This window comes from Diadema antillarum, unplaced genomic scaffold (assembly GCF_040938485.1).
Source record: "Diadema antillarum isolate AM-2024a unplaced genomic scaffold, OU_Dant_1.0 scf00000039, whole genome shotgun sequence".
Lineage (NCBI taxonomy): Eukaryota > Metazoa > Echinodermata > Echinoidea > Diadematoida > Diadematidae > Diadema > Diadema antillarum.
Genome location: NW_027270928.1, coordinates 1,791,668 through 1,863,756, shown reverse-complemented (window position 1 = coordinate 1,863,756; position 72,089 = coordinate 1,791,668). Strand labels below are relative to the sequence as shown.

Below are 72,089 nucleotides of genomic sequence, written 5' to 3'. Positions count from 1 at the left end.
TTTCGTGTTCTCGCGCCCTCTCCCTCCCCCTCTCTCTCTATATATATACACACACACACACACACACACACACACACACACACATATGTATATATATATATATATATATATATATATATGTTTACATGTATTATATACACATATATTGTATTTGTTATGCTTCGTATTTATATATGTTAAAATCCCGCACTGAATTTCCTGTAATGTTTTTTTTTTAATTATTATTGAACGATTAAAATGAATTGAATTGAATTGAAGTGATTGATCATATCTTCCAGAAACAGTTGGGATTTGTGATTAGCACAACGGAATTTGCATGAAAATTTCCTTGCGAAACATTCAAGTGCTTGAGGTATTTCTTAAAATGAAGCTCCTCGTTGAAAATTCGATAGTGCAAACTTTGAGGATTAAAATTTCTTCTACATCTATGCGCCACTCTTCCTTATAAAATGTAATTCAATCTGCCGCTAACTAAACTTTTGCTTCTGCTAGAGTTAGATTTGATGCTTGATTGTTCCAACTTTTCGTGAGACCTAGGTTGTCAATAATCTACATTTGTATTATATTTTGGGGTGTTATTTTCTGATATTATTTTGTAATCGAATTAGGTCGTTTATACATAGGGTAACATTGTGTCTTTGAGTGTGTACTAATTAAGATTTCGGGGTGTCATTTTCCGATATTTGTAATCGATTTAATAGGTCAGTTTCACATAGGATAACGTTGTGTCTTTGAGTGTGTACAACTGTACTAATTAAGATTTCGGGGTGTCATTTTCCGATATTTGTAATCGATTTAATAGGTCAGTTTCACATAGGATAACGTTGGGTCTTGGAGTTTGCATTGATTACGCTAGTATTTCGGGGTGTCATTTTCCGAAATTTAGAATCGATTTACGTGGTTTTCTCATAGGATAGCGCTGTGTCTTGCAGTTTGCGTTGAGTTTCGGGGTGTCATTTTCCGATATTTGTAATTTGTATAATTGTATTACTTGGTTTTCACATAGGATAGACCCTAGGATAGCGTTGTGTCTTGGAGCAGGGAGAGCTATGGGTGAGACCAAGGAGCTATAGCTCCTTGGTGAGACCTTCCTGCTTGGAGTTTGCGTTGTGTTTCCATTAATTACTGCAGTATAGTAGTTCGGTCATCAAATTGAATGATCGATCATTACAGTCCGTATTTCTGCGCTTCATTCTCTTCTACATTTTCTGAATTTTGAAGGCAAACTAAAATCTAAACGACATCTGTTTGGTCAAAAATATGAATTTGATGATTTTCCAATAAAATGTGTGTTTTTTTTATAGTTGTTGGTGACTGTTGAGGTGAGATGTTTGATATACTGAAGTAAGCGTGACGTTAGTCATTCTTCGATATGATGGATTTACTTAAGCGATAGCTGTTTCGAGAGGGCTAGAGTGGCCTGGGAAGAGCCATGTCCAGGTGCTGTAATTCACCCTAATTTTCACCGCCAGCGGTTTGTATTAGTTTGCATTTATTAGTAATTTGCGTTAGTTTGCATTAATTAGTAGTTTGCATTGAATTTGCATTGAGTTTGCATTGAGTTTGCATTAGTTTGTGTAAGTTTGCATCAGTTTGCATTTCTATAAGTTTGCATTTCTATAAATTTGCATTATTTTGCGTCAACGTAGGACCGGACAACATGCAACGATATTCAAAATATTAAGAGAGCATCAGGATCCGATAAGAAAACACCGAAAATTTACGTACTATGTTGACCATCAGTTTTGTGGCACGCGCGAACAGGTGAGTGCAATTTTTCTAATGTCGCAACTTGTTTTGTAGGGCTCACACCCGTAAATACAATGGAATGTCCGAAACCCCTTCACAAATTCGTACCAAAGATACCAAAATAAATGAAGAAAAAAATTAATTAAAAATCAATGATGCAGTTTGGCAAAAAACTGAATAGCTGTAGATATTGAGTATGAATTCCTCTACAAATTGCATTTTGGTTAGAAGATGAAAGCTTTTCTGGTGGAATTTGAGGGGACTATATTTCATTGGGTACGTGCACGGAAAATGGGTGACTTTTTGAGTGACAAGAACTCGTAGTCTGGCTTTTCGTACCCCTGAACAGAATTTGAACTGAATTATCCACCCTGAGAATTTGATGGATGAAAGGGTACATCTAACTTATCCAGGTTAGTGAAGCTGAAACACCTCATTTCTCCCAGCTATTTTACAGAATTTTTTGAAATTTGATTTTTAACACACGTCCCTATGGGGAAATATTTATGGGTGTGAGCCCTATAGAAGATGCATGCAATGCACACAAGTCTATGGGAAGTATTCATCCCATAATAAAAACTCTGCTGGTTTATGTTGATGTATTGTGTCAGATCTCTTCCTCCCTCCCCCCCTTCCCCTTCCTACCCCCCCCCCTTCTCCTCTACCCCCCCCCCCCCAACTCTGTTTGGCTATAATTTGTTTTCTTATTATGTTGTTGTGTTGTTGTGGTATAGATAGATCTTTGTACATAGCAGTCATCAGTATCACACAACTTTGAATGACTGTGTTATTTTAATGTATTTCTTTGTTTGGCTACCACTGGAACAGGTCAAAATTCATAAAGTTAGTCTGTTTGACCAAACAAAGTCTTTTCAAGTATTTTGTAGGCAATAATGTGATGATGACACCCCCATAATCAAAGATTACTGCCTGCATCTAGGTATTCATCTTATGAAGAACTGATCAACACTACATTTTTATTTTTTTAAAAAACCTCAAAGGGTGTGAGTTTCAAAAGTGTCCCTTTGAGAAGCTTTATAACCCTAGAATGTGTAATTTCCCATATGATGTAGGTGCAAATATCATCAAAAACACATTTATGATGTTTAAAAGTCAAATGAGAAATATGACCTTCACTATAGGGCTCACACCCGTAAATACAATGGAATGTCCGAAACCCCTTCACAAATTCGTACCAAAGATACCAAAATAAATGAAGAAAAAATTAATTAAAAATCAATGATGCAGTTTGGCAAAAAACTGAATAGCTGTAGATATTGAGTATGAATTCCTCTACAAATTGCATTTTGGTTAGAAGATGAAAGCTTTTCTGGTGGAATTTGAGGGGACTATATTTCATTGGGTACGTGCACGGAAAATGGGTGACTTTTTGAGTGACAAGAACTCGTAGTCTGGCTTTTCGTACCCCTGAACAGAATTTGAACTGAATTATCCACCCTGAGAATTTGATGGATGAAAGGGTACATCTAACTTATCCAGGTTAGTGAAGCTGAAACACCTCATTTCTCCCAGCTATTTTACAGAATTTTTTGAAATTTGATTTTTAACACACGTCCCTATGGGGAAATATTTATGGGTGTGAGCCCTATAGAAGATGCATGCAATGCACACAAGTCTATGGGAAGTATTCATCCCATAATAAAAACTCTGCTGGTTTATGTTGATGTATTGTGTCAGATCTCTTCCTCCCTCCCCCCCTTCCCCTTCCTACCCCCCCCCCCTTCTCCTCTACCCCCCCCCCAACTCTGTTTGGCTATAATTTGTTTTCTTATTATGTTGTTGTGTTGTTGTGGTATAGATAGATCTTTGTACATAGCAGTCATCAGTATCACACAACTTTGAATGACTGTGTTATTTTAATGTATTTCTTTGTTTGGCTACCACTGGAACAGGTCAAAATTCATAAAGTTAGTCTGTTTGACCAAACAAAGTCTTTTCAAGTATTTTGTAGGCAATAATGTGATGATGACACCCCCATAATCAAAGATTACTGCCTGCATCTAGGTATTCATCTTATGAAGAACTGATCAACACTACATTTTTATTTTTTTAAAAAACCTCAAAGGGTGTGAGTTTCAAAAGTGTCCCTTTGAGAAGCTTTATAACCCTAGAATGTGTAATTTCCCATATGATGTAGGTGCAAATATCATCAAAAACACATTTATGATGTTTAAAAGTCAAATGAGAAATATGACCTTCACTATAGGGCTCACACCCGTAAATACAATGGAATGTCCGAAACCCCTTCACAAATTCGTACCAAAGATACCAAAATAAATGAAGAAAAAATTAATTAAAAATCAATGATGCAGTTTGGCAAAAAACTGAATAGCTGTAGATATTGAGTATGAATTCCTCTACAAATTGCATTTTGGTTAGAAGATGAAAGCTTTTCTGGTGGAATTTGAGGGGACTATATTTCATTGGGTACGTGCACGGAAAATGGGTGACTTTTTGAGTGACAAGAACTCGTAGTCTGGCTTTTCGTACCCCTGAACAGAATTTGAACTGAATTATCCACCCTGAGAATTTGATGGATGAAAGGGTACATCTAACTTATCCAGGTTAGTGAAGCTGAAACACCTCATTTCTCCCAGCTATTTTACAGAATTTTTTGAAATTTGATTTTTAACACACGTCCCTATGGGGAAATATTTATGGGTGTGAGCCCTATAGAAGATGCATGCAATGCACACAAGTCTATGGGAAGTATTCATCCCATAATAAAAACTCTGCTGGTTTATGTTGATGTATTGTGTCAGATCTCTTCCTCCCTCCCCCCTTCCCCTTCCTACCCCCCCCCCCCCCTTCTCCTCTACCCCCCCCCCCCCCAACTCTGTTTGGCTATAATTTGTTTTCTTATTATGTTGTTGTGTTGTTGTGGTATAGATAGATCTTTGTACATAGCAGTCATCAGTATCACACAACTTTGAATGACTGTGTTATTTTAATGTATTTCTTTGTTTGGCTACCACTGGAACAGGTCAAAATTCATAAAGTTAGTCTGTTTGACCAAACAAAGTCTTTTCAAGTATTTTGTAGGCAATAATGTGATGATGACACCCCCATAATCAAAGATTACTGCCTGCATCTAGGTATTCATCTTATGAAGAACTGATCAACACTACATTTTTATTTTTTTAAAAAACCTCAAAGGGTGTGAGTTTCAAAAGTGTCCCTTTGAGAAGCTTTATAACCCTAGAATGTGTAATTTCCCATATGATGTAGGTGCAAATATCATCAAAAACACATTTATGATGTTTAAAAGTCAAATGAGAAATATGACCTTCACTATAGGGCTCACACCCGTAAATACAATGGAATGTCCGAAACCCCTTCACAAATTCGTACCAAAGATACCAAAATAAATGAAGAAAAAATTAATTAAAAATCAATGATGCAGTTTGGCAAAAAACTGAATAGCTGTAGATATTGAGTATGAATTCCTCTACAAATTGCATTTTGGTTAGAAGATGAAAGCTTTTCTGGTGGAATTTGAGGGGACTATATTTCATTGGGTACGTGCACGGAAAATGGGTGACTTTTTGAGTGACAAGAACTCGTAGTCTGGCTTTTCGTACCCCTGAACAGAATTTGAACTGAATTATCCACCCTGAGAATTTGATGGATGAAAGGGTACATCTAACTTATCCAGGTTAGTGAAGCTGAAACACCTCATTTCTCCCAGCTATTTTACAGAATTTTTTGAAATTTGATTTTTAACACACGTCCCTATGGGGAAATATTTATGGGTGTGAGCCCTGTACGTGATCCAGCCAGATCACCAGGTGATAACTGAAAGAGAAAACGGAACGCGGTGCTTGACGAGAACTTGCCTAACTTATTCAAGAGGGATAAAACTCATCGGGGGGGGGGGGGGAAGCACCAGCTCTAAGATATTATAAACAAAATACCAGTTCATGTAAGAAAACTCAAAGCTATACTTCATGGAGAAAAGGGCTGAAAGGCTTGTGCGTCACCCATGGAATGACTTACTCTATGAGCAGGACAAGGAGTGTGCTTGTAAATATCTGTAAATAAACTGTATTGTAATGTAAATAGCACAGTCTACACGAATCTTCAGCCTATTGAGGGAGGCAGACTTAATCAGAAGAAGAAGAAGAAGAAGAAGAAGAAGAAGAAGAAGTAGAAGAAGAAGAAGAAGATGATGATGATGATAATGAAGAAGAAGAAGAAGAAGAAGAAGAAGAAGAAGAAGAAGAAGAAGAAGAGTATTATAATGGTGTTCTCTCCAGGGCCGGCGGAACGGGGGGGGGGGGGGGGGGGCACTTTTTTGCATCCGTGAAAAGGAACACATACGGTGTCACCACTTTGGGCCCCCGCTTTTTTTTCTACACCGGAAGTAGAACTAGAAAGAAAAATAGAATGCAACCTTTGAGCTCGGTAATGCCTTTTTTATTCCAGCTAAAAAACCCGGAAGTGGAACTAAAGGCCTAATTATGCCTCCGCCACGAAGTGGTGCCGGAGGCATTATGTTTTCGGGTTGTCCGTCCGTCCGTCCTTCCGTCCGTCCTTCCGTCCGTCCGTCCTTCCGTCCGTCCTTCCGTCCGTCCGTAATGAATTTTGTGGACAGGGTAACTATCAAAACCTTTTGAGGTATCCTAATGAAACTTGGCATGTATGTGTATTAGGGGGTGAAGTTGTGCCTATCAACTTTTGGCTGCACATGCTCAAGGTCAAAGGTCAAAAGGTCAAGGTCAAATGCTTAAAATTTCACTATTTCCCCCATATCTATGCAATGCCTGAAGATATTTTCTTGAAACTTAGTGTATAAATGTATTACGCAATTAAGATTCTCTGGTGAAAGTTTGGGGTCATGAGGTCAAAAGGTCAAAGGTCAAAAGGTCAAGTAAAATGTTAAAATTTCACTTTTTTTCTCTGTATCTTGGAAATTGTTCAAGGTATCTTTATGGAACAAAGTATATATGCATGTACTGACTGGCAGTGGTTATTTAGGGAATTTGGGGTTCATGGGGTCAAAGGTCAGGGGTCAAAGGTCAAGGGCAATACTTCAAAATGTTACTATTTTCCTTATGTTTATGCAATGCCAGCAGAATTATTTTTTTTTAAACTTGATGTATGCATGTATAACCCACTAGAGATTCTCAGGGATTTTTTTTTTTGCCAAGACGGTCAAAGGTCAAAAGGTCAAAGATCAAGTGAAAGTGCTGAACTTACTTTTTTTTCCATATCTCGGAAGTGGCACAAGTTATCTTTAAACTTAGTATATATTTATGTGTGTTCTGCCTGACAGTGATTCTCTTATGAATCAAAGGCCAGATGAAAATGATAACAATTTACTGTTCAATACAGAAATTGCACTTTTTCTCCATACCTTGAAAATTACTCAAGTGTGTAAACTTATGAAAGGGTCAAAGTCGAAGTTACAGTTCTTAAATCCCCAAATACATGCTCTCATATTCATCCAATTAAACATAGGTCAAGGAAGGTGAACATTCGATACATTTGTGACAAATATGTCATTTTAATATTTTGCCAATTTTGTGAAAATGTAATCACACAATGTCCACATGTACTATAGACCTATTAGGAGAATCATGCATTATGGCGGAGGCATACCAGTCGCCATAGCGACATTTCTAGTTTGTTGTTTTGTTTTGCTTGTTATAGCTCATGAAACCCGGAAGTGCTCCCCCCCCCCCCTACTTTTGAAAACGTGGCGCCGGCCATGCTCTCACACAGGATTCTGACCTTAATCTCACCCTTCGATGACGTGACAGTCCGAGAAAGATGAAAAAGAAACAAAACAAAACAAAAAAAAAAAAACCGAGGGGAAAGGTAATACCTACACCTCATCATCAACCATGAGTGGAATATTTTTGCAGTTTCAGACAAATAACTTCGGGGATCTGGTGCACCCTTTTAGGGAATTCCCCCTCTCACATGTGGAGATACTTTACATTTTCAGACTTGAAATTCAGAGATCTGATTCACCCCTTTGGTGAAATATTCGATATATAGTATCAACAACAACAACAAAAATTAGAAACGTGTATATTCAGGCAAATGTAATGGGAGGGTGTGGGGGAGGATATTTTTGCATTTTCAGACTTATAAATTCAGGGATCGATGCACCTCTTCTGTCAAATTTAATATTCAATTTTGTTTCTATCAAAGAAGTAAGAAACATTCATATTCAGGTAAATGTGCCTGGAGAGGGTATAAAAGGAGGGGGATGGGCCCTCCCCCACACAAAGGAGATTCTGCATTTTCAGACCTGAAATATAGAGATGTCTATAATATGGGGTACACTCTTAGTGAGATAGTCGTTTTGGTTTCCATCAAGAGTATCCGAGACTTGAAATTCAGAGATTTGGTTCACCGCTACTTTTTGTTTCTATAAGTAAGAATACCGTACAGGGAAGGGGGAGCGTGTGTGGGAGGGGATATTTTTGCATTTTCTGACTTATAAATTGAGAATTCTCGTGTACCCCTTCGGTAATGTGTTGTTTCTATCAAAAAAGAAAAGAAGAGAAAGAAAAGAAAAGTGAGAAGTATAATTCGTATTCAGGGAAATGTGCGAGCCTGGTAGGGACCGGGAATGGTAGTAATAATCTCTTTGCAGCTTTAGTAATAACAATCTCTTCTGCGCTCGAAACATGGGGGCATTTCATGGAGGAACTTGTCGGATAAAAAAATACATGTCTGACAAGTCAATTATATCCGACAAGTTCAGAGAAATCAGCCAATCAGACTAAAGAATTTCTCAAAACTTGTCGGATAGAAGAGACTTGTCAGATATTTTATTCGACAAGTTCCTTCATGAAATGCCCCCCCGGGGGGGGGTCGGATATTTTTCTGACAAACTGTTACAAGCTACTGAAATCCTTGCATCTGATTGGCTGAGAGCAAGTTGGTCAGACAACTTTGTCCGACAAAATGCTTCATGAAATGCCCCCCCCCCCCCCTTGGTCACGTATAATGCAGTCATCGGCAAACAGTCGGCAGGTGGAGTTTGGCAAATTACCAAATCCATTTTGTCAATCATAATGAACTTCAAAAAAACTATAGAATATGTTGACTGGTAGGCTTAACAATACACCTTCGGAGTGAATCCAACCACTTCAACCTATTCTGATTTTTCCCCTTTCACCACCACCCTTCGTGTCCTGTGGGTTAGAAATCCCTTGATCCACCTGTGTGTTTTCCCTTGTATATTGTATGAATGTATCTGATGAGGAACTTTGTCGAACGCCTCCTACTACGAAATAATCACTATTTTTCACCCGACTTCCTTCTCGTCATAACAAAGTCAAGAGTTGCACTACAAACTCCTTTGTCATGCAATGACGAGACGGTAAAATAAAGTGAACACGTAACTTTTCAGAATCAATATCGTGTGAAAAAAAAAAACACAAATAGCGAACCGACAAGTAAATTCGACAAAAACCAATAAAACCCATGGCCGCAACGAAAGACTTACTCCCCACCATGTGTACGTCCTCATGGCCATCCTCTCATCACCACCCCCCCCCCCCCCATTAGAAAACACACACAAACAGACGTAGACACATACACACGCGCAATCACACAGTATATCGAGGGCAGGGACATGCATGGGAAAGTCATGAGCTGAGTCTCTGAGAAGAGCCGTCTAGACAAGTTAGAGTAAGTTTTGATAAATTAAATTGTATTATTTTGTTTTCTTCAGTCAGGAAGGCGACAGTTACGACTAACAGTTACAGATACTCTTTGGTCAACAGTAGTTCTACATCTTGCGTTTGATTCAGTTGATTTCAGATTTTGATCGCCCTAGTCCCCACTCATTAAAAAAGCCCACAAATGTCTACACGTGGGACTGTTCATAGAGCCCGAGGCCGAGGTGACATATCGAGACTGGTTCGCTATTGACCGGAATAGTATGTCTAATTCCGCGAAAAACTTCTCATTTATAATGTATTTGTAGAGCTACCGGCTACCAAGTCTCACGCATTCTGTGTGAGACTCAAGCATTTAGGGTCCGTCTCACGATCTCATCTCACGCATGGCACCCATTTTTCTCACGCATCGGGCGAAGTCTGCACTGACTGCAGCTTGGGCCTTAGTAGCCCGACCAGACGCTGTTACGCTATGCGACGTACCATGTACAGCGACTGGGCTGTGTATAGTTAGGGCCTTAGTATCTGTAATAAGGAGCATAGACCATAGTAGCTGAAAGGAATCTAGTTGCAATTGTAGGTATATTTTCCTTTTGTCTTTGAAAATAAGTAAAAAATAGTCACTTAAGTGTGCACCTGATCGCACCAGTAAGAGCTAAAAATTGAAAAAGCTCCCTTCCGTGTAACCCCGGGACGCTCCGTATCAGTTCGGGAAACCCACTCACAAGGGGGGTCCCTCCTTATAAGTAACCCGTCCCCCTTATAAGTAACCCCGTCCCCCTTATAAGTAACCCCCGGGGCACCCCTTATAAGGAGTCTCCACGCTTTTTTGCAATGCAACGCGAAAATGAAAGGACTGCGGCAATTCGCTTGATTATGTCCATAAAGCTTCACAAGTTTCCTAGTTACTCACGAAATTTGAGCAAAATCGGTTTGAGGCATCATATCTAAAATCATGGATTTAAATGCGATGTCAAACGACCCATGCGAATGCTGAAATGCGAGCGATTACTGGCGTGAGTGTCGCCAGGCGCGGCGGCGCGGCAATGCTTGAGTGCAGACGTGGCGACTGAGCAGTCGACTGAGCAGTCGCCACGTCTGCATCAAGCATTGCCGCGCCGCCGCGCCTGGCGACACTCACGCCAGTAATCGCTCGCATTTCAGCATTCGCATGGGTCGTTTGACATCGCATTTAAATCCATGATTTTAGATATGATGCCTCAAACCGATTTTGCTCAAATTTCGTGAGTAACTAGGAAACTTGTGAAGCTTTATGGACATAATCAAGCGAATTGCCGCAGTCCTTTCATTTTCGCGTTGCATTGCAAAAAAGCGTGGAGACTCCTTATAAGGGGTGCCCCGGGGGTTACTTATAAGGGGGACGGGGTTACTTATAAGGGGGACGGGTTACTTATAAGGAGGGGCCCCCCTTGTGAGTGGGTTTCCCGAACTGGTATACACAGTTACACACTGTGGGAGCCCCAACACTGCGTGTTGGGGCTGGTCGCAGTTACCTTTCGTGGGAAGCCACAGGGGGGAAAAATCCCTCCCACACCCTCGCCTCGCTCGTGCGCACATTCGCTCGCCGAGATGCCTAGGGCCTGAGTCATGAAAATCTCACTCATAAAATTTTTTTGAACTTGGCATCCCTGCATTTGCTGGGTCAGTTTTTCGCTTCTTAGAAGCGAAAAACTGACCCAGCAAATGTCATTATTATAACTGAGAAGTTTTTCGCGGAATTAGACATAGACACTAGGTCTAGGTCTATTTCTAACAACTTAGTCAATTCTACTTGTCCGGTCAAGGTTCGCTAATACACAGACCTTGATGCTAACACTACAGTTAGGCCTACCCTAACCCGGCGCGGGGCTGGGCACTGTAACCAGGTATGGGTTGCAGGGATGCCAAGTTCAAAAAAATTTTATGAGTGAGATTTTCATGACTCGGCATCTCGGCATGCAAATGTGCGCGCGAGCGAGGGTGTGGGAGGGGTTCCCCCCCCCCCCCCCCCCCCCCCCCCCCCCCGTGACCTCCCACGGTAGGGATCTTTTTCAATTTCTAGCTCTTAATGGTGCAATCAGGTGCATACTTAAGTGACTGTTTTTTACTTATTTTGAAAGACAAAAGGTGCAGACTTCGCGCGATGCGTGAGAAAAATGGGTGTCATGCGTGAGATTGAGAGATGACCCCTAAATGCTTGAGTCTCATGCAGAATGCATGAGACTTGGTACAGTTGTAGCTCTGGGGTTGGGGTCACTGGTGCGGTTTAACCCTGGCGCGGGGCGCTGTAACCAGGTAGGGGTTGGTTGGGGTCGCTGGTGCGGTTAAGCCTACCCTAATGTGTAGGCCTAGCTAGGGATTAGGCCTGGGCAAAATCGTGAAATAGGCCTGTGAAAAAAACAAAACAAAACAAAACAAAAACCCTGCAAGTTAAAATAGCAATGTCAATGACAGGCTAGGCAGCCAAGTAAACTAATTTCGGAATAGTCACATACAGCAGTGATCACAGAAGGTTCAGAAATATTAGGGTCTATAATTTTACATTTGGTCTTCTCTACTAGAAACACTTAGAACCTCTATAGACTATACTAGTGTCTATATGTGACCGTGCACCACAAAACGAACAAAATGTCGCACACACTGATTTTGTGTGAGGACTGAAAATAGGTGAAATGGGTCAACCTAACTGATCTTGACTTTTTCATATTTTCTGAAAGAGCAAGTCTTCTTCTACATTATGATAAAATTTGGGATCATAAAACGGGAAGGAAAGTGTGTTTTTTAGTAGTTTATCTTGAACATTTTTTTGTAGAATAGTGTGATCAGGTGTGTTTTTAGAGTCCCCGCTTCATTTTTTTAAAAGCCTTGTACACACTCTTCACTTTCAACTCTAATAAGTTTTGAAAGGATGATGCTACTGCTTTGAAAGTTAAAGGCAATCGGTCGTCGCAGGCGATTCGCAGCTCAGTAGAAAAGCACGACAAGCTGCTCCTCCCGTTATTGTACCCCCGTACGTACCGAATGCCGAACACGACGCTACGCAGCGCACCAGCGAAAACCAGATGGGGCACGAGAGCCGTGCGAGCCGTCCACTGTAATTTCAACATGGACGCCCGAATACCTACCGAATGGGGCCGAATGGGTGCACGCACAAAACCGCACAACAGCCATGTGCATGAAAATCTCTCCTACGGGTCCCCGTCGCGACACAACAGTAGAGCTGTGTGGTGTACGTACGTATGTATCTGGGTGGCTGCAGTCTCTGTTTATTTGCACTATGGTGCCAATTTCAGCAATCTAAGCAATAATATTTTAAAATGTCTGAAAATATTATGTAACGATATTTTAAATCATTCATATATTACGTTGTTTAATATTTGGTATTTATAAATATGCTTTGATGAAGAAATATTAAAACTCTAAACTTCATGTACTCTATAGCAAGTTGCAATGCTCATGGCCATATGGCGGGTTGTTTTGATCTCATTGGCAATTGTCTGCTGCGTCAGCTGTGTTACAGTATGTTGGGCCGGATCGGAACATAACAAAGTTGGTATAAAGTCGTCGGTACTGGTATGTCAATATCAATAATGTGTGTGGTATGCGTGTACTGTTTCGGATTAGCCTTGGCTTTTGTTTAGTAATGAAACCTCACAATGGAGATCAAAACAGCCGTCCAACTCGAGTAAAACGTATCTACTTGTTTGACGCTATCGACGAGTGGAGAACGCAGAGAGACGTGTTCTTAGCATGCTTAGGACAGGGAGGTTTCCTCTCACCTCCCTGCTTAGGACAAGTAAGAGACCAGTGGCAGAGGGGGAAGCTTCAGCGTCAGCGTGCCGATGAAAAATTTGCTTTCCACTTGCTGGAGTTGCATGAACAGTTTTGCAGGAATTTAGAATGTGCAAATTCGTGTTACGGCATGCACGGTGGAATTGTAATGCCACGGCTTACGCCAATCAAGCAACCCCAGCTGACCAAGTCAACAACTTCAAGGAATCCAGATCCAGATGATGTGTAAGTAACGTTAGAAGTCTATTACATGAATCAATGATTGAAGTGGAATGACTTTTTCTAATCTATCTTTAACTGCTAGGGCCTTTGCGTTTCATCGACAAGTAGGCCTATTTTTCTATGTATAATTCCGCGAAAAACTTCTCTAAGTTCTCATTTATGTCAAATTATGATAACGCCGTAATCGAAATGACATTTGCTGGGTCAGTTTATCGCTTCTTAAAAACTGACCCAGCAGTAGGCAGCAAATGTCATTAGTCAGGGAATCGCAAGTAGTGGTAAGTTTTTTGTCATCACAGTATTGAGAATTTAAAGTATTTCATGTGCAAATGTAGAATCTAGATAGATACAGAGAGGTCACTTTCCTGAGCAGCTAGCGTCAACAATCCAGGTTAAATTTGCATAGCCAGATTTCATGGCTGCGATTCAAATACTGTTTGTCCCCATTGATTTAACTGTATAGCAAAGTCTCCTCTTTCATCATATTTAGGGGCCCTACATTTTAAGTTTGGTTAAGGAATTTTGATAAAGATTGTAATTTTCATAAGCTTGGCAAAAGTTTCAGGCATCTATGTTGCATTTATAGTCAAACTTCCAATGCATTTGGTCCAATAATTTGAAACCAAATTCAAGTGATCCAGTGAAGTGTACATCTTTTCATGTGAATTTCTACAAGTATGTTGAAATGTAAATTCTGAAGAAAAAAAAATTGATCCTTTACAGTTGAAATTCGTTAAAGTTTGGTTACACCGACAGTGTCAGGTCAGTGGTAGTAACTACAGAGTTACAGTAGTGTACGTATAATACCCTTGTACGTGAAAGTTACAGTTTTATTTACCTTCACATCTTCATATAGGAGTGTCTAATAGGGATGTTGATTGGTGTGGAAGTTGTTGATGAACAACAGTTCATAAGAATCCATTGTTTTAATTCTAATACAGATATTGGTCATAGGTCAAGGGGCAATATGAACCTATCAGTTTGTAACATGCTAATATGTACAGGTATGAGCTTCATCAAGTACCATTAATTGGTATCCGTGGCACATCCCTTATTTGTTGATCAAAGGTACGCCTCTGATTGGTATTTTAATCAGTGTTTGGTAGAAAGCTAACCCATTACAATGGCTTTGCGATGTTACACTGAGTTGACTATGGACAAAGGTCTACTGTCCGTGATTTTCATTAATTTGTAGGGCATTTTTCACACATAACCTCAAATACTGATACCTGTGATAGGTTTATTTGTAATGGTTATCCTTCACACTGTATTGTTGAGACAATAGTGTTCTGTTTGTTTGTGTAAGAGGGAGATAGACAATAATTTCTTTATGCTCCTGTCTGAAGAAGGCATTACATCTTATTTGTCATGTACTTATCTATGAGTTTTAATGTTCACTTTGTGTGTGTGTGTGTGTCTTTTTTTTAAAGATTATTCACACCAGGCTAAGCTGACAGAATTATAACTGTGAATTTACCTAGTCAAATGAAAGGGTTTCGGCATTGCTTCTTACATATATTCCAGGCAGGTGATACAACGCTCACCTTCTTCATATTAGTTAGTAAAACAATGAAGAGTACAAAAATACTGCATAAATGTGCAGTGCAACTGTGGCCGTTGGCCGTTGGCCCTGCACGGGCACAGTCGCTTCCCCGTCCTGAATTTATGTACACACGCCAGGGCAAGTACATGATACAGGCAGGGTCTCCGACCCAATCGTCCGCGTTCAGAATAGACAACTCGGCGGTAATATCCGCTACCCATGACGATGTGTCATCGTCCATGATGGCCACCCTATCTATTATAATGTGGTCTGCACTCACTAATCTGATCTGATCTGATGATTACAGTATAGTTGACGAGTGACGACGATCGACGATGCGATGAAGAGAATGCGTAGTCGTACGAAGTATACGCAGCTACATTGTAGCTACTAGTAGCTCATGCGAACATCACTCACATTACACAAAACGTACTGTCCCGCGCTCAGCAAGCGATCGCGAGCAATCGAGATACTATAGCGCGATACATTGCTTTAGGGATGTCTTGCGCACACACACATTTCGCTTCGTAGCAACTTCGGAAGCGAGTTTACGTGCTGCCGCCCGCGGCTGAAATATGTCCATGTGTCCTCGCGACTGGGTGTCTTTAATATCAATTATGAACAGAATGTGTTAATAAGGCATGCTTAATTTCAGTTTAATGTGATAATCCCTTCATTGTTGTTACTCTGGTGGTTTAAATCCTGTTTTTTTTTGTCCCATTCGTTGCACAGCCAGTGCGGCTTGGTATTAAAAGATTTAGCGCTTGAATAGACACTGCTTTTCAGAGCCTCTTTTGTCAGTTCACACTTTTCCTGAGTGTGTGTTTTCTTTCCAATATTTGGATAGGTTAGGAGAGTCCATTTGATTTGAGTTATGCATCATTTTAATGCTTAAAATCTGCTCTTTTAGATTATGCTCTTAACTAAAATTTCATGTCTGGCCACTTTCTGTGCATTTTATGATGCAGGGTCACATATGTCCATCTGTCAGAGCAAAGAGAATTCGAGAAATGGCTGAGCTGAGCTATGGGTAAATTAGTCCTCTAAGTATTTGCACCTCTCCTACTCCCCTCGCTCCTCCCTCCTCCTCCTCCTCCTCCTCCTTCTTCTTCTTCTTCTTCTTCTTCTGGTTTAGTCTGCTTCCTGCAAAAGCTGAAGATTCTTGCAGACTGTGTTATTTACATACCGGGTGTCCCAAAAAAAGAGGAACAGTGGATTTTCAGTACCTTGCGGTCTAAAAGTTATATATCTTTTGACATCATTAGAAAGAGCATCTTCCGCAGAAGACTATGATACCAAAATCATTTAATTTGGTTCAGTACTTTTTATTCTATGCCAATTTCTGAAAATGCAGTCATTGTCAAATTTCGCCGGCTTTTTGCGACTTATGAGATAATAATTTGAGTGCGACACGCGATCCATACGGTGAATATTGTGTAAGCTCGGTGATCCATGTCAACAAAAGATACAGCTTTCACATTGGGCACGGGCCAGGAAAAAAACAGTGTGTGTGTGTGTGTGTGTGTGTGTGCGCGCTCCCAATATGAAAGCGTTATCTTTTGTTGACATTGATCAACGAGCTTACAGAATTCACTGTATGGAACGCGTGTCGCACCCAAATTATTATCTCATAAGTCGCAAAAAATTGAAAATGACTGTATTTACAGAAATTGGCGTAGAATAAAAAGTGCTCAACCAAATTTAATGATTTTGGTGTCATGGTCTTCTGCGGAAGATGCTCTTTCTAATGATGTCAAAAAATATATCACTTTTAGAACGCAAGATACTGAAAATCCACCGTTCCGCTTTTTTGGGGACACCCGGTATAATACAGTTTATTTACAAGCACATAACAAGTATGAAGAACAAAGACTAGGTCCCCACTGTGATCAACCGTTAGTCGGTTACGTTACAGAATGCTCCAACAGTCACAGATGGTGCTGCAACAATTTCCGAGGACAAGGAATTCCAGCTCCTTTCTGTCCTCGGAAAGAATGAATGGCAGTGCGATTCAGTTCTTTCAAAGTGTGCTTTTTAGAGTCTGCTTAATTTTTAGAGTCTGCTTTGCCAGATACTGGTAGATTGTTCGATTGAGATCCTCATTAAAGCCAAAACGTAGTTCTGGTACGCCTGCAAAAGTTGTCAAATTTCGCTCCCAAATGTGAACGTATTCCTAGGAAATGTGCGGAATAACGCTGTAATAACAAGATATTCGATGGATAACGACGAAAATACGAAATATTAACCAAAAAGGTTCAGTCTCAGAACTTACCCGAACGGGGTCAGGCTAAACTCTGACTCGGGGATAACTCGGCCTCGCTTTGATGACGGCGGGCTGAGTTGTATTGGTTGTCCCTCTGGATTGTACAGTGTTGTACTATGGGAGTGGCCTGTATAAACTAGTGCTTCGCGTTCTGGCTACTTGCAGTACTTGCAGTAATGGTCCGAGTTGTTACAACGCGCGCATCAAAAACCTCTTTGGTGCGCATGCAAAATTAGTGTGCGCCTATCAAGCACCTCTAAATACAATCAAAGACGTTTGATAAACAACAACAAAAATTTCAAAGACTGCGCGTCTCAGCAGCTGAGGTGATGTGCGTATAGGCTTGAGGACCGCGCGCTGTCCATTTGTTTTGTAAAGGATTAGCACGCACTTTCCTGTCTGTTCAGTTAAGCCTCGTTAGGTAGCAGTAGAATATGGCGATCACAAACTGCGTGTAAATTGTCTGAAATAGGGTCGAGTTTTCCCCGAGACCGAGTTAGTCTGGATCCTTCTGCAATAAAAGTCGGTATTCAGACTTCTATTATTTTTCTCAAAATACTCCAAAACAACTCATCATCCCGGCAAATCGTGTCAGCCAGGTAAGTTTCTTTGTAGACTCTTTCGATATATTGCAAGCAAATATGAAATGGTGCCAGACGGGTTCTCAAGCCCTTTACCAGAACTATGTTTTCACTTTAAGTCATTTGTCTTGGTAGAAGAAAAATGTGAAAAATTTTTGGTTGTTTTGATAAAAAGGCAATTACATGAATTTACTTCCAAGTTTGGATAATATCTTCCATTGTGCCATGCCAGTATGAACCAAACAAAGCCAAAACTAAAAGGTACATAAATTGTAGACCTATAGTCTAGAAGGTGAATGACAATAACTCTATAAGGCAAAGGTGGAATGGGGATAAAAATGTTTATGTGCCCTTGATGTACCCTAACTAGTGGCAAGTGCTGACACAAGAAATTAAAATGATGAAGAGTTCCTGTGTTAACTGTTCAAAATTGTACATGGTCAAGTATTTTTGTCATATTGTATTATTTGATTAGTAACAAACTTTGTGTACCCGTATCCCTAGATCTTCCAGTTTAGCCTAATGTTGCCAAATGTATCCAGATGATTGTGTCTTTAGGGTAGAGATAACAAAGATAACTTAATTATCATATGGATTCACAGGAAATAAAAGAAAATCCAGGAAGTGATATGATTGAATTTTAGAGGCAATACTGTATACGCTATAATTTTCGCGTACATAAATTTTCGCGAATTGCCGCTGTCACACATTTTCACGAGTGGTTAAATTCGCGATTGGGGGACCAGAGAAAATATGAAGTGGCAAAGAAAGTGTGAATTTTCAACTTACTAGCATATAAGAATGATACTAGTTATACACTGCATGAAAAAGACTTGCCAAACTCTGCGAACTAGTAAGTTAAAATTCAACATTTTTTAAGTGGTTAAGTCCATTGCGCTAGATTTCTGACGAGTGGTCCCCTTGCGATAATGGATTGGCTCTCTACAGTATTCGTAAGTAGACGTGGACATGCATAAACAAGCTTAGCCAGTATGGTCTGTTCGGTAAGCCATGACATGGTATTCTAGTACTGAAATGTTCGTATCATCAAGGCAAGGGATTCATTTTGGAAGGTAATATTTTCGCGTGTTGTTAATTTCGCGAATAGCTCCCGACTCGCGAAATTCGTGAAAATAAAACCCCCGCGAAATATATAGCGTATACAGTACTTGTCAGAAGTTTGAACAGAGATTAAAACTTCAGGACCTACTGTTAGAGGCACATGGTCCTGGTGGTTTAGTCAAATGCATACGCGGGCGCACGGCGCAAGTTTCCTATAGAGTTAACCCGTTGAGGACGGTTTGACTTTGCTACAACACGCATTTCCCATAGATGCTTGCCCGAGTATACTCGGGACTCGTCCTCAACGGGTTAAGAGACCTACGCTATCGACTCTTCTTTAGCGCTTACGCTGTGACCCACTTCCCCGAGTCCGAAGAAGTCCGATCCACTGTAGTCAGTGGTCTGATCACAGTTTGGCCCATGATTCGGCTGAGGGGGATGACAGCGTTAGCAAACTTCTTTTGTGATGTCATTATAAGAAGCACATATGCACGCACCCTGGCATTACTACAGACTCCGTGATGCGCAGAGAAGACAACGAAGGCAACGTTACCAAGCAACACCTACTCGTTTTACTCTTGATGACTACTCACCCTAGCTCGGCAATCTTCGTATCAATGCTAACGGTGATCAGCAGTATCATCAACAGCGCTCTGTACTACCGGGACTATGCACCTTTAAGGTATCAGAACCCTGCTACAGATGAATTGCTCAGAGAGATTAAGAATAAAGATCAGTGAGGTACTTCTTTTGAAAAAGATGTCTGAAGAGTTGAAACAAAAACTCAAGCAGAGTCTACCCTTCATCAGAGTCTAGATATTTGGTTTTGCTTTTGTTCTTGCTTTCAGCATTCCCAAGACGTTTCATAATGAAGTGTTTTATTTGTTTCATTTCTAGATTTTCTTCTACATGAGAGGTAAATCACAAATGACTGCAGGACCTTGGCCCTGAAAGAAGAGAATTGAATGAGATAGTGTCAGAATCCACCATGGTGCAAGTACTTTCCTGTCATCACTTCAAGTCACAAACTGTTGTGAGTCCAAGCCATGAGCCACTTGCTGTGTTTGCATCGGGCAATTATCTCTTTGTGGCAACCTCCCAACTGACAGTGGAGGTATACAGACTGGATGGGGCGGAATGCACACTCATTCAACAGATGAAGACAGTTGGCGTCCCATGGAAAGGTGCCTTCAATGTGCCAGGTAATGACACTGTCCCTAAAATGTATTATTTTTTTCAGCAGACTTATTTGATGTCATTGGGCTACTCATCAATCAGTAGAACCGCAAATAAGTCAAATTGCAAGTACATTGCTTTTAAAGCAAAAATATAGTACTTGTAAGGGCTGTAAATTCATCTTCTATCGATTGAAATTTGCTTGCAATGCATTGGAAAGCTGTACCAAGAAACTTGTCCTACGTCATACTGACGCAATTTACCCAGATAAAGACTTGTTTCATAGTATTTTTAGATAAGAAAGTGTGAAATAATAAAAGTCACTATACCCACTTTTATTCCTAAAGCCCTCCCCAGTTAGTAATGGTTAAGTAGAATGTTGCTACTACGTGATGATCGAATCATGTCCACCTTGAATGGCCCTCTGGCCATGGGAAGTCCTGATTTGTGAAAAATTAGACTCGCTAAATATATGGCATATACCGTATGTCCAAAAAAAATTACAACGGGACCCTCCACAATGATATCTTTAAAAATGGTGAATCAATCCAAATACAAATTCAGGGTATGAAACTATAACTCACTGCCCACATCTTACAGAAAATCCCATTCGATTTGCTTCAGTGGTCAAAGAGAAATGAGGAATTTTGTAGAGGATGTCAAGAATCTCTTCCCTCCAAGTTCTGTGTATTGTATTCACACACAAAAGCATCGAAGTGCTTAACTTGGAAGAATCAGACTCATGACATGCTTCACAACATTCCACTTTTCACTGTGACTGCTTAAGCTGGTATCTCACTGAGCCGCGAACGTTTGCGAACGTAGCGAATTTGAGATTCGCCAACTTTTCTGACGAATGTTTGTGAAAAATCAAAGTTCGCTTCTGCCATTAGCGACAGTTAGCGACTTTTAGCGATGTTTAGCGACAATTAGCAACACTTCAGCGAATGTTTGCGAAAGTGTTTGCGAAACACAGGAGGCGACTGTTAGCGAATGTTAGCAAATATTAGCGACAATTTTGCAAATGTTAGCAACAGTTTTGCAAATATTAGCAACTGTTTGCAAATCCTTTGCGACAATTTGTGAATGTTCTTGGACCTACATGTAGATAAGTACCAGGCGATTATGTGTAGTTAGACCCATTAAACGAACGTAAAATGTAAAACCTTCTGCTGAATTCAGATCTCTTGTGACAACCGTTCAAGATGGATTTCCAGTATATGGAAATAAATTTCTGCCAGGAAGAGGCTCAACGTGTTGCTATCCTTGAAGAGCTGCTTTGTCTGGCTGCTGCTACAGCTATTGTGCAGCATAAGAGAAAGAAAATAAAGAAAAACAAGAAAGGAAGAACAAAAGAAAGACTGTTGGGTCAGAGAGTGGTTGTTGCAGAGGACAGACTTATGAAAGTCTGAAATATGAAAAGCTTTTGCAGCAATTACAATCATGATGGAGATGTCAAGAGCTTCAAGAACTTTCTTAGAGTGGAACCTTGTCTGTTTCAGAAGCTTTTATGTAGGAACCATATATGGTTACTTATTCGCTAGCAGTGGCGAATCAAATAAAAATGTTAGCGACACCGTATTACGACCGTTTGCGAATTCTTACGAGTGTTTTGCGAATGTTTGCAACTGTTAGCGAAAATACAAATTCGCAAAGGTTCGCAAAGAAATTTTGAACATGTTCAAAATTTCTTTGCGACAAGAAAAACTGTTTGCGACAATAAAAACCATTTGCGAACTTTCTTGCGACTGTTAACGAACCTTTTGCAACCCTTTATGAACCCTGGCGAAATCCCGAATTCGCTACGTTCGCAAACGTTCGCCGCTCAGTGAGATACCCCATTTAACCAAATTGAATGGGGTTTTCTGCAAAATGGAGCTAAGATGTTATATTTTAAGACCCTGAAGTAGCATTTAGACAGTTTAATCATATTGGGTGTTATCAATGCAAAAATTTGATTGTACTTTTTTGGGGGGACATACTGTACAGTGTTTGAGTGCATACAATATTCAACCTACATGTACATAGAGGCTAAAAGTTTGATATGTGAAATTTACACTCACCCTCTTTTGTTGGTTACTGACTTTTTGTTATTATTGTTATTATTATTATCACCGTTCTTATATAGCACATAATACCTTTGGCAAGGTCTCTATGCGCTTTGGAGGGAGACAAAGAAACATTCAAAAGAAAATATAAAATTTTACAGAAACAGTAGAATGCTGCATAAAGCATCATCTACAATCACTATTGAACAAATACGTTTTTAAAAACGTTTTGAACTTATTGATGGAAGTCGCATGTTTTATATCACTTGGGATGCTGTTCCACAGTTCTGATTGTTTAAAGTATAGAGCTTGCAGTAAACTAAAAAATATTTGAAAAATATTTGAAAAAGTATATTCAAATATATTCAAAAAAAGAAATATAGAGAAACATATAGTTTTAGCAAACTCTTTAGTGAAGTAGATTGTAATAGAAAGAAATAGATGCCACAAGATTTCTTTTCATTGCAACAATTCTACACCTTGGCAGGTAATTACATAGCTCTCTTGGAAGATGAGACTGGCACATCCAATGCTTTGAGAGTCTACTTTAACTGGCGCCAGAGTGGAATCCAGGAGAATGTGACCAAAGCACGCATAGCAGGGACCAGCTCACCGGTGCTCTCCCCATCTAGCGAGACCTCATCCAGACATCTTGAGGTAGTGGAGGTGCGCACAATGCGTCACATTCTGTGCATGGCGTGTTGCAGTGAGAATGGAAACCTGGTCGCTGGCATGAGTGGAGTCATCAGCATCTTCCGACTGACGGATACTGAGGGCCACCATGACTTCCAGCATTTTATCGACATTGTGATTACCGGTAACAACTTCAGAGTCATCAATGTGGATATCCTTGGAGCTCACCTTGCTTTCACATCCAACCATGAAGCTCACGTGTTGCTGCTCAATGCACAGAAGTTTAACATCACATGTTCATCTATTAGTAAAGTCCAAAGAAAATCTGCATCCTCAAAAGTGGGTGTTCCACCTGTGGACAAATCTGACATGGACACTCATCAGCCGCCTGCAAGCCTGCATAGCGCAGGATTTGTGAGGGACAAGCACTACGTGGAGTGGAGCTGTGGACCCACTGGTTTGTCAGTGGACAACTCTGAAGGTAGTCGCTCAGAGCAAATCATCCAGAACTGCATCATGCTTCCCAGCATCTTGAATGAGGATTATGTGAAGCAGAAAGAAGGCCCTGCAGAGATCCTTGGTCCAGTCCGTGGTGTGCCAGGTGTAGCACCTTTCAAAATAAGACATGCAAAGTGGACACACTCTGGCAAAAGGTAAGATGGCAAAAACGAAAAAAACAAAACAAAAAAAAGCATCTCCATATAATTAAGACAAGGCAATAAAAATGTATGATCTATGATGTACTAGTTAGTGATTTCATTTCTCTGTAAACCTGGTGGTTTAACTATATAAATGTGTTTAACACATTTATAAAAGGATATCACCGAGCCTGTATACAGAGTATCAGTAGCTATATGATAATGATAATAATAATGATAATAATAATAATGATAATAATAATAATGATAATAATAATATTAGTAATGATAATATTAAAGGGTGTATACAGTTTTGGTTGAAGTGAGGATTTAGCTTTTAACGTTTTGTGAGATATTCAGAAACCACTCTATGAGATGTCAAAGAGCATGCAATTCTAAGGGGTATCAAAAGTTAATTTGATGAAAATCGGTTTTAAAGAGATCCTAATAAAAGGCGTGATCTGTCGCCCTTTATTATTATCACTTTTTTGGATTCCTCAGCCATTTGAAAACCAATTTTCATGAAATAAATGTTGAATCCTTCTTAAAATTACATGCTCTTTCATATTTCATAGGAGGTTTATCATTATCTCACTTAGGAATGTTCAAAACACGAATCCCCACCTCAACCAGTACTGTATAGTCCCTTTAATAATGATAATAATAATAATAATAATAATAATAATAATGATAATAATAATAATAATAATAATAATAATAATAATAATAATAATAATGATAATAATAATAATAATAATAATAATAATAGTTGATATTTTAGGGTGCCTATTCCACTGGATACAAAACACTATGAGATGTCATTGCTGGTCGCCATTACAAATTACCAGGCAGTGACAATACAAGCCGAGTGCATATAAAAGGATATCGAAATAAGTAGATCTTCAAATTTTGTTTGAATTGATCAAGTGTTGGTGATGATTTCAGAAGAGGAGAGAGCTTATTCCACAGCCTAGGAGCAGAAGAAGAGAAAGCTGCATCACCAGCTAGTTTTTTTTTTTTTGTGTGGTTGAGTGAAGGTAATGGATGATGAAAGACGAGTGTGCCTAGAGTGAGAGCGTCATACCAGACACTCCCCAATGTACTCTGGAGCTCTATTGTTGACTACTTTGTAGACCAGTAGGAGAAGCTTGAAGGATATTCTTGCTTTGACTAATCCAGAAGCACATGTCAGACAGTAAGGTTATGCCACACACATTATTCCTTCTGTGGTCACAGAGTCAATGCCAGCTTGAGTAAAACATGCTCAGCATAAACATTCATCCATCCAGTATGTATACATGTATCAGCCTGTTGTATACATGTTGCACTGTGTCAGCCAATGTAATGTATATGGCATGCTTACTTGAGTTTCAAAGTGATTTAGTGACAGAGCTATAACCAAGCATGCTCATATATTCAGATATTTGCATATGTTGTCGTACTCAGTCATGAAAAAAAAAAATTGAATTCATTCCTCGTGATATAATCTCTCAGTATTGTCATGTCTTCCATACAGAACTTTAACTTTTGTTTGTTGCATTCCCGAACCTGCAGAGCTGGGGCCGAAAAGGTTACATCGTACATTCATCTCTTGTACTGCAGATTTCCAATGTCGGAAGCAGGTCTTACAACAGTGCAACTCTTGCCGACTTATGAAAAAAGTAAAAGAAAACATGGGCAGTCTGCCTTTTAAACTCAAATATTTTAAATATAGTATTACTGTAAAAGTGGATATTTTCGCGCGACTGATTTTACGCGCTCGGCGGGGTAAGAAGAGTTTTGCATGTTTTTAATTCCGCGGAATCAAGACATTAACTACTGGAACATATGGCAAGCAAAAATATCCGCATGCTTTTATTTTCGCACTAGTTTCTGGTTCCGCGAAATGTGCAAAAATATCAACACCGCGAAAATTTCCACTTTTACAGTATGTTTTGTGAATGAAATACCTCATATCTGTGAAGAAGGATTTGCAATGTCTGTTTTTTTAAAAAGATATACAGTATATTTGCTGGAAACCTAACATGATGAATCTCAGTCTTTCTTTTTTTTCCCCCAGTTAATGTGGCTCCCATTATTTTATATAGACTGTGTTTCATAGCATTTGCTTCGAATTGGCCCCTTTATATATATTTTTAGTGCACCAAGACAGCTCTGTGTGCAGTTAGTTGATATTGCAAAGAACATGGATTTATGCTAGGTTGTAGTATACAGACTTACAAGTTTGAAAACATAAGTGTCACATACTGTGTAATGGATAAGAAGTGAGATTCTTGCTTAAACCATCTGTTTGCATTCTAGAAATTCTAAAACGTGTGTCGCAAGAAATATAACTTTTGTGACATGTGTGTTTGTCTTTGTTTCTTTGTCCCATTTAGTTCCATTTTCACTGGATGCCATAAGAACCTCTGGAGAGGGGACTTCTGAGTCATTCCTTGCCCAAAGTTTGGTTGGAATGTGCTGTCTACTCAGCACCCCAAAGCAGGGCCTTGTCTACGACATCTTAGATCAAGTGCGTCCTCTCTCTTACTATCTCTACACAGCCAAGGCTATTGCCATTGATGTGAGTGGAACCAGTAAAGCTGTCACTCTTTTCTCTGTGAAATGATGTTACATGAAGTGAACCAGTCTTGTTAGGTGCAAGTGCAAACCATGTTCATTGACCTGTAGAGTCGATTTGGGCATGTTGTGCAAATCAAACATGGACAGGCACAATTTACCATAAGATTGCGATCATACAATTAATTCACTGATTTATTCATGGTAATGGTGATTCATGGTAGTGCCATACAGTTTGTATCAACCACATAAATAAAAATCATTTCAATTAAAAGCAAGAAGAAATATGAATGAATTTACGATAAAGAAGAAAGTTCAAACTTGTAAACTAGAAAAAAAAACTTGTTTGTATAGTCATATGATACTTTATTTGAGAGAATGCTTACAGATCTGGCATTCTTTAGTAGATCTGGAATGCTATGATTATTTATCCCATCAGTGTTGAGGAGTTTAAAGCTGGCAAGGTTAGGGTAATGATGATGATGAGAGAGTCAAAGGACCAGACTGTAGCAGGAGTTAGGTCTCTGATCCACACAGGGAGGGAGTGCAGGGCGGAGGAGGCTGCGGATGAGGCAGTAGCAATGACAAAGTGGAAGGAGATGCAGGGTGCTGTTCAGGTTGGGCGGGTTGGATTTCATCATGGCATGAGATAGTACAGCAAGAAAGCCTAGAAGGGTAGGGGGATTTGGCGATGGTGGCAGTTAAGGACTTCTCAACCACCTCCTGTTTACAGGGCTACCAGGAGTACTGGTTTGCAAAAGCTGCATAACATGGAATGCAGGGAATGAAGTAGGTGGAAGGGGGTAGAGTAGAAGAAGATGATAATAAAGCGCAAAACCTTTAGGCATATATTCTTCTGCGCTGCAAAAGCTTCTGATATGCTTGATGATTATGAACAGTCAAATGAAAAGATGTGTTTTGAGTCTTGATTTAAAGACTGCTACAGTTGGGGATTTCCGGACTTCTAATGGTGTGGGATGTTGTGGGATGACCTCAGGTTAATGTCCTCTGGAGCTGTGTGCTTCCTGATCAGCTCCACCTTTGGTGTTTTGCCTTCACCAGTGAATCTGAAGAGGTGGGGAGTTGGGAGGGATGGTGGACGCAGGGTTTGCAGGAAAGCAAGGGAGTTGCTGGAGCACATTCTGTCTATGTGTAGAAGGTTATTGCAGGACTATAGATGTAGGCACAGCCAGGTGTTAAAGGAGATGGAGGGATTGGCAAGTGCAGCAATGGAGGCAATAAAGAAGAATGGGCTTCCTGTTAAAAGGTAAAGGGATCTAATTTGTAAAGGAAGGGACAAGATGCAGTGTGAGGAGGAAGGGACCTTGAAGGAATGTTAGCAGCGGGGAATGATTGGAAGGTGTAGATGGATGAGGGAAGTAATATATTGAGGAACGTAAAGATGACTTGTGGAGCAGTGGAGACAGGATCTGCATGGCTTGTTGGGAAGGCATGGGGGATGGGGTGTAGAGGGAACATGATTAGCGATCGTGAATGAAAAAGTTTAAGGGTGTCAGTAGCCGGAACCATTGGCTGGAGGATTGGGGTTCCACTTCGGAATCAGTGATGGTGAGATTGATACTCTCATTAGTGCTAGGGAATTGTGGGGAAGTGTGGAAAGATGACATGGGGGTGCTGTCTAGGGAATCCCAACGCAGCACCGTCCAGCCAGGGGGAGGTGTCCAGTACTTAAATAGCTGATACACTGCTGATCCCTGGTGTGCTGCTAATGACCCATTTAGCAGTGGCAGGATTCAACATTTTTGTTGTTGTTTATATTGAGAACATATCAAAACATTAATTCCATATTAAGCAGCATGTATTCACGCTTATATTCATACTCACATACACCAAGGACACAATGTGCAATGAAAATGGTTGTAAAGATGCAGTTGTTCTCATATACTATGTAGCATAAGAATTAGGGCATCCATTGTATTGCTGCAGTATACATAGGACTCTTACCCTTGAACTACTAAGAATTATTTTAGATCCATTAGTCTGAATGTGAAGAGTTTTACAGATGTTAAAGTGAAGCATTGCAAAGTTCTGATTGCAGCAATTCTGAAACAGAGGAAAACTGTTAAATCATGTATATTACCTCTCATTTTGGCATGTACATATTCATGTTAAAAGAAATGTAGAATTCAGAGAGCAAAAGGGATTGACCATTTATTAGTGGAAACAGCTCTGAAAGCTTTAATGCTTGGCAAATATCCATTCATTATTGAAACCATCTCCATGCAAATGTGATCTTGTTGCAGGTGGGTCATGATTTCCTGTATGCTGTGTCTCCCAGTGGACTGGAGACGTACTCACATCGGATTACTGCTGCAGCCATCCACAATACAGAGAGCATTGACGGTGTGTCCAACGTGAGTGTGTTTATATGTCAAGATTGTTGTGTGTTTGTCCATTGATCTTGGGTTGGTTTATAGAATTTTTCAACTACGTTCCCTGATAAGGTGCAGATCGGAAACAATGCATATGGGTCTGCTTGGAAAGAAGCACTTGTTTCACCATGCCATTTAGTCACCCACAAACTAAAGTTGCTTTCTTTTTATGTGCACCAATGAAGCATTGTATTCCACAACAGGCAATAATTATAATGTGGGAATTATGTGGGAATAGGTAGCTTAAAGGGGAGGGGGTGGGGTGGTGACTGGTGAGAAAGTATGGGTAGGAAGAAGAAAGGAAGGTTGGGGGGGGGGGGGCTTATATAAATGGCAGATTAAGGCATTAATGATAAGGGAAGAAATATTGCTGTTTGTGTTATAGGGGAATGGAAATTAATGCATTTTTGTATAAAATATTGCGTTCACATTTGTCTAGTGTACTCACTAACAGGAGATATTATGTTGTGTATATTTGTTTTGTGTATGAGCATTAAATATTTCCACATTCCTGAATGTTCAAGAGGATGACTCAAGTGTACTCATTTTATGTTACATATATTCATTTTGTATATTTAACCATTCTAGTGGAATGTATGGCAACTAATGAAATCGCAATAAAAAAAAAAAAACTGGAGGAAAAAATGTATGAATGCATTCACTTATGTTCATACTCAGGTGGATATGTTTGTATGCCTTTGCCAGCAATTGTAATACATTTTATCCCATTATTCTTGCAAAGTGAAACTATTGCAAAGTCTGCTGGTTAATCTAAAGGCGTTTTCACATCAGCCCAATGTTTCGAAATAGCGCACTATTTTCTGACTTGGGAAATTAACTCGATCACAAGATAGTGCGCTATTTGATAATGTGAATACAAATTAGCGCGCTGATTTTATCGCTCTGATCGAGGAAATTTCTTGAGTCCAACTCGGGAAATTTCAGAAATAGCGGGATAATTTGCGAACTAGCGCGCTATTTGATAATGTGAAATCACCTTGAGAAATTAACGCGATGCATCCCATCATGCCTAGCGTGTGTGAGGGCGATCACGCGGGTAATTTTTTTGAAAGCGCGTTCTACTGGTATACCCGATGCTGTTTGCGCATGCTCAGCTGTCGCATTAGCTCAAAAAAATTTCGGGCTAATTCTCTTCGGGCTGATGTGAATAGGAAATGAAATAGGGCACTAATTTGCGATCGCGAAAAATATCTAGAGTTTGGTTTTTTATCGGGCTGATGTGAAAACGCCTATTGTTCTCATATGATGTCATTCTCAGCAGTAGTTATGCCAAATGGTGATGTCATTTTTTTTTTATGGAAAGTGTGTCTATTCCTGTTTAACCTGAGGTGTGAAAATCCTTGTCTAAAGGCATGTCCTGTCCCCACTACCGACATCTGCCTGGTGAGCTTGCGGCCATTCCTGAGTGTGCAGACTGTTGCGTCATGTGACCGTCATGTGATTCTCATGTGCAAGGAGAAGAGCAGTGGAGAGCATGCATCAAATAGGTGAGACAGACATAAGGGGCAGCATATTTGTGTTAGAGGGTGAATAGACCGTTTCCGTAATGTATTGCAATTTATAAATGTTTCTTTTCTTACAGCCAAGTAAGAAAGTATGTCATTTACCTGCTCCCTCTCATTAAGTTCCACAGGCAGGAATTCACTTAGTTGTGGCTAGGTAGGGCAAGCCACCGCAAGCTTGGTGGTTGTTAGGGGCAACTTTTGTGAACAAGGCATGCACCAAATTGGAATATCTTTCAGAAGTGGTCTATTGGAATGGATTGCAATGGTGAGAATATAGTTGTTGGTGTGTTTGCTCTTTTTGTTCTTGGGACTGGGCTGCCATGGTCAGTGATCTTAGACAGATAGACCATGAAGTACACGGTTAGGTTATATTTCTTTAAATCATTGCACCTTTACCTCCATTGCCAAGGATTTTCTAGGTTCTGTCCTAGTGTACATCAAGCAGGTCTTCAATGGTGGAAATGCCTAATTTCTGTGTTACGTTTTCAGTGACTGGAGTGTGTATGTCCTGCAAAAGGCTCCAGCCACTGACCTCCACGTGGACATGATTGAGATGGCCACTAGCTTCCGTCAGGCCAGCATCTCAGCCTACCAACACTTGGTGTTGGAGGCCCACCTTCTGGCACGGGCCAAGCTGATGCAGTGTTGCTATGGCAACAAGGATGTTGGCAGTGGTCAGGAGGACAAGGATGCTGATCATGAGGCAATGAAAAGACTGTTTCAGGAAACCAGTGCATTACTTGGACAGGTCTATGCTGGGTGAGTCTGTATGATAATTTTGCATGTCAGTGTTGTGTACTTTCAGTTTCAGCTTAGCTGTAGTGATCACAAGACAAAGGTAAATATCCTGTTATCAAGCTCATTATAAGAACAAGGCTTGTCTTGTTGGTAATGTTGTATATCATAATCAGCTTGTGTCATTGCCTGTCTTCATCACCTGCTGTTTGGAGAAGAAATTAAAATGAGCTGTAAAACCTGCATGCTTCATCACTAGATTAATTATAGGACACTGTAGACATAAGCCATTTATCCATGCTGAGATCAGTTTGAAGAATTAGGCATTTCTAGGTGTTTCCATGTATTGTTCCATGTACACATATACAGAGGAGATGAACATAACTCAAATGGAGAAGTTGGTGGTTGATGAGCATGATAGATACGCAACTCTCTTGGAGGAGTCTGCACCGTTGAATGTTTCTAAAACAGATGGCACTATACAAATGTTGTGGATCGTCATCGTTATCATAGAGAACTCAAATTTTTCTGCATTTTTGTTTTTCTACTAGCAAAAGTGTTACATGGAGAACTTTCAGTGTTGCATAGTGCCAACTTTATAAACACATGGACATATGCTAAATGTGTAGGCGTGTCTTGAATTGTGTCATGTCTTATCAGTCTATGACCACTTTTTGTGTGTGTGGCAGTTGTAGTCTAATCTCTCTTCTCTTCATTCATCAGAAGCACTTGTGAGTCAGAGTGGCCGCTGACTCTCCCCTACCTAAACATGTCTGAACGGCCAATCTCAGAAATCTTGGCATCCATTACAGGATCTCTGCAGGAGCAATTCAAGCAGGAGGTGATTTTTCTCTCTGAATTCTCATCTGGCTACTTTCCACATCCTCTTCCCTTCCATTTCATCTTCCTCCTCCTAACGATGTCCGAACATCTTTAATACTTGATTCTCATTCTATATTTTCTTACCACTCTCTCTGTTCCTTTCTCTGCTGTCCCCACTAGTGCAACTTCAACTTCCAGCCCATTACTGTCCCCCACTCTTCACTTTTTGCCCTCCTTACAACCCCCATGTGTCGCTTCCCTCTTCAATTCTCCTCTTTCTAGGCTCTTCTTCTGCCAAGCAATAATCCGGTTAAGGACTACATACACATGGTGTCACCGCAAACCTTTCTCCCTCATTTACTTCACCATGCAATCCTTCAAGCAACACGTTTCCATATTTGTTCTATCATCCACAAGCAATCTGTAGTAAGCCCTAAGTAAACTAGACATTTCTCATCTTAACTGTTTTTGTGGCTGCCAGGCAGTGGCGGAGGAGCCATGTGAATCTCTAAAACGAGGAATGTTCACATGCATTTTAAAGGGATCGTATAGTTTTGGTTGAGACCTAATTTCAGGTTTCTAACATTTTTTGGTGAGATAATGAGAAACCTCTTATGAAATATGAAAGAGCATGTAATTCCATGAGGAATTCAACGTTTATTTGATGAAAATTGGTTTTGAAATGGCCGAGATATCCAAAACAGAGCAATTCTAATAAAATGTGGGACCCACCTTTTATTATGATCGCTTTGTTTTACTTTGTTTTTGGATGTTTCAGTCATTCCAAACCCGATTTTCATCAAATAAACTTTCAATTCCTCTTAAAATGGTATCTGTACTATTTCATAAGTGTTTTCTTAGTATCTTGCAAAAAGTTGAAAGTCCAATTCTCATCTCCACCAATACTGCGAGCGCCAACATTTGCGAAATTAAATTGCACGTAGAAAAGTTCTTGCCTACACAATATGCATGGAATGCCAGGGGCAATTTGTGAAAATTTCTTGCTGCGAGAAAGGCCGTCGGCTCCAATTTGCGAAATTTTCATGCCGCAAATATATCGTGTTTTACAGTAAGTGTTTTTAGGTTGTCTTTCTATGTCTTTCTACATTGGTGTAGAATTCAAACAAAGTCATGCCTGTCTCAGACGTAAAGTGAGTCAGTTGTAGTTAAAAGGAAAAGGTGGAGGCATGTATCTCAGTTCTATTTTATTAAATTTGTGGTTCGTGGTCGTTACAAGCATCAACTAGAAAAGCACTCGGAGGGCGCAGACCTCCGCCAAGCAGCTAATTTCCACCCATATACACGCATGTTGAATATCACCCAATTTCCTAATGTTAAAGTAGCCTTGTGTTTTACATCATCAGATTTCTGCAGTGCAGTGCCTTGAGCAAAGCCTGCACATGCTTTAAATGCACATATGCAGACCTCAAATACGTGACCCTGTTTGCCAAAAGATTTTTGAAAAATTTCATTATGAAATTCATAAAATTTTGCTGATCATTACCAAAATTTAATCATCTGTTCCTTATGTCATTATCAACTTTTCCATGTAAGTTTCATGCACATCCGTTCACAGTCTTTTGAGTTATTTTGCAAACAGACAGACAAACCAATGCTGGCAAAAACATATCCTCCATGGCAGAGGTAATAATGTTTCCAGATATGAGGTATCGAAGGTTACACTTACCTTAGCACCCCTCCCCCCCCCCCCAAAAAAAAAAAGAAAAGAAAAGAAAAGACGAATGTGTTAGATGTACTAAAAATAAAATGTATTGACAGACATGGAAGTTTTGTCTTTGAAACTATACATGTTAGGTCTAATGGAAGAATACGTGTAAAACTTTAATTTCCAGTGCAAGTGGATCATTTTTAAATCTGTGGGAGGTATTCTGAAAATAGTTTCCAGTATTAGTTGGTGTGTATTCAAGCAGAAATAAAAGATGATTGCTTTGTTTTAGAGTCCTGTCTCATGTTGGACTGCCCACACCATGTTAGTGGAAAAGACAAGATTGGTCAACAAGTGGATATTTTGTTTTAAAAACTGAGTACCCAATAATGTTATGCAGCTATAGATTAGGTACTCCGTCCAAATAAAGATCATGATTGTTGCACAATAGACCGGTTTATGACCATATTCAAATCATAAGCATCCTTCCATAGTGGGTTTTTCCTAACAAGCAGAAACGATGCATGAGGCCTAGTTTGCATGCAAATGTAATTCCCAGTATTTTGATTTACAAGTTCTTTGAATTTCGATCATTTTGATTTATTCAGTCAGGAATAGGTGAATGAACAGCTTGTTGCTGTATCCTCAAGAAAGTTTGTCTTTGAATTTAATGCATAATCAACCTGGCCTGTTTTCACATTGCATTTCATATGCTGGTGTCCGAAGACAGAGAACAAGAAAAAAAAAACCAAAAACAAATAAGTTCTCAAGAGTCAAATAGTAATTATTCTTTCACATTTTTTGTACAATTTTCATGAAGACTCAACCTACTATTCCATTTCTTTCTTCTATGAGAGAAATAGCATTTTGCAAAGCTTGTTGCAGTCATCATGGACCCTGAAGTGTAAATGGCATGCAGATTTATTTTAGCAATATGTTTGCACTCAGATTTGCAATATCTCTGTTATTAAAGGTACTTGCCATCTCTGTAAGCATCAGAATGTAATAATTTGCAAATACTCAAGATAGGATGAATGACAATGAAATAAAAGATTAATCAAAAGAAAAAAACTTACCAATGTCTCAATTCTTTCCAGGATCTGTCACTTGGTCCAGGATTGGCCAGCTACCTTGATTTTAAACTGTTTTCTGGAGATGCATCTGAAGTAGAAATGGACAAGGTTTGTGTGTAATCATTACTGTCTAACTGACATTAGATATCTACTTCTCAATGGCCAATAGAGAAGTGCAGGGAGATCATTTCTTAGTGAGAAACATGTGTTACCCAATGAAGGGGATGTAATTTTGTAGTTATTGACTCCTTCCATGCCCAGACATTTTTATGATATTCATCCTCAATGTAAAATATCATTTATGAAAGAGTAAATTACACAATATGAACTACAGAAGAGAATGATTATGTATGTTGCCACAAATTTTTCTTTGTGTACTTTTCTGCTGTGAAAAAAAAAAATAATGAGTCAAATTCATGTGAACATCTCAGTGAAATTCTAAAGGCAATTGTAATTTTCAATTTGAATCCAGTAGTATTCTTGGTATAGTCATGCTGCTCTTATAACTACATCTCATTTAAACAATAACTCTAGTGCAAAGATATGATTATGTAGGTTACATATGGGAACTTTTAATTCATTACACACAAAAAAAAAGAAAATATAGAAGAGTATTTATATGGTCTCTGTGGGAAGATACATGTAAGATTTGATGTGCTTTCTGAATGTTGTGCTGTTTATCATGGCTTAAAACACAACCTTCATTGTTGCCAGGACACAGCAGAGCGCATCATTGACGTCTATTCACACATCAAGCCCTCGCGATGCTCGGATATTTTTCTTTCGGGAAAGTTAAAGGAATACCTCAGCCCCCAGAAGAAGTTGGACGTTCTCCAGAGGCTAAAACAGCAGCAGTCACAAGATTCCTACCAGTAAGTGTGTGACAGTGTTATAGAATTAGATTGTTACTGAAAGCAAGAGGCAGTAATTTAGATATGAGTTCATATTTTTATGACACGTACTTGTGCTGCTTGCGTGCTAAGTTGAGCAGAAGCATGCAAGAGAGATATATCTAAGTCCATTACTCCTCTACACTGTTGCACTTTTATCAATGTATATGACAAGAGACTTAGCAGCTGATTTAGTGTAAAAACAAATTGTAAAGACAAACATTTAGAAAAATTTTTTTTTTTCTGAATGTACTCGTATTACGACAGTGGAGCCAAAACCATTCTTGCACAGTTTGTGCCTAGTTCTCGCAACATGTGTGAATATCTGTACCATTGCTACCACATGCATGAAGAACATGCAACTTAAATGCAAACAATGCAAATTTTCCAATAATCACAAGAAAAATATTTCCAAGGACAGCTGATAGCTGTCTTGAATTTTTAAATTTGTTTTCTGTTCTTTCTCCTTTCTCTTTCTCTTCTCCTCTCTTCCTCTCTCCTCCTTTCCTCTCTCCTCTCGTCATCTCCTCTTTCTCTTCTTCTGTTGTCATTTTCCCTTATCTATTCTTTCTACCTCAATCTTATTGCTTGCCTGTTTGTTCTCCTCTCTCCTCCTTTCCTATTGTTTCATGTAATTGTCAGTATCTAATTTTCTCACACCAATATCACCCAGCTGGATGCACTCTCAGTTCCAGTATTATAGTATCCAGTTTCAGTATTACAGTATTAATTCCAGCATTAGAACTGTAATTTGAGTCAAGAAAAAGTGTTGTACACAAAGCACAGCTGGGATACTGTAAAACGAGGAATGTTCACATGCATTTTAATTTCGCGAGAGCCAAGATTCGCTAAATTAAAATGCATGCAAAAGTTCTAATCCTACACTATATGCATTGAATGCCAGTGGCAATTCACGAAAATTTCATGCAGCAAGAAAGGCCATCGGCTCCAATTCGTGGAAATTTCATTCTGCGAATATATCATTTTGCAGTATGTTGTTTTTTAATGCTCAAATTTACTGTCTACTCTGTATCTTTTTGATCATATGTCTTATTGCCTATTCTTTATATTATGTGATATATTTTCTGCAAAATACATGTAATCCTCGTAAAATGACCAATGTGTCTTGAACCTGTTGAGGACGGGCTGATTATGCTACAACACGCATTTCCCATAGACACGTGCCCGAGTATACTCGGGACTCGTCCTCAACAAGTTAAGTTTACCGCAAGCTTTATAGTAGGTGCACATTATTTGGTATGCATACTTAATGCACAATGTATGCCATAGAAAACAGTGAGGCAGTCAAAGTTAGATCCTAATTTCTCTCTGCATCTTTTCTCAGATGGTCCTCTGCAGATAACATCAGCATGATTCTCATCCACCTTGAGCTGGGTGAGATGGAGCAGGCAAAGTTTGCGACCTCATGTTTGACCCCCAGTGAGGTCACTGAACTCATCCCTGCCAATGCTCACCTTATTCTTAGTGATGACAAGCAGCTCACAGATTTTGCCAGGGTACAGTAGCTATATTTCACAAGCACATTATTCCAATATCTTAAATTTTATGAGAAGCTAAGCTGAAGGAATAAATAATTGAATACAAAAGCTCAAGGCACGAAGATGGATTTACTTTGAGGATGCAAAATATAGAGATTTGATAAGTTCTTTGATTCTGCTGTTCATATCTTATATTGGGAAAGGTTACTTTACAGTTTTTCAAGCTTGACTGCACTCTTGTAGGTGTATGTTGATATGAATACCTCAATTAAACATTGAAATATCATAAAATTCTAAATTGTCTGATTCTCTCACAATGCATTTGATTGCTTCCACACATGATATATATTGTTCTTCTAAGTTTATATAAAAGAGTCAAACACTGATGTATTTTTGTGGAGCTTGGTTATGTTGTCTAATCCAAAGTTTTATAGACTTTGCTGCATGCAGGACTGGATGAAGTGCTGTTATACCAGAAATTTTTTTGTGCATGAAAATTTTGCATATTTTGCAAGGAGCCAAGATTTGTGAAAGTTAAAATGCACAACAAAGTTTTTGCCCACAAATGCATTGAATACCAGTCTAATGCTGTACACCATCATGGAAGTTTCATGCTGTAACAAAGGCAGTCGGCTCCGATATTGTTCGCAAAAGTTTCATGCTGTGAATATTCTGGTTGTACAGTATGATGTATGTTCATGTTTTGTTTTTTTTTTATTACACTGTAGCTGCTGTGCAAAGAAGCAACAGATGGGATGGTAGAGGTGCTCCTACAACTTCTTGACAATGACAAGCTTTCTTTGAAAGAAGCCATCACCTTATTGAAGGTATGTGTGTGTTCATCCAGTTTCAAAATGTGAAACGTTCATCAGTAATTGTGTCTCATCACTGGAATAGGAAGTGGATGCTGGTCTAAATACTGTGCATAGAAAGTATAGAAAGTTATGTAAATTGAACACATCCTACTCTCTTATATGGATTGTTCGAATCCATTTGATCTTTTCTGCATGTAACATATTTGTATTACTTTGGAATAACTGTTTTAAGTTACATATGAGAAATGTGAATGATTTTATGAATTCATCATGTCTGTGTTGTTTGTGCAAGTGTAACAATGTCTTGTGCTTGTTAATAGAATGGATATACATGTATACTCAGTTAATAACTTTAATGATCATCGCCAAGTAGGCTTTGTCTCTAAAATGTTTTCAAGTTATCTTGCAATATTTAACATTCACAGGGTTGTTTGTGGATTTAGATGTGTGTTAGACATTTTAATTGATCCATTCACATTGGTTTAGGGGGTAGGAAACATAGGATTGGGCGATGATATGAAAGAATAATCATACACTATGCTTTGTGCTCATTCCATTTCTTTAGGCACTGCACACAGGGTCATCAGGCCACAGCTTGCTGCTCACAAGATTGCTAGAGTCAGTCATGAGTGATTCAAAATGGCATCATGTCTTTCAGGAGGCAATGGTATAGTACACATCTAATTTAATCTTTACTCTATTGATGTATGGCAGGGTCAGAATGTACATCATTGCCATTTTAGCTATTTGTATTAGTGTGAAAAATAAATGCCTTCCCAATTCCAAAAAATAAAAGGAACTAACTTGAGGTTCTGCATTGCATTGAACTGAAATGAAATAGACTGTCCTGGGTGTATGTAGAGACCTACCTGACCACAGCTTTGCTCACTTTATGCGATTTACTTACAACGACCATGGACATATTGATGTAGATTTTGATTATCCAAGGACATAACTTTGGTCTGAATAAGTTTAGCTTAGCATAAGTTTAACTTCCAGCTTTAGCCAGTATCCTGCCAATGCTGGGTGGACTGGAGCAGTGTGAAATAAGTGTCTTGTAAAAAGAGCCTCCTGTAAAGCCAGGTCCAGAATTCATCTCATTATGAAGCAATTGTTGTTCTCTTGCTGTGACCAAAGACCATCAAGATTTCTGTGTATCTGGCGCTCCTTTGTTTGCATATTTATGGGAGTTACCTACATCTCTTTTGGTATCAGATTACACTACGTGATTACCTGTATAATTATTGTACTAATTGTAGTTGTGTATTAGATTTACCCTCGGTACATGCACTGTTTTGCAACCACTTCCTTGCCACATATCATAATTTGAATTGTATAGATTTACCGGTATCCCTGGTACATGCACAGGTTTGCTACCACATACTTGCCACATATTGTATTTGGAATTGTATGAATGTACTCCCAGTACATGCACCATTCTGCAACCTCATAATTGCCACATACTGTACTTGGAATTGTATAGATTTATCCCCAGTGCATGCATTGAAGGATATTTTGGATACTTTGCATATTTTACTTTGCACTCCAAAAACTCCCCTAATACAGTCAACCTCGGATACCTCGAAGTCGTCGGGACTGAAGAAATTGGTTCGAGGTACGCGAATTTCGAGGTACGCGTACGTCGAATTTTCTTCGACTTATCCGATTTTTGTCGATGTTCAACATGGTATCTGTTACAGTGCCTACCGATTTTTATACCCCCGCCAAACAAAGTTTGAAGGGGGTATATAGGAATCAGCGGGCGGTCGGTCGGGCGGTCGGGCGGTCGGTCCGTTGCAAATCTTGCGTCGCGAACTACTTCCTCAGTTTTCAACCGATTCCCATAAAACTTGGCACAGATGTGTGCCTTGGGTTGTAGATGTGCAAGACGTATTTTTTGACAGTACCCAAAAGTACGTTGCCATGGTAACGGCATATTATGGGCAAAAATGGGTACAAATCTTGCGTCGCGAACTCCTCCCACAGTTTTTGATCAATTTTTATGAAATTAGGTACAGATGTTCATCTGAATATGTTAATGTACAAGACACATATTTCCGCAGTGGCAAAAAGTGCGTTGCCATGGTAACGGCATGTTATTGGTAAAATATAGGGCAAAATGCTTCATGGCAAAACTGCTTCATCAGTGTTCTTCCAATTCTCATGGAATTCATATTGAATGTTTGTCTTAGGATATAGGTCAGCATGACACATTTCTTGACAGTGACAAAAAGTATGTTGCCATGGTAACAGCTCACATATTATGAGCCAAAATGATGGAAAATTTTGTGTTGCAAACTACTTCCTCAGTTTTTGCCCAATTTCCATGAAACTTGGTACAGATGTGTGCCTTTGGTTGTAGATGTGCAAGACGCATTTTTTGACAGTACCCAAAAGTACGTTGCCATGGTAACGGCATATTAATGGCAGAAGATCAAGGAAATATCTTGCGGATTTAACTACTTCCTCAGTTTTTTGACCAAAGCTTATGAAATGTGGCACACACCTTGATCTTGGTGGGAAGATGTAGAAGACATATTTTTTGGACGTGTCGGAAGCTGCGTTGCCGTGGTAACGGCATATAAATGGCAGAAGATCAAGGAAAGATCTTGCGGATTGAACTACTTCCTCTGTATTCGACTGAAGCTCATGAAATGTGGCACACACATTGGTCTTGGTGGGAAGATGTGCAAGACATATTTTTTGGACGTGTCGGAAGCTGCGTTGCCATGGTAAGGGCATATTAATGGCGGAAGATCAAGGAAAGATCTTGTGGATTGAACTACTTCCTCAGTTTTTGACAAAAGCTTATGAAATGTGGCACACAATAGTCTTGGTGGGAAGATGTGCAAGACATATTTTTCGGACGTGTCAGAAGCTGCGTTGCCATGGTAACGGCATTTAAATGGCAGAAGATCAAGGAAAGATCATTCCTTGGGTAAGACTGTCGTCACGGGGCGGGGGTATTAATCACCTTCAGTGATATTTCTAGTTTGTATGCTTGTCAAGTGGATTTGAATCGACTTTAATATGAATGAATTGAATGAAAATCGATGTTCTTCTTTCATCAGTGTTTCCTGGTGGACAATTAAATGACTTATCACCATAAAAACAAAAAGAAAATACCGGTACGTAATCGAGTGCAAGACAGGGTTGCAGAACATGCGTGCTGAATGTACATTGTCGCGTCGGCGTAGGTACCCCCTCGATCACTATTCGTTTTTCCTCCTTTTCTCTCTCTAAGTCATCATCTCTTACACAATATCCAACACAAGAATCACAGTCTTAGCTTTGCAAACTATTAAAATTTCGCACAACTATGGGTGTACATGTAGCTCACCAAGACTGTTTTGAGCTACAGGGAGCGACGGCAATGTCGCACCGCTACGTACCGGTCTTCCATGTGTCTACCAGCAGCACTCACAGTCAGCAGACGATACCGTTAATCATTTCCAAATGTAAAAGCAACAATCAGTTATTTATTTTGGTATCATACGGAGCAGAATATTACTGTTATTCATTTAATTTCCAAGCAAACATCCGACATTCGTTTTACTATCATACGGAGCCCAATATTACTGCTGTCCACTTCCAAAAGTGAAATGAATTATCTGACAATCATTTTATCATCGAATGGAGCTGAATGTTACTGTTTTTCATTGTTGAACGTCAAGGCAGACATTTATTTTACCATCAAACGCAGCTGAATGTTAGTGTTATTAATTTCGAAATGTGTAATAGCCAATATCCGACATTTATTTTCGCATCGTATGGAGCAGAATGTTACTGCTACTCACTTCCAAATGTAAAAGCAATCATGACTGTGATATTTATTTTGGAATCTTCCGGAGCCGAATGTTCTTGCTATTTACTTTCGAAAGTAAAAGCAAACATCCGACATTTATTTAATCATCGTACGGAGTTGAATGTTATTGTTATTCATTTCCGAACGTAAAAGGGATCATTCGACATTCATTTTAGCCTATTCCAGAGCTCAACGTTATCGCTATGTACTTTCGAACGTAAAAGCAATCATCCGGCATTCATATTATCATCGTACGGAGTTGAATATTATTATTTATTTCCGAACGTCAAAGCAAACATTCGAAATTTATTTTAGCATCTTCCAGAGCCGAATGTTATTGCTATTTACTTTCGAATATAAAAGCAAACATCATACGGAGTTGAATACTATTGTTATTCATTTCCGAACGTCTAAGGGATCGTTCGACATTTATTTTTGTATCTTTCGGAGCCGAATGTTATCCTTGTCTATTTCCAAACGCAAAATCAAATATCTGACATTAATTTAAGCACCGTACAGAGCTTAATCTTACCGTTATTCATTTCCAAAAGTATAAGCAAACATCCCACATTTATTTTAGTATCGTATGGAGTCGAATATTACTGTTATTCATTTCCAAAATCAAAAGCAATCATCTGACATTCATTGTAGCAACTTTCGGGGCCGATTGTTACCGCTGTTCATCTCCAAAAGTAAAGGCAAACATTCGACTTTTTTGGTGGCCCGACGTGCGTTTTGGTGGCCCCGGGCCACTGTAAGTGTCGAGCCCTGAATAAGTGCAGCACAGTACATGAAGGATGGGCTACTTGAGTAGTGAGTAATATTTCAAGATCAGATTCCGGCTATGGCTTATGAGGACAGTGCTATTACTGTAATCATAAACATTTACCGAAGAGGATTGTTCGCATTAAAAAAAAAAAGCGAAACAATCTTAGGGGGCCTTGACGATTGTGCTAGAAAAGAAAAAAAAATACCGAAAACTCAAAAAAGATTCAAGTCAAAACAGGGGTAAAATACATGATGATTTCTTTTTTTTTTTGTCTGAAAATCGTAAAGCGTATTATTCCGTTACTTCGAAATTTATCAGAATAAACTGTTGTTAAATCATATCTATACTATTCTTTATTATGCTAGGCCTATACTTCCAGATTATATACCACACATTTTTCATAATCGCATTGCTGGAAAAAAAGTATTCAGAGCTTGCGTTCTTGGGGGAGAATTAATGAAACAAACTTCGTGAAAGGAAAAAAGTAAAACAAAAAAAACACTAGCGGGAGATTGATGTTTGGACAGCGGACCGTGATTAATGCCAAAGATATAACTGTCAACACCTAAGCAGGTGCGCCACGACGGTTAAGAAATGTACGCGCACGGCATGACTATCACGATCGCAAATCAAAACAGAGTGGTCAAAGAAAGAGCGTAGTGCTATTGTAAGCACTCCATTTGCACGGCTGCTATATGCATACCGTGTACGTGTGTAGGCACAGTAAGTGTTACACACGGGATTTTCCTTGTCAGCTGTGTAGCGGGTATTTCTTTGGGCGCGCGATCGTTTGGGGCTCAGAATATTTACAATCGAGTGTGAAAAGATTTGTGACATGTCTTCACTGTCCACGCGCGCTTCATCATAAATGCTGAGTGATGTTGCAATTTCAATTCGAGCAACATGCTGGGAAAAACAATAAGTTAATTAAGATTGGGACATGAGATTTCCCTTCGAGGTAACCGAACTTCGAGTTAGTTTTTTTCGAGCTACGCGAATTTTAACACACGAAAACTCCATAGGAACAATCGGGACTTTCATTTTGCCTTCGAGGTAAGCGATATTCGGCTTATCCGAGTTCGAGGTATCCGAGGTTGACTGTACCTTGATCTTTTAGGGGTTAAGTAAGGAAAAATATCAAGAGCCTTCAATGAGAAATTTTCAAGATTTGTATAAAATGCATTCATCATCTCTTCTACCACTCTATCTTCATAGGAGGAGATCGTTCCAATTTATCTCAGCCAGCTGCTCCATGCAGATCACCCATCCATGATGAACACCTCCAGGGCATGCAGAAGGACGCATGCTCATGTGGTAGGCTTCTGATATATTTTATCTGTGGATGCCTGTGAACACTACTTTACTATCTGATGATGTGCTGACATTCAGTCTCATTATCTTGCCACAAAGTTCCACTACAAGCGTAATGTTAACAGTCGTTGTATTGTTTATGTGTTGATATTTTTACCGTCTTGACAGGAAAACAGCTTGCTCACAATTTGACTTTTGTTATGTATCTACTACCATGTTTGAATGAGGTGAGTTACAATAGTGGACACAAGGGTGACAGAGTTGATGCAAAGTTTAGCATTTGAGCAATAATTCAAGAAGCATGTGGTGAAATTCAAGCAAGTATGCAATGATTACCTGTAGACAATATGCTTGTTCAAATTCCAGGAAATCTGCCTGAGATCAAAAGTTGATGAATTTTGGAATTCAATTGTATAATTTTCCATTGATTTGAGAAAAGTGCATTAAAATTGAATGGAGACTGTGCACACTTTCATATGATTAATATATGAGTTACGTTGTGATGGTAAAGAGTCAAATCAAAGATCAGATCATTCTGAAAGTCATTTATTATTTTATTAACTTAAACATGGAAAGAATTCAGTGTAACTCATCAGTGTAGTCATACAGAAATAAAGTGCAGTGAATTTGGATGATTTCTGACGAGACATTTCTATAGTCAATGGTCTATGTCTGTAAGAGTACCATGTTATTACGGACAATTTGATTAGGCCAGGGCAAGGATAAGTTGAGATTAGAATAAGTAAGTATTTCAACATAAAATGAGGTTTGCTTTTGTTTGACGCTAAAATAGCAAGGAGCTGAAGCTGACCTTATTAAAAGGAAGATGCCATTTGAAGGAAATCAGCAAATACAAAGAAGACTTAGCGCATTTGCTTATTTAAGGAATTTCCATGAAATATATAGCATTTAGCACACTCCACAAGGTGTCCATCTTTTCATGTCATCCTTTCAGCCTCAAGGAGATGGATGCTTTGCAGCAAGATTTAGCTGGCTGAACAACCTGGCCCCTTTCCAAGGTTAGTGTTGTAATCTACCCCTAATTTTCAGTCATTGTGTAGCAACTTGGTAGCGCAGTAAGTGAAGCATGATGAAGAGAATAGAATGGATATTGTCCGAATATTTGAATAACTTCTTGGTAGTAACCCTCAAGGTAGCTATCATTTGCAAAGGGTTTAGTCTGCCATAGTGTGAAGTAACATGTTGTGATGTCAATGCTCTCAGCTGTTAATCTGTCATTTGTAGATGAATTTATCAATTGCTGTATAGCTGTGGAATAGATTAAAGGAATTTTGCTTTATTTTCTCGGACACTACTCAAAGTACACCTTCCTGTAGACACAAAAATGCAGAAGAAGAAATCTTTGAAGGCTTCCGTGGCAGTAGAACGTTGGGTGGTAGAAGGCTTAACGGTGCACCACTTATTCTTGCTAGGGTATTATGTGTGTGGCCCTGAAAAGGGCCTACCCAATTCTGACGTTTCGGCAAGCATGTTCTCGCCGTTCTCAAGCCTTGAGAACGACCCAATGCAGAAGAAATCGAAAGTGCTGGAAATCAGGGTTTATCAGCTCAAAAGTGACTGGATAATTTTGGTGTATGAGATTAGCATTGCAAATGACTTATACAGTGTTTTAGCATTCCATTTCCAATGGAAGAAATAATTGAAACGGCACTTACCACACAACTATTATGGTATGATGATTGTCAATACGTGTATTGCTCTTGCAAATATTTTCAAGCATTTTAGGAATATGAGGAGCAAGATAGAAAGTATGTTGTCATAGGATTGATAAATAGGGGGCTTTAAACTAAGGTGTGGCTGTATTCATGTAAGTCATAAGAGTATACTTGATAGCCTATTTGTGATCTAGACAAAAACTTCCCACTAGAAGAAATAGTATATCTTCTTCTGCCTCTTCATTTAAACAACTGATTTATTGTAAAAGTATAAGCATATCACCATTATGATATAAAATAACTAATGTATATTATTGTAAATTTTTGCATGTAATTTTTTTTAATGGAATTGTTCCGTAAAGTTTTTGATGAAAGTGATACACATTCATGAATTAGTGAATTGAGGTTTAGACATTTCACATGAGTTTAGCTTCAGACTTATACATGTGCAAGACTGTAGGAATGATTGCTGAGTAATGATGTAGGTGTGGTTGCTGTTACTGCCAGGTTCTCTGAGACAAACATGTACCAGCCTGGAGCAGAAGGCTAGATCCTGGAGGCTACAGAGGGGTCGCAGCGGGTCAGTCACCCAGCCTCAGACCACTACCAAGAGTGGTGCCAGCTGTCCATGTTGCTGCTGTAATGAAGTCCTCATGAGATTACAGGTGGGCATATGGTGATAATGGTGATGGAGATATGGAGAGTGATGGTGGTAGAGGTGGTAGGAACGATTGATGGTGACCCACACGGAATTGAAGGCATTGATATAAAGAAAGAGAACAGATATGATGATTGGCTGGTGATGGTCACTCGATTGTTGTATTTTTGGGTGCATTTTTCTTTAAAAAAAAAAAAAAAATTGAGGCAGCATCATGATCCTAAATGTATTTATCCTGTTGACAACGAGTCCCGAGTATACTCGGGCAAGTGTCTTGGGAAATGCGTGTTGTAACAAAATCAGTCCATCCTCAACGGGTTAAGGCATTTTCGGGTAACAGGTAAATGCAACTGTGTTTTCAAACACATGTAGAAACGTTGATTTGAAACACCATTCCAGGGGCAATTGGAAATGCATTTGTGACCACGATTGCCTTTCTGCAAGTAGATACATGCAATGCCGTTTTGAAACACGTTCATATCTTAGAGCTGCGCAGGTCAACTTCAAGCTGTTTCTGATTGCAGAGGAAAGCCTGCGCCATGTGTGTTTTCTACTCACTGTTTATGCGTGAATGATGAAAGCATGTTCGGTGGTTCATAGTTGACCTCTACTTCCTGGGTTGAACAGCGCACAGCAGCTGCGCGGTGACAGCACTCGAATCACGATTATATGATGGTCAGATAAAAGTGACACCATGAGAAAAGTGTTTCAAATCACGTTTGTAAACACCATTTGAAACACATTTTGAAATAAGATTCTCTCTTTCGAGGTAGATAAACACAGCCCTTGCAGGTGAGAATTGCATTGTTAAATATGGTGATGATGATGATTTTAAGGATTTAATTGTGATTGGATGTTTAATTGATGATATTGTTCAGTTCATGATGTCTTGGATAAAAACAGCCTTATAACTTATATCAGTGTTTTTATGAGACTGATGATAGTGTAATGACAGTGACCAGAATTTATGTAAATCAGGAAGTTACATAGAATCAAATGAGTGCCATGTGAACGATAGATTTTGAGAAGACAATACCAGTATGCAGAGTCATGAGAGCGTGCTTTTTTGTACACAAGATAAATTTCCTTTTGATCTACACATTGTTGCCTTGCTGCAATATATGTACATTAGATAGATTGCAGTCTTGAAGTGTAAGTGATCTTTTTCTGACGTGTAGAACTAGTCTTGTACATTAGTTTGCATTAAGTATCTTTTATCACTACTCATATACATGTTTGGCATGGTTGAGTGATGTTTCAGTTTCTTGATTGTAGTATTCAGTCCGTTGTCTGTCTGTCTGTCTGTACCATACCAGAGTCTTCTCTGCTCCGATCACCTGCCTTCAGAGGTTGCTGTCTATGTCATCGAGGAGACAGAGGATATGAAAGATGGAAGAGGTCGGGGGTCACTCCAGCTTCTCTGCCAAGCTAAGCTGGACATCAAGGTGATCTTTACACACACACACAAATACAAATACACATACTCTGTGTGCTAAGCATCCTTTAGTCTCGATTGTGATATGAATTCTTTGAGCCTCAGTTTAGAATGTATAGCTACAAGGTATGTACTCCTTGCAAGCAACAGTCACACTATTGTGACTAATTGTAATGCACTGAAGTCACAGCAAGCATCTAATTTTTTTTAAAGGAAACCCAAACCCCAAAAAGAAATGTGGATTGAGTGAAAGCAGCAACATTAGTAAAACACACATCAGTGAAAGTTTGAGGAAAATCACATAATCGATGCAAAAGTTATGAATTTTTAACATTTTGGTGTTGGAACCGCTGGATGAGTAGACTACTAGAGGTAATGACGTCATGTATGGACAACAATATAAAGAAAATATAAAGGAATTCCACAAAAATTAATTTTCATGAAAATCACACATTCCATCAACTTGATACTGACTTTTGTTAAGGGCAGTAATTATTCTCCCTGCTTTCTGAAAGAGGTAAGTCGAATGCTCTTTCATTATGCTAGAAAATTGAAAGCACGTTGAATTTTTTTCTTCATTTTTTTAATAATTGTTGTCCACGCATGATGTCATAAACTCAAGTAGTCTCCTCATCCAGCGGTTCCAACACCAAAACTGTAAAAATTCATAACTTCTGCATCGATTGTCTGATCTTCCTCAAACTTTCACTGATGTGTTTTACCAATGTTGCTGCTTTCATTCAATCCACATTTCTCTTCAGGTTTTGATTTCCTTTGAATAAATGTCGTGAGATTATTAGATACAATGTACATTCCATTCGAGTGTGTGAAAACTAAGGGAAGTATTTCTAAAAGCTTACATCCCTTATGAAGTAAAATGTAACACTTACAGATTCTTGAGGTGCCTCAACTTTGCAGAGCCAGATATTGATATTATTTCTTGTTGTGATTACTGCAGGGGGCATTGTCTTTGGTGATTCAGGAGTACCCCAGCATTGCTGTAGAATTCTCCAGCCAGCACTGTGGTCACAGCCCAGAGCTGTGGGCACACGTCTTAGCAGACCTGGTTAGAGGCATGGAGGAGAAAACCACTGATGGCATGGAAACTAGGAAGACTGTCTCACTCCAGATGCTATCAGGTGAGAGGAGAGATGTCCATAAACAAAGGAAGAGATATAGAAGGCAGAGACTCCAACTCTCCCGTTTTCGACGGGAGATCTCCCGCCGAAAGCCCATTTTTGCAAAATCTCCCGTTCTCCTGCTTGAGATTTAATTTCTCCCCCCCCCCCCCCCCAGCTCTGTGTCTCCCTCTTGAAATGATTTCTTACTTAATAGCATTGTATGTTGAAAAATAAGCCTTAGATAGCACAAGAGAGCATCTAGAACCCTAGAGCTTCCAGGGTCCTTAAGCAGGCCCTGGACCCCCGGCTGCAAGGAACTTCACGCTTCACGCACATCAAATTGGAGTCTCCCGTTTGCTAGGGGTTTCAGGCGGGAGAATCTCCCGATTAGAAAATGCTTGGGGTGGGAGTCTCTGAGAAGGACAGACAAACACACACACACACACACACACACACACACATTCCTCTAAGATGCTTCAACTGTGTATATGATACTTTACTCCTTTTTTTTTCTAAAAAATTGACTAATCAAAATTGAAAACCATAAAAAAATAATACTTAATTCAGTTTAGTTAGTAAAAAAAAAAAAAAAAAAAAAAAAAATTGGGCTTCATGTATTGAATAAGTGCATTCACAGTTATCGAAGATACTTGTAAATATTTTCAAATGTTCCCATTTGAATAGTGTGAAAACTTTTCGCCTACATACAGGTCCTAAATATGCATAACGGGCAGGTGCATTATATAACCATGGGGTTCCTAGGTCCTTAAGAGGGCTCTTTGTCATTTGTTTTAAATACTCTGAACAAACGGGCATATGCCCGGTGTGAAATGTATCCTCGGTTGCCTGGTGTGAAACACTACAATATCCCTGGGGGGTGTTTCATCAACGTTTGTCAGTGCTGACAACTTGAATCACCATAGTAACAGTCAGTGACCAGAGCATCTCAGCCAATCAAAACCAAGGATTTTGCTGAAATTGTCAGCGCTGACAAAACGTTGATGAAACACCCCCCTGATTGAAGCCCTTTGCAAGAACATACACTCACAGTCATTCACAAGCGTGACTACCACTGCTGTTGTTATAGTCATGACAACTAAAAAAAAATTGTGTTGAATGAATGCCTGTTGTGCAGTGAATGGAAAGAATGTGTCAGTGCATTAAACATAGCACATTTTGTCACACACTAAATCTTGCCACATAATCACTATCATATCAATGCTGCTGTGCCAGTAATGCACTTTTTTTTCTGTTCTGCTTGATTAAGAGTTTTCTTTGCTATGTGTACCCTTTATGTACCCAAGAAACTTATTATTGCAGGCATTATAATCCTGCTACATCCACAGAATGATTAGTCACGATTTTAACTGCAGGAAACTGCAAATTTACATGTTGACAGGTATTTATTGTTGCGTAGTTTAGATATTATTCAATGCACACTCAAGTGACAAACTGGTAGATCCTTCAGCATTGTAATACTTTAGGTTTGCCTGTAGTGTTATCAAATGGATACGATAATCATCAGTACTATTATCAAACTACAGCTTTGCAAGTAGTGCAATTTTATAGAAGGCATAGCCTTCCTGTCTGTCTCCGAACACTTTCAAATGTATATTCGTAATGTTATACTGATGATTATTGTGAGCATTCTTTTCTTTGTTATAGTATGGTGTTGTCAATTTTCTGTATATTCTTGTGTTTATACTGAAAGTGTTGAATAAATCAAATTGAAATCGAAATAGTGCAATAGGTTATTTGATGCAGCAGAGGTGATTAACCGTAAATTTTTGTTACACCAATTTTCTATAACACTGCATTTTGACATGGTTAAAATGTGTCACTTTGCCACCTTTGGTTTGGCTCAGGACAGACAGAATTTGTCTTTTAAATCCCCTCACATGATTCCAGGTGTACTTGGCTACCTGGTACAGGAGCTGGATGCCTCCACCCTCCTCGCCCTGCTTCCTTCAGCCCTACCCCTGGCTGTAACGATGCCCTACATGGAGCGTGCCCTCCTCAGGGACAAAGCCAGGCGGCTGCGACAAGAACTGGTAGCCTTGGTCTGAGTGACATCAAGGAGATAAGTCCTTTTGTAGGAATGACCACAGGAGGTCTTTGACAGAAAGAGCCTGCTGACAAGACAAGCAATTAAATTGCTGGCAATCAATCCTGTTTTATTTCTTGTTTATGAATCAAACATGGCAAACACGAGAAAAATAAAAGCATATCGATTGCAGGAATTTTTTTGTAAATTTCCACCATGGCAGTCCTTGCATATGCTCTTATTTTACTACTATTCTTTGACTCATTTAATAGTATTAAGTGATGTTTATCAAATAGCACTTTTGCAAAGATGTCACATTATATATGTGGGGAAACCTACCACATGATAGCATATGATGGACTGAAAAGATGAGACCATTTTGACTTGTTCTTCGTTGAAGAGAATGAGAAGTCAACACAAAGACTCCAACTCTTCCACTTTGAGCCCACTTTAACAAATCTCCTGCTCTCCCACTCTAGCTGTGTGTCTCCTGCTTAAAGGTGATGTTTACCATTGGGAGCAGTGATTATAAAAAATGTTTGAGTTATCACATGTGATGCATATGTGTAGGTTAGTTGTCTCACAAAACATCCTACCATGTAAACATTTTGCAATAAAGCCTAAAATATAAAGATATATCACTTTTTCTCAATAAACCATAAATTTAGATGGTTTATTTTAGAAACAACTTTATCTTCACTATTATTTTCATTTTGTATATTTCACAAAACTTAACATTGATTACGCTGTGTGACACTTTAACATTGATTGTTTCTATCCCTAACTCACATTTTAGAACTATTTTGAAAGCACTAAAATTTGGTTTTTGTTTCATCTGCAAATGATAAATAATGCCTTCAAGACATTATAATTCAGCTTTCTCCTGCACAACATTGGTTTTGTCATATATGTTCAAAAATAAAGCAATGGTAGCACCAGAGAGTATCAATTAACCTAGCGCTTCCTGAGCCCACATTAGGGCTCTAGACCCCTGGCTGCAAGGGATGTCGTGCTTTGCTCTCGTGATGTGAGCATGTTCGCAAGATCAGAGTCTCCAGTTTGCTACGGGGTCCAGGCAGGAAAATCTCCCGGTAAGAGATGCTTGGGGTGGGAGTCTCAGTCAACATAGACTGATCGACTGAAATGATATTAGATATATTTGAGTCTCCGCATTGTTGGATGGATTTGATGTGAATGGACTCGTAGATTGAATGTACTGTACTAGGTGAAATGGCATTAACTGCAGAGTTAGAGCATGATGATATTATACAGTCAAATATGTGCTAGGTTAGGAGGTGGAAAATCATGTTACATGCATGGGAAGGTTATGCTTATCCCATGCAGTGAACAGGAGTATGCCAGTAATTGTTTACCCATTGAACATTAAATATTAAGCAATACAGGCTTTCTTTGTGAGATGTCAATTTCCTATTCCATTGTGTGTATATGCACTTTGAATACAGTGGACTCCCTTTATAACGAAGTCCTCGGAACCGGCAATTTTCTTTCGTTATATCGAAATTTCGTTATAACCGAATGAATAAACAGTAAAAATACATACAGTCGATAATGTTGCAGCCCTAAATTTTACTTCGTTGTAACCGGAATTTCGTTATAACCGTGTTCGTTATAACCGGAGTGCACTGTATTAGGCCCGTTACTTTTCTGTAAATTCATTATTATCATTTGTTGATGTGCTCATTGACATAGATAAAAATGTTAACTTAGGTATGAATGAAAGCTATGAAAATAGCTTTGTCTTGTGGTGATTCTAATCATCATTCAATTTAATAGTGTAGTAGTGTAAAGTATCATACGCTTGTTGATAGGATGAAACAAATATGTATATTGCATGCTTCCTTTGTGAGATTCTCCATAGAACATCACCTTACGCTGAATGTAATTCATTCTGCATGTAGAGTATAAATGCAATTAGTGATGCTCATGATTATCATCTCCTTGTGCGCAAGCTATTGACAACTCTTTATAGGTAAAAACAATTATTTCATGAATGTGGCATGTGTTTTGTAAGGCATGGAATGTAACAGAATTTGCTTTCATTTCTTGTGATCAACTGACACATTTAAAATGAAAAATTATTGAGAAATCCCATCAGGACTTCAGGTTCCAAATCAGTTTAGTTGTCCATATATTTTCTTAAGTAACAAACTGAGTTCCATTCTCCATTGATACAACCAAGAGACAAAGTTTTTTATTTTCCATGATATAATGTGGAATGCTCTGTCACTGACATTACTAGTTTTCATGAATCCATGTAGAAATTTGTCTTTAATTCACTTTTTTCTTTTGTCTTATTTTCATTTGAGGGTGATTTTTAAGAAATTGTTTAGTTTGTTTCTTTAATTGATTATAATAATAACAATTTATGTTGCTGACATTCAATCAAATTGAATGCTCAAGCACACTAGATGATGAAAGTATAAAGGTAAGATAGAGAAATGGAAAAAATACAAATGTTGTGAAACAAATGAACTTCAACTCAGTCTTAAATAACTCCGTTGATGGTGTTTGTTTTTGTTTTTTTCATGTGAGAGGTGGCAGTGAATTCCACAGAGATAGTCCAGCACATGCAAAGGCATCCCCCCCCCACCCCCCCCCCCCCCAAAAAAAAAAAAAATTACTAAATGCAGGGACCACAAGTAACCCAGAGTCTGCTGACTGAAGTGATCGAATGGGGGTGTATATCCTCTAACTGACAAAGCATTTTATATTTTGGCATTTGACTCTGGTCTATAGTCGAAGAAAAAAGTCACAGAATAAACAGTGCAGTGTGACTAATCAAAGACTCAAAAACCCGCATGTTTAGGCTTCTATGGCATATAGTTGTATGATGTATTTGCATGTTTTGGTGTTTAGAATTGTGTCATTTTACATGGTGCATGTATATGTATATGTTCAAGCAGAATGGCGATATATTTTATTTCCTGATGTAAGAGAGATTTAGTGTTGTAATTGAGATATATTTTTCAGTGCAATAAACTCCAAGACGAAAGCCAATATTATGTTGATAAAGTTTCTCTTCTTTCTGCATGAAGGTGTGAATGGACATGATTGAATAGTTGGACTACCATGCATAGTACAGGTATGTGTTATTTCAGCCAGATAGTAAACAGTCTTCAAAATTTTTGTGCTTGAGGATTAAGTTCAAATATTATTGATGATCCACCTACTTATTTTCTGCTGTCTATATAATACTAAAAACTTCATGTATTTTGAGGCACATATGTAAAAAAATTAGAGACGATAATGCAAATAGCTACATATATCTACAGACTTATTATTAATGACATTCATGTACACGTACTGTATGTATGCCTTCAAAGTTAGGCAATGTCACAAACACGACATTTATAGCTCACCTGAGCCGAAAGCATTTTCATCTTGAAAACACATGGTCAGATTTTTATTTTACCAACTTCAACATGGATTATTGCCAGGGTTTTGTATCTGTGCAAATAGGCACCATTTCTTACTGGGGGGGATCCAGGGAGCATAATGCGCGGGGTATGGGCTGGGGTGGGGGGGGGGGGGGGGGGGGGGGGGGGTGGGGGGAGGGGAGGCAAAGCCCCCAAATTTAAAAAATCTATACCAATCCTGTATTTTCTACATTGTTTATGGCAGACCCAGGGGTAAGTTAAGGGGGGGGGGGGGACCAACACATTGTCTTCCTCACACGTAATGGAATTTGTCACTAAACCCATATCACAAGGGTGGCAATTAATACAAGGACCCCAGAACCCCCTATTTCAAACAAACAAACAAACACAGATTGTGAAAAAATGGTGATACTATGAGTAAGTATATTAATGAGTGCACTTTCAAGGTTATTCATAGTAACTCCAGGGGTTCGGCGGGGATCGAAGGGGAGGACGGCAGTTCTTAATTTAAGCCTTTTTTTTTAAACTGCATTGTCAAATTTTCTAAATACAGTTTACTTGGCAGGTATTTTTTTTACCAGTGTAATGGAATAAGCAAATGGACACCATGCCCATACAGAGGCCCTCAAAGCTGCCTCCCATCCCCAAGTTTACTATGTTCTCAGGTAAGAGTCTCCAGGATTGCGTGAAAGGTAAACTTGCGATACTCTGGTGAGAGCGAGACCCCCGGGTCTCTTATTACATTGTTTATAATGAAAGTGAGTTTGTTTCATGCATCCAATGGGAGGAGAAAGAGGAGTACACTTTCTTATCACAATAATTACAATTCCTGGCTCAGTTTTATCCATGTCATATTTATGCGACATTATTTGTAAGAGACGCAAGCTGGCCTGGTTTGGTCTTAGTGTTCGGCACAACTGCCTCGCAAAGACTGTGTTACAAGGCACTGTAGAAGGTGGACGCTTCAGCGGCCGACAGAGAAAGAGTTGGTTGGACAACGTGAAGGAATGGACAGCTCTACCCTCGTCAGACCTCCTCACAACAGCCCAAGATAGAGCCGGATGGAAACGGTCGACCGCTTACTATTCCTCATGACTCCCCAACGATCGCAGAGGTCGAGGGATAAGTATTTGTACCAAAGCAGTTACTACATAATCATTAATAAAATAGGTGCACAATTTACACAAGGATGCCACCACCAAGAAAATCTTCAAAGATTCTTCTCATGTATCATACAAGAAGGACCGGAGTCTGCGGGATCTGCCAGTTCACACAAGACCCAACATCATTCATAGGTTAAAAAGGGGGGAAAAGCTTCTTTGCTCAAGGGTTTGATTTGGAACAAGGATTTTGAAAGAAAGACGACTTTTATAAAGACGACGGAATAATTTACTCGATCTAGATAAGACTGGTGTTGCATCAAAGCTTTATAACAAGAAATAAGAGATCACACGTAAGCAAACCACGCAGGGAACGCGAATGAAGTTTATAATTGTCTTGAAATATTTATAACATTTATGTCAGACAACAATATATAGAGAGACAAACAGACAGAGAGAGAGATGTAGATATATACAGTACATAATTATATTCATCTCGTATCAAATTTTCAGTCCTCAATTATTCATTATTACAAGAGTCACATAAAAGCAGGCCGAAATATTACATTCTCTTGATTTAAAAGCAAAAAAAAAAAAAACTATATTTGCTACCAAAATATCAGTTTGACGCTCATGGAAGCACTTGCCGGTATTGGGTTTTCTGGTCACTGCTGGTAGAAAATGATGATTTGCAGGCGAAGTTACATTTTCAACCTCCTAACCAGCGGTGCTTTATATATGAATCAAACAAACTGAAGAAACTGACGAAAATTAATCCTGATTAAGTACCCCAGTTCCACGGAGATTTTTATTCTCTCTCTCTCTCTCTCTCTCTCTCATCGGCCACTCGTCGGAAGCCAAATTTGTTGCATTGGGCCATCCGCCGAAGTGTATCGGATCGCAGTCTGATGAATCCGACTTGGTTGGTCGACTATCACGTCAGTGTCAGACACGTCGCGCGTGATCCTCATCGGACAATCTTGCTTAATTGAACCACGACCGGCATGTCTGACACTGACTTGATAGTTGACCAAAACAAGTCAGATTAATCAGACTGCGATCCGATACACTTCGGTTGGCGGCTGGAAGCAAAATACTTTGCTTCCAACGAGTGACCGATGAGAACAAATCCCAGTGGAACGAAAAAATAATGTGAACACCCAAAGATTGGCTTAAATGACCATGAGCTAGTTATAGGCCGGGCAACCTGCCATTTGACGAGTGTCCCGGTTGCCGACAGGTTCACGTCGCGGTGTTTCTCGACGCCGCCCGCTGTTGTTCAACTGCGTGTACACCGAGCACCCGCCACTCTCAAACCCGACTCTACCTCGACTGTTCTCTATGTGATAAGCCGATGAATGAATAGCTCCATGCTCCACGGCATCGGGAGAAGACGGGGCACCACTATATTCGGGACATTGCTCGTATTGCCGGTCATCGCTTGCTGGGCCAATGCCTTGGGGTGTACGTAGATCGCGGCGATTAGTGCTGCTATGTTCAAACGCTGCGCAGTTTCCAAGAGATTGCATACTCTCAGCTCCGTTACTGCTGTGTGTCCGGTGGTCAGGTAGCATTATTCCAAGCTCTTTCGCATCAGGCGATGCGGCAGCTCCAAAGTAAGTAGGGCATTGATCATATCGCCTTCCATCCGTCATGTCTTGGTGTTCAGAACTGTGTAATCTCCTGCTGGGTGTCGAGTCACTGTTACTTGAAGCATAGGCAGAACAGCTCGTAGTCTGTTCACTTCGTGGGTTCTCAACTTGACGATTCGGAGGACTTATATATCCGAGCTCTCTAGCGTCTTCAGAGGGAGGTGCCCCGAAAAAGGCGGGACACTCTTCATAATCTCTATCATCTGTTTCATTCATATTGGTCCTTAGATTGCGTATTCTGTGCCCTTCTACATTATCAGCATAGGCAGAACAGCTGGTAGCTTGTTCACTTCGTGGATTCTCAACCTGACGATTCGGAGGACTTATATATCCGAGCTCTCTCGCGTCTTCAGAGGGAGGTGCCCCGAAAAAGGCGGGACACTCTTCATAATCTCTATCATCTGTTTCATTCATATTGGTCCTTAGATTGCGTATTCTGTGCCCTTCTGCATTATCAGCATATGCAGAACAGCTGGTAGTTTGTTCACTTCGTGGGTTCTCAACCTGACGATTCGGAGGACTTATGTATCCGAGCTCTCTAGCGTCTTCAGAGGGAGGTGCCCCGAAAAAGGCGGGACACTCTTCATACTCTCTATCATCTGTTTCATTCATATTGGTCCTTAGATTGCGTATTCTGTGCCCTTCTGCATTATCAGCATAGGCAGAACAGCTGGTAGTTTGTTCACTTCGGGGATTCTCATCCTGACGATTCGGAGGACTTATATATCCGAACTCTCTCGCGTCTTCAGAGGGAAGTGCCCCGAAAAAGGCGGGACACTCTTCATAATCTCTATCATCTGTTTCATTCATATTGGTCCTTAGATTGCGTATTCTGTGCCCTTCTGCATTATCAGCATAGGCAGAACAGCTGGTAGCTTGTTCACTTCGTGGATTCTCAACCTGACGATTCGGAGGACTTATGTATCCGAGCTCTCTAGCGTCTTCAGAGGGAGGTGCCCCGAAAAAGGCGGGACACTGTTCATAATCTCTATCATCTGTTTCATTCATAGGGGTCCATAGATTGCGTCTTCTGTGCCCTTCTGCATTATCAGCATCACTTGAATAAGCGGGACATCCACCGGTACGTTCTTCTTCAGAAGATGTAGAGTCATCGTTAAACACCATATCATATTCCGTGATAGCAATGTCATCTGACTCCAGCTGGTATGCAGGACATTCCAATAGCTGCCTGTCATCAGAGCGGTCACCTTCGTCCGGAGTACTGTGTCCTGTTGAATTTCTGTGACCGTTATTCTCGTCATCTCCACGAACTCCTGCATATGAGTACGCACGACACTCGTGGCTCAACACATTGCTGAGCTCTTCTCCATCGCCATCACTGAAGGTCGAGGCATCGTTAGCAGACCCTCTGTCCGGCAAACTTTCAGCAAGATCTAGGAACTCCATTAGACGTTGGTCATCGGACAATTCATTCTCAGGCATGGTTGCTGTGAGGGTTGAATTGTAAATGATTATAATGATGAAGTTTCGTTCTCAGAAGAATGAAATACATCGAGATAACGAAGATCTTTGTCACATGAGGCAAGTGAAAATGAAAAATCCACTGCTATACGCACATTCAACCCAACCGTTTACATGCCTATAGTCCATCCTTATCTACTCATTACTACGTGTATAAGATATAAATGTTACCATACAACGACGATAGAAGAGCCTGGTGGAGGGTTACTGCATCAACAATCGCCAACGGGCGTCGTTGTCCACGGCAGAGCAGAGAGAGAAGTTTATACATTTGATATAATATGACATATATAATTATCTATTAACATTATAATGTACATATAATAATAATAATAACAATGATAATAATAATAATAATAATAATAATAATAATATAGGCGCTACTTGTATAGCGCACAGATCCACCTTTCGGTGCTCATGGCGCTTCAAAAATGATAAGAGTGATACATTATGTTTGTATATAATTATGTTCAAATTTGACAACCGAGAAGAAAATGGCAAACGACAACAAACACATGCCAGATAAAGAATACAACTGTTCTAAAATACCCTTGATATTCTAGCCTCTACTCAAATAATACTATAGCTGTATGTATAACTGATTTGAATATTTTTATGTCGATTATTACCAGTGGGATGTTCATCCTCTTCGTCACAGTTACTTTGATTTCCATTCTCATCTTGATCGCCACCTCCGCCGTCTGTAATATAGTCAGGGGACAAATAGCAGTATGTATAGGTGTTGCGGTGGGTAGATATAATTGTATGATGCCATGTAGGCCCCTACATGTTTTGGAGATTTCACTGTACAATATAAGAGAATCGACAAAATAATTATAGTTAAACATTTCCTTGTAATGGCAGATTGCAATTAATTCACTAATCAAATGGTGAATCATCCTTCGCTGCACAGGTTGAATATACTTGATGTTAAGTTATTGCGCACTTTGAGGGGTGAATAGTTATCTCAAACAAAATTCCAAACTTTTGTTCTGCTGGCTGTTAAGTTTCCGCTCGTTACAGAAGTTCGGACATGCCATACGTAAGACAATATTGAAGTACAACTTGCAGGAGATCGTGTTATAACATCATCACCAAGTAAACATATAAAGTGAAAAACACTGAAAATTCTACTGTCAAAATTCGTTTCTTAATTCGTATACATATTAATCAGGCTTTGAAATGGATTGAAAATAAGTTCAGCGCAATTAATTGTCCATATAATAATTTCGAAAGGAATTCATACCTCTGTTAGAGCAGTGACGGATACTACAAGCATCTACTACCAGATAATCCCCAAGACAGCCTGCTGCTTGCTGTTGGTCTTCGTCCAAGCACTCCCGCCAACGTGCTTTTCGTCCGCTTCCATGTAAAATTTCGCACGGTGACCATTCGCTCCATGTTGACCACGCAACGACCCGTTCACTGTCCACTCCATACTGGTGTGGCCGAATATCAATCATTGATTCAGCCGAGTCGTTATCACGATTATTAGTCAGTGGCCATGTGCTCTGGTCTACTTCGTCAAGCTGACTATTTTCGCCTAAATTGCTTTCCACCTGTTCCTCACCGTTGCCAGTCGATTGGCTGACCGATTGAATGTCCTGATCGCTACGAAGACCTTCGTCTTCTGCTCCGCCTAAACTCTCATGTGCAAAGAATCTTGACTGATCGGAGACTTGGTCGTATGACGCAGGTAGTTCAACTGAGTCTTCTTGTCTACTCGACTGAACTCCTGTGTCATGAAGTGCGTTGGAGTCCTCTCCCCAAGTCGATTCCAAATATTGTTGCTCACGATCCTCTTCAGATATGCCAAAACGCCGAGGTATGGTCGGCGCTCTTGACGAAAACTCATATCCGAATGAGAAAGGAGAATCAGCATTCTGTAGGTCGTCAAACAGATTTTGTGACTCGTAACCATGACTAGAACCGTATTGTAATCGGATGAGATACTGCCTCAGGCGTGACTGCCACGACACGTTCCCATAAACATAATCCGATTCGATTTCTTCTGGAAGACATCCTTCCAGTGGTTCACATCTTTGGAGCTCTGTGACGTAAAGCTGACGTTGTGTACTCGTGCGAAAGCATGCAACCTCCATCTCTGGACGACAGCGACGATGCCGAATCTTGTGGTCGTCGCTACGACACGTGCACAAACTCCAAGACGACCAAGGCGTAAACATATCCTCTTCGGAAACACCTACATGACGAAGTATAGAAGATATGAAAGCGAAATGTTGATACCTTGTAGTGGTGTCTCAGCTTAACAAGACACCAATTTGCAGTGTGCTGAGGAGGCAAATGATTGTTCATAGCTAGTGTACATAAATTAATTTTGTGTCTCGTACTTTAGTTGAATTCTTTGCGCTGCTTGTGTCTTGTTCATTTCGTGGACCTAATTGTGATGATACCTTTGGATTTTATTCTACCATTTATAAGAAAATGTAGTTTTTATGTATACACGGAGCTTCACCTAAGATGCTTGTACTCGCTAATGACCTGGCATAGTACAGTCTATATTCATCACAATGTACGAGAATTCATCGAGGAAGAAAGAAGAGAGAAAAATTACTTGTAGTGGGTTCCAGAGTGGTAGGTGAAACAGTGGTTGATTGCTCGTTGCCATAGCAACCAGTTGGGCGACAAGATACTGTTTGCGCGGTCTGATACCGGCCACGAGCACGCCGGCATTCGTGCCTATTCACGATGCAAAACCGAAGTCTAGTTTTGGTCGACGTCGTACACGAACACGACGTCCAGGGAGTCCACTGTGAATACATGAGTTCACCTAAGGCTAAACCTGCAGTCATGTCAGAAGAGACAAGAATGAGAGGAGTAAGTGGCAGGTAAGACATATTCTGTTATGGCAAGCCAAGAGGAAATTATTTTGTGGCCAAACCACGATTCTGAACGTTGTAACAAAGCTGCTTATTTCTGTTTTATGCATTCATACGCAATATATCTTTATTGTCTTTACCCAAATCTTACCACACCGTCCCCATAAATGAACGATGATGATTGAGTATTATTGTCTACACACAAGAGATGCTTCACTCAATCAGCATGTAATGCAGTGTGTAGAAATTTACTTGTCTGTCAGTGTTATTATACTTTCTTCAACAACAGCGCAGCAAATTCATTAGAACGTTAAAAGAGTATTTCAGACGATTTATACATGTATAATTTCACATCATCAGGTACTACATAAATATGTAATGCTATGTAAATTTGTAGAATTTATTATGATGAATATATTCTGAAAAACCCAATTTATTATGATAAATATAATCTGAAAAACCTAAAACACAATATATTGAACAAGGATGAGGGCGTAGGAGGCTCACATGAATTACTCCAGTAATGTAGCAATGTCATTCCATAACAATACCACAATTGTTTAACAAGTTCACCTGTGCATAATCTATGCATGCTTTCTTCTTTTGTTCTGCTTCCTCGAGCACCAATCACGCTTTCTTATGTGAAGCTGCTATGTCACATTTTCATTCATTGTGATTCGTTATGAATTTTTTAATCATTCTCATTCCTCATCCGAATCATTATAGATTCTGTAAGTCTGTACCCAGCATTACCAATTTATAGATGTTCAGATGCAAAAAAGTCTGAAAATCATCTGGAGGTCTTTTTGAATATGCTCGTGTAGCTGGATGGAAAGATCAATGTGTGGTGTATTTATACGGTGGCATTAGAAACAGGATTGGTGTCACTGTCGACGTTTCATCAGAGCTACAATGGATTCATTTTGAGACAACAGTGCAGACATTTTAGTCCACCTTGAAGGAATGTTCTCATTTCTGATTGCTTCAAGAAAATGTTTGATACATACGAGTATTATGAACTTGATAAGACTATATTGAGAAGGAGAATCTTACGTATTGCACGACGCTTTCTTGAATGGGCTGTACCAGTGGATGAATTGGAAAATAGCCTTGAAAATGTATCATCTTCGTCTGGCGTGCCGATATCTGTGAGGCCTGACTCTGGAATCGAGGAATTCGTAGGTGAGGTGTAAGCGTTACTCAGGTTGCCTGCGTTCGGAATGGCACGAAAATGAAGATTTTTTTCTTTCTCTCTCCATTTGTCATTATCAGCGTATATGAACTATACCCAGTGTTATAAAAGAAACCCACCCCAAAATGAATAACCGTTTAAAGAAAGAGAAAAATATTTCCTACAGAATGATACAAAAATGACAAAAATCAGATAAGAAATAAGGAAGATATGACATTTTGGAATTTCACTTTTTTTTTTCGGAAAAAATTTCTTGACTAGTCCTTATGACTATGCAAATCAGCAAGTTGACGATGTCATGCTCTCACAATTTCTTATCCATTTCATACACAGAAATGACAAAAATCTCATATTTCAGCTGTTTAAATATAAAATTTGTCTTCAAACCACCCAAAATTAAAAAGAACAAATGTTAACTCTGATATATCTTGGTATGGGAACATGCTTTTATTTGTATAGATAACAAATTTTGCAAATTTCATACATAAACATACATTATTTTATATGAATAAATGCATATATGAATAAATTTTCTTTGTGGGAAAAAAAAAACATTATTATTTTTTTTTTTTTTTTTACTTTTGGGGTGGATTTCTTCTTTTATTTTAGCATGTCACTTCATGGAAGACCTGTGCAGTTTTGGTCATTGCGTTTACACTGTTTCCGCTCGTTCCATCGAACTTAGTACCCCCAAAAAAGTGAAGATACTAGATGTTTTAAACACATATTCTTTTTTTCAATGCAAAGTGCGTGCCAATAATAATACGCGACATTTAGAGGAAGAGCATACAATATGCCAAACTGCTTGTTTGGAAGCGCCTAGTATCAAACAATACATCATGCCATTTATTCAAAGTCTTCTTTTGGTCTACATCGAATTTATTGGCCGCTCAAAGAAACTGATTTGATATTTCATCATAATGCATGAGATTAGAGTATTTTTTTCGAACTACTGCGCTTAGAGTATTTTTTTCTAACTACTGTGCTTAGTAATCGACTTTTATTTCCAACAACACTGGCGTGTGTTGCACATAACACTTTGATTATAATTATATTATGCCGTTTTATTGATGTCACTTTTCTTACCCAAGTATTGCTCCCCGTCCCGTCTCCGAATGTTCGAAGATGAGTTAACTGAACATGAAGCAATGTTACACAGTTTCCAACGTATGTCATGGTTGCCATGACAATTGACTGATGAATACTTCTGCTCATGTTGTGGAGAATCGTCTATTCTTTGGTCGCAAAGACGCCATCGAAACTGTTTGCCGCCCCCACATGATGCACTGCAGAGGGACCAAGGCTGCCACGGACCCCAATTCGTTGCGTCTTGTGAAAGCGCTATAGTTAGATGAAAAACATGAATGTAAGAACATCTCCATTAGTAACTTTCAATACCTGTAATAAAGAACACCCCATGATGTTACAGATGTCGACAATGTAAGGTCTATTCATGGCAGTGCAGCCATGCATGGCACACTTAACCTTCTGTACAGGCTCCTATACTGGATGTTCTCTTACTAATATACTAATGCAATACATGTACTTTAACCTTTCATATAAACACAATCCCAAATCCATTGTCAATATAACATGTCCTAAATTATAGACGCTAGTCCTCGTTATAGGAAAATGATCAATCATATTTTTGATTGTCTTGTTTCATGTCGATTTGTATTCTAAATAATTATAATAATGATAATAATAATAACAATATCAATAATAATGATAATAATAACAATAATGATAATGATAATAGGCCCATTCTCAGTAAAAGCGTTCAAATACGGAATTTTGGTGTCGCCGACATTCCATGACAGTTTGCGGTTCCCTGAAACCTATTAGATACTATTTAAATGTTTATAATATATCACGAGGACTTTATTTGTTAAAAATAAACACGATCAAATGCGGTTGTCTGCCTTTTTGTATAAAATTTTGCTGTTAAACTTCGTTAAGACCCCCAAAACGCAGTGTCGCCGGCTATTTCAGAATTATGTTTTATTGCTCCTCTCCGTCCACAAACACACTTTCCAAATATCATTTTCACGGACGATGAGCATATCATATGTGCTAATCACAATACTCAAAAAGTTCCAAAATTTTTATTGACTTCTTTTTTTATAGCCTTTTGAAACCTGTCGCCAAGTTCACCGCCAGATACGTTACCAGTTTCTTTAGTGTTACAGCATTGCGAAAATAAAAGACTATGCAATGACCCTGTGTATATGAAACCCTGAGGATATACTTCATACATTGCAAGTACTTAGATTTTTTGTGCAACAGCTCTTTTTAGAGAATACGGTACAATGTTTGAAATATCGGTTTTCTACACTTTTATTTGGACAGATACGTGACATACTTTTCACGCCACCCACTGCGACAGATATTGCAATGTCAGACAAATTGTATATTATACATTACTCCTCGGAATGACGCATCGATTCAACATTAAAGTTTAGTACAAGTGAGAAATATTTGGTAGATATCGCTCTCATAATAATATGATCGACCATATACGTTACCACAGATACGTTACCCCAGATACGTGACCGAATTTTGCTCATTGGTCTTGTGCTTTCTGGGGATCAAATCTGGTCAAAATTCATCCCTACACATTACATGCCTCGTTTTGTTGGACCTCAGGATTATATTCTTACACCAAAAGGACAGAGAGGTGAAAAAGATCAACACTTCCACATGATTTTTCTTTCTGCGTCAGTGTCTCACAACTTAATGCCAAGTTTTCCGACAGATACGTTACCACATAATCAAAATGCTGAAAAGAAATTGTAAATGTTTTTACAAACAAATCGTTGTGTGCTCATAAACTCCAAAGTTCTATTCTATAAAACCCAGCCACTTTCATATTCTATGCAACAACTTTGAACGTTTATTTTACAAGACGAAGCTAAGATTCAGCATATCAGTTTTTTGCTTTTCAGATTTAGCAGATACGTTACGTATAATTCAGGGCACCCACGGTGACAAATAATGTTATGTAAAACAAAGTGTTCATAAAACGATTCTACATAGAATGACGCTTCCATAAAAAATTAAAGTTATGTTCAAATGAAGAATATTCAGTAGAAATTGCTCTGTAACTTCACCGACAGATTCATTTACGGTACGCCAGATACGTTACCAAACTTTGAAAGAGTAAAAAGTAGTTTATGAAACGCTTCCGAGAAAAGTTTCAGCGTTCTGTTGCATATTTATTCTAGTGTTTTTCAACATATGAAGAACTACTCAAGATTCATTGATAAGTTGAACAATTATTTATTCATTTTCATGAAAAGGGATGAGCCAAATACGTTACCATAGGTCAAACAACTGTTTAGCATATCGAGTTCATAAAGACTGTACCTACTTCCTTCTAAGTGCCTGCAAAAATATATTTTTTAAACCTTGTTTGAATTATCCATCAAAACTTAATGAATATTTATAGTCAGATGGATAAATACATTCAGACGTAAGATGAGAATATTCTGTGAATGAAGAACTCAGCTTTCACATTTGAGGTTCTCTTTCACTACATTTCATAGTTTAAATATTACGTACAATGTGTAAAATGGTTAATTTGGGCTTACATCATTCATTTTTACATCAATTCATGAGGTAAATAATTAAACAGGTGATATTTATTAATTCATACACAACTAAAATTATTACTTATATTTTACCAGATACGTTACCAAAGGTGATTCGATGTTTTTCAATAGTTATTTCCCCAGGAAAGCAATTCATATTTGTTTCCTGTGAAATTCCAGATCGGCTCGTTCCCTTTGCATGATTTGTGGGATTCGAAACTTTATTTGTAAGCGAAATTTGCTAAAAATACAAAGTGAATTTTAAGGTTATATTTCATTTCAGCAAAAAGCATATTTCAACCTACCACACAGAAATAATTTCGACCAATTAGCAAGGGATGACAACATCTTTACCTCTTGAAAAACCCCAATATCTTTAGGGGGGACAGATGTCTTTTCCTGAACAGAAATTGGATCAAAACAATAAATTTAATTCAGAGTTAGGAGTCCATTACATCATGTAAATTTGCGGTAACGTATCTGATTGGTGATCAAAAATCATATATGATGCTCTATTTCAATTCATAAATTTACTCAATGAATGGCCATCATTTAGAATGTTCCACTTTTTGTTTCGTATTTGACCGGTTTTGAAGTTTCCGAAAACACATCTTTGAATGTATTACTTTGTGGTTGATTTTTCGGTTTTACTCACATGGAATTGAACACTTAATCTGAGAATGGCCCAATAGAGAGAGTCTTATAAAGCGCTCATTCTACCTAAAAAGATATTCATCGTTGCAATGACAATCGACTGATGAATACTTCCGCTCATGTTGCTGGAGAATCATCTAGATCTACATCTATTCTGTGGGGTCTAAATAACACATGCAACATGACTTATCACCGGCACAGGTATTTGGACAGGAATTTTCATAAGCAATGTTCATGTTCTTTTCTATATATAGGACCTTTATTCATACTTTAGTGCATTTCCTGAAATCGAAATAGATCTAGGGGGCGTTTCATCAACGAGTTCGTCGGAGGTTTTCACCGACAAATTTGCTATCAGCCAATCAGACGCAAGGATTTTGATAGCTTTTAACAGTTGTCGGTGTAAATCACTGACAAAAAGTTTCATGAAACACCCCCCTAGACGTCTAGTAGTCTGACGGGAAGTCTGTTTCCCCTCCCCTATAGACTAAGTATCTACCCTCTCCTGACTGACAGAATTTCGTATCGTGTAGGACCTGATGATCATGAATATTGAACTAGCCATGATAATCAATGGCCAGTATCATCACGAAGACCGATACACTCTAGATCTAGATTAGATTTAGAAACTAGATCAAATGAATTAAAACGGACAGTAGGCACCTATGCATACTTTCACTCACCTTCCCAGTAGTGCAGTGTTATAATCACAAGAACCAACTGTCTCGTCGCTGCCAGAAAGAAGTGAATTTTCATGGCATTTTGCAGATCTCCAGTGATTTGAAATCATCACAACTACCAACTGATACTATTATTGTTCAAAAGGATGAAAGCTGCCTGACCGTTAGCCTCCTCTGAGAGCTAATGTGAAATTCCCGATGAGCTTTAGAAATCACATTGACTTATGATATACAGTACCCCTAGGTATACCCTGGACGACGTGGTACCGGTGAACTTTATGCAATCTTGTTGCTATGCTACGTCACAGATTTATCACGCGCGTCTCACGCGAGTTATTTGCTATGCGCAGGTGCGCAATCATTGCAGCGCAAAGGCATACTGGTAGGTTACACGTACTGGGGCAGCTACCTGACCTTGTTACGAATGTCTACTGAGATGATGCACCAATTCTTGAACTACAACCAGCTTACTGCATCGCTTCCCATGATCATGAAAAGCCTCCAATTGAAATAAGCAGATGAGATAGTACTCATTCTACCAATTTCATCAGGACATTTTAATTGTATCTATTTAGCGTTACTCTTTCCCCCATGCTTGTATTATATCCTTGAACTATCAGAACAATCTTGAGTACTTCAGATCGTTGCCAAGCAACAAGACAACGCCATGCGCGCGCAGAGACCATAATGGAAATACGCTCTGTAAAAGCCATAGGGCCTGCGTGCTATACACAACATAAACTTGCATAGAACTTGCTTTCTATCTGCAATTGTGAATGAAATATTGTGGCACTGTCAAATTCGTGTCAAATTTCCCTCTATATTTGTTCATGGTGTTGAACGGATGACCGAATCAGAATATTTCAGCGAATATGATGATTAGCTGGCCCATAGTGAGTCGACTTCTTGCGGATAACAAATCAAGGGAATGCCCCGTCCGCTCTTTTCCCGATGCGACGATTTGATACAACGGTCATCGTGGTGTTTGTCTACTTACAAGGTAAGCGGTGCGATGACATAGGCCTATAATACTAAAATATATACGTATATATATATATATATATATATATATATACATATATATGACACAAGATGATTCAGCCGACCGTATTTTCGAATCAAACCAATGTCGGCCAACTATTATCACCCCCTATTATATATTTTTTAATTGTGTATCTGTTATTCATACGGGGTGTGGGTCCCGTCACGTTAGATGTTGAGGGTCGTGACGGGACATGAAATAGTGTTATCCGCCTGTTATCATCTAACCCTGTTAGTAGCGATCCAAACCTGCTATTTGGATCTAGATCTAATTGGCCTACACCATACATGTATGCTTAGAAGTCAATAGACAAGAGTCTATAAGAATTTAACTAGGAGAGCAATGAAACGGTAGATTTAGTTTCCAGAGTTTCACTTTATCGCCAAGGCTGTACAATTTGATCATCAGAATTTTAATATTTGAATAATAAAGTAAACTAGTTATCTGGTTCCCCTTGATTTTAATAGCTTCAATATTTACACTGGGTTTTCTCACCTCGTATTCGTAAGATTAGACCTTGATAAGGCACAAATCAGCATCTAAAAAAAAAAAAAGTGTGATAGCCCTAACCTTATTCGGCGAAAATGTACCCCAAAATGTAGAGTCTAATATTCTATTCAACATTTTACCTTAAATGTTTGTGCGTCGAGCGAATATGCTGTAGTCTACTGTATTGCAAATTTATGGATATTTTCCTGTGTTGCTCAATATCGATAATGGGGGCAGTTTGTGTGCATTTTAGATAAGTTGTAGCTCTGTCAGGCAGGCTTTAAAGCGGGGAAACACAGTTTACAGGTTTTACGGCATCTTATAAGCATATTTAAGCGAATAAGCTTTTAACTTTTCGGTTGCCAGAATTAACAGCTAGCTAGAGGCGAAGTCATTTTATTCTTGACGGACAAAGTAATTATCTATATCTGCCTGTTTATGTTATATTTATATCTTTATCTATCTAATTATCTACCTATATCGATCTATATGCCTATCTCTTTATCTATCTAATTTATATTTATTTATCTATCTACTCTCCAGGTGACTTTTATACGCTCTTATACGCGCAAATATGTTGATTTTGATGATGCAAAACCAGTAAACAGTAATTTCCCCTTATCTATATTTCTAAAATGTTTGTGTGTATCTGTTTGTGTGTGTTTGTGTGTGGTACTATAATTTTTGTGCGTGTCACCGCAGTCGGTGGTAAAAGGCCTCGATCAAGGCTGGTATCAGGTTTAACAATGAGGTCATAAAAGTACACCAACGTTATGACACAAAGGAACATGACAATGTTTTGATGATGTTATAATCTTTGCATTCAGCCGCGATGGTTTCCGACTCTCCTGCCGTGTCACCGAGCTGGTCGGATTGGGCTCCGTGGTCCGCATGTACGGCGTCCTGCGGCACTGGACAGATGACACGCCGGCGACGGTGTGTGGACGCAGACGGGTATGACTCCATGCATGGATGCGGTAACCATGACAACGACAAGGAAGTAGCAGAGTGCTTCTCAAGTCGATGCTTACTTCGAACGGCAGGTAAGATTCCTGCGAAAACTGAGATGTTGCTACTGATTTCTAACAATTTCCAATTATTTGCAAGAAAATGTCAAAGAACCACTGTATGAAGACAAACAAACCGTATTTTGCCGTCTCGTCTTGACATTAAGAGAGATTGAATTTCCTCACCTAAAGAGATGATGTGATAATCATTCGCGTCCTCTGATTTATTTGAGGTTTCTTCAAATAGAAACAGACATTCATTTTTGTCTGGGGCTAATAATGAATGTGAATCTTCTGTTAACCTGCAAGTGTTACATGAGAATAAGACGAGTCGTAGCAAGTTCCACTTTTTGTTGAAACTAGATGTATGCGTCTATCATGGGATTACTATTGACAAGACTTCCAAAGCTTTAAACTTTCACAGAATGATATGTTTCTCGTGGGAAGAAGTCGTATCGAGCATGCACTTCAGCCATTAAACGTCGCCCACTTCTTCTTAAATTCCCCACTGTTCCAGCGAGGGCCTCGTGGTCATATTGGTATTCATGGCTCCCCTGCTCCAAGACCTGTGGGGAGGGTACACGAGAAAGATCTCGAGAGTGCCAGGATTCAGCGGGATTGCAATCTTGGGCGTGCGGCGACATTTACCAGAGGCAGCGACAAGGGTGCAATCTCGGAGCTTGTCCTGTACAGTGGAGTGGTACTAAACTCTCTCATATGTATAGTTTCATGAATAGTGACCTGTCAGGTCATCAGATTCTGACACTTTTCGACTTCTCAGTCAATTTTTCAACTGAATAATTAAACAGTTTTCAGCAAGTGAAAGGATCAGTCCATTATGTAGTCAAACAAAAGTGGAATACTTAGATAAATTTCTGCGTAATCATGATTGTCATATTTTTTCTTCGTAGTTGTATTCATTCCCTCTATACTTTCAAAAATATTGCAAAGCTTTACCATTTGAATCGATTTCAGCAGAAGGAAGTCCTCACGTTTGTGTGCATTCAATGAATGCAAAAGGGTAATATTTTCTTTTTCTGTCTTTTTTTTTCTTCTGCTTTTCGTGAGTGTATATATATGCAGATATCTGGGTTCTTCCCTCCTTAACTATGATATTTGATATTCTGACTTTGAACCTGCATGATGCATGTATGTTGTTTGATTAACTCTCTAATTGTATATAACTAATTGTTCCATGTATTTTCATATTTTCCATGCAAAATTGCAGGGCACCTTTAGAAAGGCATTATGTGCATGCAACTGTTTAGGCCAACCCTACAGAAAAATATAAAGAAAAACAAACCAGTAATATAAATAAATTTCATGTAGCAATAAACTTAATGGGAAGGAGCAGGTGAATGAGATGGTTTGTTGTTATAGGCTGTAGGAAAATAAACATCCCTGAATTGCTATACATCACTGAAGAAGTCTATTGCAGCAAGCTGATTTGCACTATAAAAGGGATTGTTGAGCAATTTGTGTTTCTAAGTCAATATGCACAGTGTTCTTTTGAGTACATATAAGTAACCATTGAAGTATAAGCTATTCCATTCACATGTACAAATCCAATGTATTTCAGAAGGCAGGTTTACAAAATTGTATGAAAAATTATGGATATAGTTACTCTATTGACTGAATAAAACCATGAGATGGACCTGGTTTGAGAGAGGCACAAAGAGAGGCTGAGGAGAGGAAGGGATGGAGGAAACTGGCTGCGAAGTCTTCTTTGGCGCCCCCAACGGTCTTCTCGACTACGGGATATGTAAGATGTATGCAATATGAACAGTTATGATGATAAACTGGTTTATTACTGTAATTACACAATGATTTAATGGGTATACTGTATATGTAATAATAGAGACTGCTGGTTACGACGGAGATAACCTAACACCTTCTAGCCTCCACATAGACCGTCAATTATGGTAATAGGTGTTTTACATAGAGTGATGAATGCAGCAGAGTATTGTATGTTTTTAACTTGCGACAGAGGAACCTGGCTCCTGGACGCAATGGACCCAATGGGGAGGCTGTTCGGCGACCTGTGGAGGTGGACAACACATGAAAACGCGCATGTGTTTAATGCCTTCAAGATCATACGGACGCGGTTGTCAGGGCGACGATATGCTTTACAAAGATTGCGATAACAACAGGTGTCCTGGCCGAGGTAACAGTTAGCTTGCGTTTTGCACGACTAACGTGAACTGCGATTTGAATTTGCAATGAGACCTTATGAGCGTGTGTCAATCACAGCGGCTCCAAATCCTTATACCGCATCCAGCGTACCGCATCCAGAGGTTTTGTGTGATTTTTTTATTCTGTCAAGTATATTCTTTATTGTTGAAGTAATCCTCACTTTAAGACCGGCACTAAGATTTGCTTCTTGATACAGTGAAACCAGGTCATTGTCGTTTGTTTGTTTGCTTGCTTTTCATTTGTGTTTAACTTCGTATGGAAGCCAGAATTCGGAGCGCAATCTAATATGAAACGAATTTCTGCAGGATTGGATTTATGTTGAGACACGCCATGGTCAGAAACTTTGCACTGTAGATCACATCGATCGTCCAAACCGAAAGCTGCCTATATACAATATAGGGTCAAAGCCAATGACGTTAATTTTTTTTTATCATTACCCTTTCAGCCATCTTTGACAAACAATGCTGTCCCACAGTGGTTCTGCGAGCTCTCCCAAGTGAAGGGATGAGGACGCTTTTCAAAAAGGTGTCACAACGACGAATGTACGAATGGTTCCCAGTGAGGCGTTTATTTCTATAGCAGACTATCATGAAGTTCTGATGAAT

The 72,089-nt window shown here is 39.2% G+C and overlaps 1 protein-coding gene across 1 annotated transcript; it reads left to right on the top strand.

Annotated features, from left to right (window-relative positions):
- Positions 1 to 19,683: 19,683 nt before the first annotated feature.
- Positions 19,684 to 50,778, top strand: LOC139710739 (BLOC-2 complex member HPS3-like). The gene is made up of 19 exons (XM_071622659.1): positions 19,684 to 20,075; positions 22,585 to 23,383; positions 24,923 to 25,029; positions 25,747 to 25,931; positions 28,192 to 28,302; positions 29,692 to 29,828; positions 30,336 to 30,605; positions 31,305 to 31,422; positions 34,167 to 34,250; positions 34,857 to 35,014; positions 36,378 to 36,549; positions 37,260 to 37,358; positions 37,912 to 38,013; positions 43,136 to 43,234; positions 44,187 to 44,250; positions 45,415 to 45,572; positions 46,882 to 47,010; positions 47,959 to 48,139; positions 50,030 to 50,778. The coding sequence occupies exons 1-19, from the start codon at positions 19,862 to 19,864 to the stop codon at positions 50,185 to 50,187; spliced, it is 3,345 nt and encodes a 1,114-aa protein (XP_071478760.1). The 5' UTR covers positions 19,684 to 19,861; the 3' UTR covers positions 50,188 to 50,778.
- The last annotated feature ends 21,311 nt before the right edge of the window (positions 50,779 to 72,089 follow it).

What these genes read in the sequence shown, in the direction of transcription:
- LOC139710739 (XM_071622659.1), top strand. Translation starts at nt 19,862, where the DNA reads ATGGTGCAAGTACTTTCCTGTCATCACTTCAAGTCACAAACTGTTGTG. An exon ending in CCAAGGCTATTGCCATTGAT is followed by an intron (nt 25,932 to 28,191) that starts GTGAGTGGAACC and finishes ATCTTGTTGCAG; the next exon opens with GTGGGTCATGATTTCCTGTA. An exon ending in CTCACTCCAGATGCTATCAG is followed by an intron (nt 48,140 to 50,029) that starts GTGAGAGGAGAG and finishes ACATGATTCCAG; the next exon opens with GTGTACTTGGCTACCTGGTA.